This window comes from Dama dama, chromosome X (genome assembly GCF_033118175.1).
Source record: "Dama dama isolate Ldn47 chromosome X, ASM3311817v1, whole genome shotgun sequence".
Taxonomy (NCBI): Eukaryota; Metazoa; Chordata; class Mammalia; order Artiodactyla; family Cervidae; genus Dama; species Dama dama.
The window spans coordinates 64,910,984-64,983,072 of record NC_083714.1 but is presented as its reverse complement, the minus strand read 5'-3'; positions in this window follow the sequence as shown (position 1 = coordinate 64,983,072).

Here is a 72,089-nt window from a genome sequence, read left to right as displayed (position 1 = left end):
GCCTACCAGGCTCCTCTGTCCATGGGATTTTCCAAGCAAGAGTGCTGGAGTGGGTTGCCATTTTCTTCTCCAGGAGATCTTCCCGACCCAGGGATCAAACCCAGGTCTCCCGCATTGTAGGCAGATGCTTTACCATCTGAGCCACTAGGGAAGTCCTCAAGTATCTTAGTCTGATTATATTAGAATTCACAATCTTTCCCTTAGCGTATACCTGTAAAGAACAGAAGAGAATTTATGAACAGCTTACAGTGAATATTAAAGGAAAGGAAAGTTGCTGGCAAAGTCAAGGAGTTCTTTCTGTTGTCATTCTCCTTCACTCTGGGTAAGATAAGAAAACATACAGGTAGGTTCTCTGCATTCTGCTCATGCAGGTTTCCATGGATGAAGTCCTTCCTCCAAAAGTCAAGCCCCTTGCTGTCAGCTCTAATGTCAGTCCCTTCAAACTCTCCGTTTCCATAATGAACCCTGACCTGGCATGACCACCTTCTTTATGGTTCAGGAATCATTGGAGAGCCAGCAAAGATCAGAGCTAGGTCTCTCCTAAGTGAAGCCACTGACTGCCCAATTGTATATAATTATATGTAGACAACTGTTCTCTTGGGACTTAGCAGAGGCAAAGAGAGATGGATTTCTACCACAGTGTTAGAGCAAAAGGACAGTTCCTTATTTTCTAAGTCACCTAGCTGTAGGATTGGACAACACATCATCAATTAGCATTTGGACAGCAAACTGTTCAAAAATCTATATTCTGTCCAGTGTGACATAGCTGAAAAGAGTGCTTTCTTTCTTTCTTTTTTTTACAGCTTCTGAACTTGCTAGCTTCAAGGCCATCTTTGGAAATTATGTGCTGTTGAAAGCAAGCAACTTTTGCCCTCCATGCAAAGTTGCCATTAGCTGAATCAGCACCTGTTAGGGAGGTTTAGAATTCAGCTGTTGCAGCTTCCTCAATATCAAATTCATGGATATGTCACATTCAAACTTAATCTGGAAAGCTTAAACTTCTGAGATTTTGATAACCGGATTTTGAGCTTAAACAGCTATGCTTGTAAGAGAAATATGGAGGCCTCTGAGCTAATTACCAAATTAATTTTGAAAAGAAAAGGTTTGAGATTGGATTAACCATTTAGTTGGAGAAGATAGAGCTCAGTTAGAAACAGGGCACTCAAAATCTGTGCAATGGGCCGACCCAGAGGAATGGAATGGGGAGGGAGGTGGGAGAGGGGGTTCTGGATGGCATGTATACACACATGTAAACCCGTGGATGAGTCATGTCAAAGTATGGCAAAAGTCACCACAATATTCTAAAGTAATTAGCCTCCAATTAAAATAAATAAATAAATTTAAAAAGAATAAAGATATCAACCACCAAAAAAAAAGAAGAAGCTTTGGCTTCTTCTGACCTTACCAAATGGCTTTGAAATTAGTCATGCCATAGTGTTAGTTTTGTAAATCAGGACAATATCCTGTTTGGCTTCTAGCTGGGCCAGCCCCCACATGCCACTTGCCCCTCTGCTAAGCCTTAGGGCCCCACTACTGTGCAGAACTATAAAAAGTGCCAACATCCAGCACCACCTGCAATACTGCAAGGCATCTTGGCTCAATTTTGCTCTTTTAGTTGAAGCTGATCCATAGTTCAACTGTACAATATCATAATGATGAGAGAACATTTTCTGGACAGCTTTTTGGCAATGTAACATCTTTCCTGATAAAACAAAGGAGAGTGACATTGCTGTCCTCTTTATTGTTGTTTTTAATGAATTTTCCTTATTTTTTCCTATAGACAGTCTTACTGGCAGTCACTATATGTATATACATATATATGTATATATGATGCATATATGATATAATGGATCTATATACATAAATATGTGTATATACTTATATTAAAATGTTATTTATATATCAGTAACTACATTGAATTTAATTGCATAAATATTGTCAAATGATGTGTCAAATTGATTCATTTTAAGCAACTGTTCATTCCCTTTTCTCTACCTTTCAGAGCAAAGAATACAGTTGACCTCTGAACAACACAAAGAATTGGGTCTCTGACCCTCCATGCAGTCAAAAATCAATGTATAGCTTTGTAGCTGGCACTTAGTATACACTGTCCCCTGTATACATGATTCTGCATCTGCAGATTGTGTAGTACTACAGTATATACTGTTGAAAAAGATCTCATGTATACATAGATGCAAGCAGTTCAAACCCATGATATCCAAGTATCACGTGTACTTCCTCATTCCATTAATGACTGACTTGGCTAGTAACTTCCTTTGGCTAATAGAATGTGACTGGAACTGATAAATTTTAAAATATGTACTGGAACACAAAAGACTTTGAATAGCAAAACAGTCTTTCTTTTCTTTTTCTTTCTTTTCTTTCTTTCTTTCTTTTTTTTTTTTTTTAGGAAAACAGTCTTAAGAAAGAAGAACGGAGTTGAAGCAATCATATTCACTGACTTCAGACTATTACCATACTAATCAATGCAGTGTGGCACTGGTACTAAAACAGACACATAGATCAATGGAACAGAACAGAAAGCCCAGAAATAAACCACACACTTATGATCAACTTATCTACAACAGAGGAGGTAAGGATGTACAATGGAGAAAAACAGTCTCTTCAGTAAGTGCTACTGGAAAAACTGGGCAGTTATGTGTAAAAGAATGAAATTAGAGCACTCCCTAACACCATATACAAAAGTAAACTCAAAATGGACTAAAGACCTAATTGTAAAACTGGAAACCACAAAACTCCTAGAGTGAAACATAAGCAGAACATTCTGACATAAATTGCAGCAATCTTTTTTTTTTTTGGATCTGTCTCCTAAAAAAAAAGAAATAAAATAAAAAATAAAGAAATGAGACCTACGTAAACATTGTGCATCAGCTATACCTCAATAAAAAAGAATTGTAGCATACACTTAAAAGCTTTTGCACAGCAAAGGAAACCATCAACAAAACAAAAAGACATCCTACTGAATGGGAGAAAATATTTGCAGATAATATGACCAATAAGGGGTTACTATTCACCATATATAAACAGCTCATACAACCCAACATGAAGGAAAAAAAAACAATTACAAATGTTCAGAAAACCTGAATAGACATTTTTCCAAAGATGAAATACAGATGGCCAACAGGAACAAGAAAAGACACTGCACACTGCTAATTATCAGGTAAATGCAAATCAAAACAATGAGCTATCACCTCATACCTGTCAGAATGGCTATCATCAAAAAGATAAATAACAAATGTTGGCAAGAATGTGCAGAAAAGGGAACCCTTGTCCACTGTTTATGGGAATGTAAATTGGTGCAGTCACTGTAGAAAACATAGAGGTTTTTAAAAAACTAAAAATAGAACTACCCTATGACCCAGCAATTCTACTCCTGAGTATATATCTGAAAGAAAAAAAATGAAAAAATACATGCACCCCAATGTTCACAGTAGCTTTGTTTACAATTGTCAAGGTATGGAAGCAACATAAGTGTCCATCAACAGATGAATGGATAAAGAAGATATAGTATGTATCTATATACAACAGAATACTGGAGTGAAGTGAAAGTCACTCAGTTGTGACTCTTTGTGACCCCATGGACTATACAGTCCATGGAATTCCCCAGGCCAGAATACTAGAGTGGGTAGCTTTTCCCTTCTCCAGGGGATCTTCCCAACCCAGGGACCAAACCCAGGTCTCTCACATTGCAGGTGGATTCCTTACCAGCTAAGCCATAATAGAAACCCTGGAAATACCCCAGAATCAGGTCCCTTTCCACACCCCCTCCCACCTGCCCCTACAGTGGCCTCTGTACAGCCACTTCCATGCCCATCTTGACCATGCTGGGCCCTCTCTCCCCCAAGGCCTGGTCCTAGACCCATCTACACAGAAGTCCTCCCATCGCCATTATAGTGAAATCTGCCCCAGCCCACAGGGTGGAGGACCTTCCTCCTGTCTCCATTATTTGATAATAACAGCCACCCAGAGTGAGACAGAGTTACACGGTCACACTCGATATTCACAACAGCAATCCTATTGATAGGCAGACAAACTCAGGTCAAAAAGTTTGCGAAAGGCTGCACAGCAGGAAATGGAGGAGCTAGCTCTAGACCTAGGTCGAGATGGTGCAGGAACAATGGAATACAACTCAGCCATTAAAAAGAATGAAATTTTGCCATTTGCAACAACGTGTATTGACTCAGTGTGTCTGCCCTCTGATGCCCTCTCGCAACACCTACCATCTTACTTGGGTTTCTCTTACCTTGGATGTGGAGTATCTCTTCACAGCTGACCCAGCAAAGCGCAGCCGCTGCTCCTTACCTTGGATGAGGGGTATCTCTTCACGGCCACCCCTCCTGATCTTGGACGTGGAGTAGCTCCTCTCAGTCCTCCTGCGCCTGCACAGCCACCTCTCCTTGGATTGAAGAAAATAGGAAAAACCACTAGACCATTCAGGTATGACCTAAATCAAATCCCTTATGATAATACAGTGGAAGTGAGAAATAGATTTAAGGGACTAGATCTGATAGACAGAGTGCCTGATAAACTATGGATGGAGGTTCGTGACATTGTATAGAAGACAGGGATTAAGACCATCCCCATGGAATAGAAATGCAAAAAGCAAAATGGCTGTCTGAGGAACACTTACAAATAGCTGTGAAAAGAAGAGAAGCAAAAAGTAAAGGAGAAAAGGAAAGATATTCCCATCTGAATGCAGAGTTCCAAAGAATAGACAGGAGAGATAAGAAAGGCTTCCTCAGTGATCGATGCAAAGAAATAGAGGAAAACAACAGAATGGGAAAACTAGAGATCTCTTCAAGAAAATTAGAGATACCAAGGGAACATTTCATGCAAAGATGGGCTCCATTGAGGACAGAAATGGTATGGACATAACAGAAGCAGAAGATATTAAGAAGAGGTGGCAAGAATATACAGAAGAACTGTACAAAAAAGATCTTCACGACCCAGATAATCACAATGGTGTGATCACTCACCTAGAGCCAGACATCCTGGAATGTGAAGTCAAGTGGGCCTTAGAAAGCATCACTATGAACAAAGCTAGTGGATGAGATGGAATTTCAGTTGAGCTATTTCAAACCCTGAAAGATGATGCTGTGAAAGTGCTGCACTCAATATGCCAGCAAATTTGGAAAGCTCAGCAGTGGCCACAGGACTGGAAAAGGGCAGTTTTCATTCCAATCCCAAAGAAAGGCAATCCCAAAGAATTCTCGAACTACTGCATAATTGCACTCATCTCACATGCTAGTAAAGTAATGCTCAAAATTCTCCAAGCCAGGCTTCAGCAATACGTGAGCCACGAACTTCCAGATGTTCAAGCTGGTTTTAGAAAAGGCAGAGGAACCAGAGATCAAATTGCCAACATCTGCTGGATTATTGAAAAAGCAAGAGAGTTCCAGAAAAACATCCATTTCTGCTTTATTGACTATGCCAAAGCCTTTGACTGTGTGGATCACAATAAACTGTTGAAAATTCTAAAAGAGATGGGAATGCCAGACCATGTGACCTGTCTCTTGGGACAGCTGTATGCAGGTCAGAAAGCAACAGTTAGAACTGGGCATGAAACAATAGACTGGTTCCAAATAGGAAAAGGAGTAAGACAAGGCTGTATATTGTCACCATGCTTATTTAACTTCTATGCAGAGTACATCATGAGAAATGCTGGGCTAGAAGAAGCAAAGCTGGAATCAAGATTGCCAGGAAAAATATCAATAACCTCAGATATGCAGAAGACATCACCCTTATGGCAGAAAGTGAAGAGGAACTAAAAAAAACCTTTTGATGAAAGTGAAGGAGGAGAGTGAAAAATTTGGCTTATAAGCTCAACATTCACAAAACTAAGATCGTGGCATCTGGTCCCGTCACTTCATGGGAAATAGATGGGAAAACAGTGGAAACAGTGTCAGACTTTATTTTTGGGGGGCTCCAAAATCACTGCAGATGGTGATTGCAGCCATGAAATTAAAAGACGCTTACTCCTTGGAAGGAAAGTTATGACCAACTTAGATAGCATATTTAAAAGCAGAGACATTGCTTTGCCAACAAATGTCCATCTGGTCAAGGCTATGGTTCTTCCAGTAGTCGTGTATGGATATGGGAGTTGGACGGTGAAGAAAGCTGAGCACTGAAGAACTGATGCTTTTGAACTGTGGTGTTGGAGAAGACTCTTGAGAGTCCCTTGGACTGCAAGGAGATCCAACCAATCTATCCTAAAGGAGATAAGTCCTGGGTGTTCATTGGAAGGACTGATGCTGAAGCTGAAACTCCAATACTTTGGCCACCTCATGCGAAGAGTTGACTCATTGGAAAAGACCCTGATGCTGGGAGGGATTGGGGGCAGAAGGAGAAGGGGACGACAGAGGATGAGATGGTTGGATGGCATCACCAGCTCGATGGACATGGGTTTGGGTAGACTCTGGCAGTTGGGGATGGACAGGGAGGCCTGGCGTGCTGCGATTCATGGGGTCACAAAGAGTCGGACACGACTGAGCGACTGAAATAAACTGAACTGGATTGACTGAGAATATTATACTAAGTGACTCAGGGTATTATACTGAGTGAAGTAAGTCAGACAGAGAAAGACAAGTACTGTATGATATCACTTATATGTGGAGTCTCAAAAAATACAACGAAGCAGTGAATATAATGAAAAAGAAGCAGACTAACAGAAATAGAGAACAAACTAGCAGTTACCAGTGGGGAGAGGGAAGGAAGAGGGGAAATACAGGGGAATAAAACTAAGACTTACAAACCATTAAGTATAAAATAAGCTACAAGGATATACTGTAAAACATGGAATATAGTCAAAATTTAATGGAGTATAACCTTTAAAATTTGTGAATCACTATATTGTACACCTGTAAATTATATAATATTGTGCATCAAATATACCTCAATAAAAAAAGAATTATAGCATACACCATGGGAATGAAATTTTTTTTTGAAATGTCAGCCTGGGACAGACTCAGGTTTTATCCAACCCAGTGTTACTTTTATGAGAGAGTAAGATGGAGGGAGAATAAAAGTTATTAGTTTATTTTCTAAGATGTTATGCTCAGAAGTTAGCTATATGTATTAAACATCCCAACCTTTTCTTAAAAATTAATTAATATTTTATCAACCACCAATTTAGTTTACCCTTCTGTAATGTTGTTTCAGATTTATTTTATTGCCTCAGAGGTTTAAGTCATTCAAATTCATTTTTTTTTTTCATTTATTTTTATTAGTTGGAGGCTAATTACTTCACAGCATCGCAGTGGGTTTTGTCATACATTGACATGAATCAGCCATGGAGTTACATGTATTCCCCATCTCCATCCCCCCTCCCACCTCCCTCTCCACCCGATTCCTCTAGGTCTTCCCAGTGCACCAGGCCCGAGCACTTGTCTCATGCATCCCACCTGGGCTGGTGATCTGTCTCACTATAGATAATATACATGCTGTTCTCTCAAAACATCCCACCCTCGCCTTCTTCCACAGAGTCCAAAAGTCTGTTCTGTACATCTGTGTCTCTTTTTCTGTTTTGCATATTGGGTTATCATTACCATCTTTCTAAATTCCATATATATGTGTTAGTATGCTGTAATGTTCTTTATCTTTCTGGCTTACTTCACTCTGTATAATGGGCTCCAGTTTCATCCAGCTCATTAGAACTGATTCAAATGAATTCTTTTTAAAGGCTGAGTAATATTTCATGTTGTATATGTACCACAGCTTCCTTATCCATTCGTCTGCTGATGGGCATCTAGGTTGCTTCCATGTCCTGGCTATTATAAACAGTGCTGCGATGAACACTGGGGTGTACGTGTTTCTTTCAGATCTGGTTTCCTCAGTGTGTATGCCCAGAAGTGGGATTGCTGGGTCATATGGCAGTTCTATTTCCAGTTTTTAAAGAAATCTCCACACTGTTCTCTATAGCGGCTGTACTAGGTTGCATTGCCACCAAGAGTGTAAGAGGGTTCCCTTTTCTCCACACACTCTCCAGCATTAAAAGAATGAAACTAGAACACTTTCTAACACCATACACAAAAATAAACTCAAAATGGATTAAAGATCTAAATGTAAGACCAGAAACTATAAAAGACCTAGAGGAAAACATAGGCAAAACACTCTCCGACATAAATCACAGCAGGATCCTCTATGACCCACCTCACAGAATAATGGGAATAAAAGCAAAAATAAACAAATGGGACCTAATGAAACTTAAAAGCTTTTGCACAACAAAGGAAACTATAAGTAAGGTGAAAAGACAGCCCTCAGATTGGGAGAAAATAATAGCAAATGGAGCAACAGACAAAGGATTAATCTCAAAAATATACAAGCAACTCCTGAAGCTCAATTCCAGAAAAATAAATGACCCAATCAAAAAATGGGCCAAAGAACTAAACAGACATTTCTCCAAAGAAGACATACAGATGGCTAACAAACATATGAAAAGATGCTCAACATCACTCATTATCAGAGAAATGCAAATCAAAACCACAATGAGGTACCATTACACGCCAGTCAGGATGGCTGCTATCCAAAAGTCTACAAGCAATAAATGCTGAACTTCATTTTAATATTATCACAAATACTATGAGTGCCTTTTGGCACCCTCATAGCAAAGGCTTATCATGATATTAACAGTGTAGTGGACTTTCATGGTGGTCCTGTGGTTAAGAATCTGCCTTCCAATGCAGAGGACGTGGGTTCAATCCCTCATCCAGGAATATTCCCACATGCCATGGGGCAACTAAGCTGGTATGCTACAACTACTGTGTCTGCACTCTAGAGCCCGTGCTCCACTACAAGAGAAGTCACCACAATGTTCTCACTGTGACCACTCATCACAACTAGAGAATAGCTTCCACTGTCTGAAACTAGAGGAAACACATGTGTCACAACAAAGACCCAGCACAGCCAAAAATTGATTGATTGATTAAAAAAAAAAACACACACACACTGTGGTATTGTGGGAAAAAGGTGCTAGGCTAGAAATAACTAATAAGAATAATCCTATTTCCATCTCTTAATAGTTGTTTGAAAGTGAATAATACAAGTATCTATAACTTGTATCAAAATAGTAGTTGGCATTTATTACTTGCTTATTGTCAGCAAATGTTGTTCCCAGCACTTGACGTGCATTTTTTCATTTATTCCTAACAAAAATCCTGTGACCAAAGTACCATTAACACTACCATTTCAAAGAGAAAGAAAAAGTCTTGGAGAGATTAAGTGACTTGTCCATGATTAATACCTGTGACTTGTATTTAGGAATCTCCGATTCCCAACTTAACACTGGTTGCTACTGGTCATGAGCATCTCTCAGTTACTCTTCACCTATCTACGGAATTAAGATCATATCTATGTGATCTTCACAGCAGGGTGAGAGTATATATGAGATCTATAAAAAGATGTAGGATAACAAGGAATAGGCAGACACAGATTACCTTCAGTGATGTTTCCTTGCTTTGTTTGGGATTTTTTTTTCTGTAGCTATACACAGGGGAACGAAATAGAAAAAATGATCATTTCTCCAATTGCTTTGTGTTTCAGCAACTTTCTAGCCTGGGATGTACATAGATCCAGAAAACTGGCAAAATGTTTTAGCATCATTTTAAACATACTGAGCACCAGTTTCTTCTGAACGTTCCTGGTTTTTCTCCAGTTTAGCGTGCAAATATCCAACATGAGCATTCCTCTTGGGCAGTTTCATTCAAAGCCACCTTAGAGGAAAATGGCCTTCCATATCAAGTCAGTACATGGGTAGAATCTCTGTGCATGAGCTTTGGCATTTTAATGCAGAAAGCACAGCCTGAGGTCACTTTTCTCACAGGGGGACTGTAGATCTTGTTGGTACTTAAGACTTCATGGAGTCCTCTCTGAGGTGAAGTGCTTCTGGGTAAAATACAAAATACTAAATTAAAGAGAAGATTATAGCATTCTTTTCTTATCTTCTCCCATTAAATTATAACCTCAAGGAAAGCCAAGAGTAAAGTATAGCACTTATGTGTTAAAGAGAAATTTTTAAAAAGTGTCAATTTTTGAAGTATACTAAACAATATGACTATTTCTTAGACTTTGGATGTGGAAAAAATAGCGTTAACCAACACTATGCCAGTTAGGGAGGCAATATTGCCTAGTAACACAGTTTGAAACCCTCCTCTCTACTTCCTCTACATATGTATTTCCTACTTATTTCTACTTTGGGTACGAAGTTGGGGATTTTGGAGAGGGAGGTGAAAAATCAGTAGTTACCTAAGGAACATAAGTAGATAAATTAATGGTACCAGGTAAGATTGAGGGTAAATGGCAGAATGCAAAGAAGACTGAACAGGGAGAAGAAAAACTTTGTGACAGAAGAAAAGCGAGGTGATTTGATACTGGAGGAGAGGACAAGAGGTTTAGAAATCTTTGTGAGGTTTTGAAACCTGACTGCCACATCTTCCTAAAGTTGTTTACCTGAATCCACAGGGTTTTCAATTCCAATATATCTTACCCAGTGCTTCCAAATGATCTTTCTACAAAAAAGTCTTGCTATGCTACTCTCTCTTCTTAAAACTTAATAGTGGCTCCCCATGGAGTTCAGGATAAAACACAAGCTCTTTTGGTCTGTCTCTATCCATGTTTCAGGGGAGTGTGTAATTTTCTCAGTTCTGTCTCGTCATAACAAAAATTTGAAGTGATGGGCGTTAAAGCCCTTGGTGTGTCACAGCTCTTGGACAGACCATTTCTCAGCTCTCGGACAGATTAGTGTTACAGCTCCGTGTTACAGCTCAGTTTTATTTAGGAAATAAAGGAAAATACATCCTCGAGGCAAGAGGGCATGCCAACCCAAAAGAGGAGAAGAGAGAGAGCCCTGGCCTCTTGGCTCCTCTTTTTATATGTTTTTTCTTCTCCCCATGGGCCTGCCCTATGTAAAATGGACTAGCCAGGAGTGCTGTTTGTTCTACCCGAGGTCCTCACTCCAGTCCTCAGACCTTCCTTTCTTCTATTTTCGTGGGCTTTACCAGTTTTTCCCTTCCTTGTCTTTTAGCCACCGCCTTTCTGGACCCCATTTTCCTATTCTAACTACCTAACATATGTGTTCAACCTCATCTCTCTAGCTATTCCTTCCACATATCAGATTCTCCAAATCTACTGAGCTTTCCTGCCATCTCTAAATACATCTTACTTTTTCACATTTAAAGAGCTTTGCATAATGGCTTCTGATACCTGAAATGCAGAGAGCTGCCCCCTTCACTTGTGGACTACCATTGCAAGCTCATCGGTTAGCTGATCTTCAGCAATCTCTCTCTTTTTTCCAATTATTTGTTGAACTTATTGGTCCAGGCTCTATGCAACAAGCTAGGGAGTGGAAGAGGAATGAAACATTCTTTATTCTTTGCTAACTCACAATCAAAGTCTTCAACTTTTTTCCCCCTGCTATTTATGTCTCCTTTCATTTGAAGATTGATTTTGCATATAGAACAGCATATTTGGATCTTTGGCTTCTAAAAATGTGAACTTTCAATTTGAAACCCAGACCGATGTTTGATTGCATTTGTATATTGATTTGGCATAGTGATTAGTATTTAATATTTTATTTATATCACAAGCAAAAATTAAAGAAAACAGCTCCATTTGAAGTAATGATGCTAAATGTTTCACAAGTTTATGTAAAGAACAAATGTATGAACACAGCACAATTTCTTTGTGACAATTAGTTCTTAAACATATATGTATCACATACCTAATATGTGCACAGGAAGTATATTTTAAGTACTATGGGCAAATTCCAAAGAAGGCAAAATCATCCCCTGGTATGTAGAGCTTACAATGTGATTATGTTTATGGGGTAGAAATCCTCACATTTGATAGGGCCTCCCTGGTAGCTCAGACGGTAAAGAATCTGCTTTCCAACACAGGAGACCCGGGTTCGATCCCGGGGTCAGGAAGATGCCCTGGAGAAAGAAATGACAACCCACTTCAGTCTTCCTGCCTGGAGAATCTCATGGACAGAGGAAATTGGTGGGATACAGTCCGTGGGCTTGCAAACTGATAAAACCCCCTCTGCTGTTTCCTCCTTTCAGATGGAATTTCCTTTCTGTGTGGTTAGATGAGAAGTGGGGCTTACAAGATAATCATTTGTTTCCTGGATAAATTCAACATGCAAAACCATGTAGATTTAAGCTGTATAGCATTTTACTTTGATGCATTTATAGATTATAATGCAGCTGCATTTGTAATAATGTTTATTACATTACATATAGCATGATATTTATGTCTATATTCAATACACTTGTACATTAGATCTCTATGGCTTATTTAGTACTTGTTACCAGTTTGTACCCTTACAAATCATCAGTCGTATTCCCCCACCTCCTGTCCCCTGGTAACCACTGATTTTTACTTATGTGGATTTAAAACGCTTCTAGAATAGAAGTATATCATGTTCATTTCTATTTTGCCATTGTCTAACAGAATACATAGCACATAATAGGCACTTCATTTGTTGAATGGAAGAATGATGTACAAATGAAGAAAATGTTCTTTCCTCTGGCACTGATATTTCTTTTCTGAGAAGCATCTTTCTTAAGAAAGAATCCAAGAAAGAATTTTTGCTCGGAGTTTTTGTTGCCAGATTGTCAATTTGAAATCAATATAATGTCCATATTGTTAAAGTTTGAGAGTTTAGGGGCACTCTGAAGTATAATTCCAAAAGAATCATTACAGAAAACAGGGGAAATAATAAAGCAAACAAATAAATGGAACCATACAGTCAGTAGGAAATCTTGAAGTATTGGTTTACCCAATAGGCAGGTCAAGTTGCATGGCTAAGACACCAGGACATCAAGGGCAGCAAAGAAATATAACAAGCTAATCTGGTGTTTTGCAATCAGAAATTATATGGAGAAGTTATTTTAACTTCAATACACTATGACAAACCTAGACAGCATATTAAGAAACAGAGACATCACTTTGTCGACAGAGGTCCATATAGTCAAAGCTATGGTTTTTCCAGTAGTCATGTATGAATGTGAGAGTTGGACCATAAAAAAGGCTGAGTGCCAAAGAATTGATGTTTTCGAGCTGTGATGTTGGAGAAAATTCTTGAGAGTCCTTTGGACTGTAAGGAGATCAAGCCAATCAATCCTAAAGAAAATCAACACTGGATATACATTAGAAGGACTGATGCTGAAGCTGAAGCTCCAATACTTTGGCCACCTGATGTGAAGAACCAACTCATTGGAAAAGACCCTCATGCTGGGAAGGATTGAAAGCAGGAAGAGAAGGGGACAACAGGGGATGAGATGGTTGGATGGCATCACCAACTCGATGGACATGAGTTTGAGCAAGCTCTGGGAATTGGTGAAGGACAGGGAAGCCTGACATGCTGCAATCCACAGGGTCTCAAAGAATCGGATACAGCTTTGCAACTGAATAACAACAACAATGATAGAATAGAGAAATTGACACATAAAACGAACCACCACAGTGATATCTAACAAACTCAACTAATTTTATACATGGAGAGCCTGGAGGCTTATAGAAAGAAGAGAGATGTCTAGTCATCTAGCTCCTAGTGTTATAGCATACTAGAATTAGTATCCTAAACTATTCATGCCATACTGGAAGTTCTCATCAATCATAAATCTTAGTGTGAGGGCAGGAGGAGAAGAAGGCAACAGAGGATGAGGTGGTTGGATGGCATCACCAGCCCAATGAACACAAGTTTGAGCAAACTCCAGGAGATAGTGAAGGACAGGGAAGCCTGGAGTGTTGCAGTCCATGGGGTTGCAAAGAGTCATACATGACTGAAAGACTGAAAAACAACAACACATATTCGTACTATTTTGAAAAAGAAAGTTGCATTTTTAATTACATATATATATATAATGTATTTTTAATTACATATATATATGTAATTAAAAATACAACTGAAATTAAAGATCCCTGGTGTGCTGCAGTCCATGGGGTTGCAAAGAGTCCAACACGACTACCGACTGAACTGAACTGAATCTGGACTTGCTGACACTGCAGTTTTCTACAATGGGGCAGGCAGATTTCACCCCTAACAAAGATTCTAATTAGCCAGACATTTCAGAAAATAACCCACTTACTTATTGTGTTTAATGGTGAATCAGAGAGTCCTGCATTAGGAAAAGAGCTCTGGCAAGCTTTCCTCCTGCTTTTTAAGTATCAAGAGAGTGATAAAAATCTGTAAAGCGGGTTTGGAATTTGCATTCCCTTATATGTATTTACAGCAGAAAATGACTTATACAATTCTATGCTTGCATATCTCTGTGTCTTGGTGTTTTAAATTGCTGATCATACTGAAAATTTTCAAGAAAAGACACAGGAGAAATCTAGTACAAAATTCCTTTGCACATTTCAACATGCAGCGCTAACTGAAAATTCAGTATCCAGGGTCTGTTATACCTTGTCGTTGTCTTCTTCTTTTTTGCTATTTGATAGTTTTTGTACATTCCCCAAAGATTTTCCCCTTGCAAATAAAAGAGCTTAATTATTTCTATAATGGAAGGATTAGAGTTCCCACGAGCAGTTTTCTTTCTGTTTAAAAATCATTGTAAGTGTAATAAAATGCAAGTAGTTCATGACCAAGGCAGCTGCTTGTTGAAGTATCAGATTGAAAATTGGAAGAAAGAAATAGGTAAAAGGGTAAGTTTTTTTTTTTTTTCTTTTCTTTCTTCTTCTTCTTCTTTTTATGTGCTATTATTTGCTGCTAACATTCAGGACAGGACCAGGGAGAATAAATTAGTGGGATAAAGCCATCATTACACAATAGCTGATGTGCATGCAGCCTTTTTTGTTTATGCAGCTTCCACTGCACCAGTTCAAGGCATGTCTAGGTAGGTTATGTAACAGTTGCCCAGAGAATTTCATTTTGTTGCAGTTACAGCACTTTAGATATCCTTTGCGTGCATGCCATTTTTACTTTCTATTTGAGAAAAGCTAAGCTAATCTTTTTAAGTTTGGAATATTGCTAAGCTATACAACTGTTGCTTTTTAAAATTTCTGAAGTTTTATTTTTCTGGAATGGTTCATGTACTCTGAAAACTTAATCCTCTAGAGCAGGTTCACTTGATTTAGGCTTCTAAGGGTATACTTTCTGGAGTCTGGTCTCCTGTGATCCCGAGGTATAACTGTGTACCTTCACAAATACAACCCATCATCATTCAGGTATAGTTTTGGCCTCTGCACTCTAGAAGAGTAGTTACCATGCTGAGAATTTGATCGGAAATGATTTCAATTCATTCATTAGGGGTTTGACATTAAGCATTCACAGAATTCCTGCCCTTACTAAGATCCAACAAAATTTTCTCTCTTACTACATTCTTCCTTCTCTCATCTGTTTCAGTTCAGTTCAGTCGCTCAGTCATGTCCAACTCTTTGCGACCTCATGGATCACAGCATGCCAGGCCTTCCTGTCCATCACCAACCCCCAGAGTTTACTCAAACTCATGTCCATTGAATCGGTGATGCCATCCAACCATTTCATCCCCTGTTGTCCCCTTCTCTTCCCGCCTTCGATCTTTCCCAGCATCAGGGTCTTTTCCAATGAGTCAGCTTTTCGCATCAGGTGGCCAAAGTATTGGAGTTTCAGCTTCAGCATGAGTCCTTCCAATGAATATTCAGGACTGATTTTCTCTAGGATGGGCTGGTTGGACCTCCTTGCAATCCAAGGGACTCTCAAGAGTCTTCTCCAACACCACAGTTCAAAAGCATCAATTTTTCAGTGCTCAGCTTTCTTCACTGTCCAACTCTCATATCCATACATGACTGACATGAACTGACATGAACCATAGCCTTGACTAGATGGACCTTTGTTGACAAAGTAATAGGGGCTGAATATTGGGAAATTGGATACTCTAACTGCTTGTAGAAGAAAAACATAAATCATAACATTTGAATAATTTGTTTCTTGAGGTCTTGAAAAGGAGGAACCATAATTTACATGTTTCTTTTCTTTTTTTTGCAAGTTTATGTCTTCCTTTGTTAATTTGTGAGAGCAGGTAGGCTTCTATAGTTTTGACTGTGGCCAAAAGGCAAAACAGAACACTCTGAAATTTTATTTTCACACATTTTCAACTTGCCTCTCTTATGTTGATGGTACTTTCCTCTGGGTAGTAATACAAGATTGAGGAATTTAACTGAGTATGTACACACACAACCCAAATAAAGCTTCAGCTCTTTCGGACTGGTGTTTAGAGTAATCTTAACTTGGTGTCACATCCAAAGAGGAATAAGTCTGACTCAGAGAATGTTTAAGTGTGTGGAGGTTTGCTTTTCAACAGGTTCACAAAACATAAAGCAAAACATTCTAAATTTTTCTTTCTCCACACCAGTTACTCAAAAATCTCTCCTCAGTATCTGGCCCTACTCTCTGACCCCATGCTCAAACCACACTCACTTATTTTTCTGTTTCCACCCATTCCTATTCTTGCTTCCTCCTCTGGCCTTGTTTATTTTAACTCTTCCCTGAGAAATGCTTTCCTAATTTTTTCTTTTTTTTTTTAATTGAAATATAGTTGATTGATAATATTATGTTATTTTCAGGAATACAGCAAAATTATTTAGTTACACGTGTATACTTATTTTTTCATTACAGGTTATCACAAGATATTGAATATAGTTCCCTGTGCTATTCAGTAGGACCTTGTTGTTTATTTATTTTATACAGTAGTGTGTATATGTTAATCCCAAACTCCTAGTTTATCCTTCCTCTGTTCCCCTTTGGTAACCATAAGATTGATTTCTATGTTTGTGGGTCTGTTTTTTTTGTAAGTAAGCTCATTTGTACTATTTTTTAAGATTCTCCAAAAAAGTGATATCACAAGCAACTCCTGAACCTCAATTCCAGAAAAATAAATGACCCAATCAAAAAATGGGCCAAAGAACTGAACAGACATTTCTCCAAAGAAGACATACAGATGGCTAACAAACACATGAAAAGATGCTCAACATCACTCATTATTAGAGAAATGCAAATCAAAACCACAATGAGGTAACATTACGCGCCAGTCAGGATGGCTGCTATCCAAAAGTCTACAAGCAATAAATGCTGGAGAGGGTGTGGAGAAAAGGGAACCCTCTTACACTGTTGGTGGGAATGCAAACTAGTACAGCCACTATGGAGAACAGTGTGGAGATTTCTTAAAAAACTGGAAATAGAACTGCCATATGACCCAGCAATCCCACTTCTGGGCATACACACCGAGGAAACCAGATCTGAAAGAGAAACGTACACCCCAATGTTCATTGCAGCACTGTTTATAATAGCCAGGACATGGAAGCAACCTAGATGCCCATCAGCAGATGAATGGATAAGGAAGCTGTGGTACATATACACCATGGAATATTACCCAGCCTTTAAAAAGAATTTATTTGAATCAGTTCTAATGAGATGGATGAAACTGGAGCCCATTATACAGAGTGAAGTAAGCCAGAAAGATAAAGAACATTACAGCATACTAACACATATATATGGAATTTAGAAAGATGGTAACAATAACCCTATATGCAAAACAGAAAAAGAGACACAGAAGTACAGAACAGACTTTTGAACTCTGTGGGAGAAGGTGAGGGTGGGATGTTTCAAAAGAACAACATGTATATTATCTATGGTGAAACAGATCACCAGCCCAGGTGGGATGCATGAGACAAGTGCTCGGGCCTGGTGCACTGGGAAGACCCAGATGAATCGGGTGGAGAGGGAGGTGGGAGGGGGGATCGAGATGGGGAATACGTGTAACTCTATGGCTGATTCATATCAATGTATGACAAAACCCACTGAAATGTTGTGAAGTAATTAGCCTCCAACTAATAAAAAATAAAATCAAGTAAAATAAAAAAAAGAAAAACCATAAAAAAACAAAAAAACAAAAGATACTTTTTCTAGAAGACATAACAAGTTCTGTAGTAGAAACAGAGAACATTTTCTAAGAAATACTCTACATAAAAACACCAATGTCAGATATTTTTATAGGAAAATTCTACAAAACTTTTAAAAATAAAATTTTCCCAATGCTAAAAAAAAAAGTGATATATATTTGTCTTTGTCTGTCTTACTTTACAGACTTTTTACCTTTTTAAATTAGGAAATATTTCAAATGTGTAGAAAAGCAAGAGAATAATTTAACAAACTCTCATGTACACAACATTGAGATTAAACATACTGAATTCTCTGGAGTGTTGTATAAAGTGGGGACTATTTACTCCTTGAATGTTCTAGGAAATAAATTTGTACAATTTTCTGAGCCTGACATGTGGTATACATGTGTGTTTCAGTATGTGTGTATAGATTTTAAAACTCTGATTCCGTTTGCTTTTACCATTTATAGGTTTATTCAAGTTTTCTATTTCTATGGTGAGTCAGTTTGATAAGTTATATTTTGGGTACATTATATTAATATAATTTACTAGGGAAAGTTCCATTTTAGTTTCCAAATTCTTTGGAATGCATTTTTCAAAATTTTGCTTATAATTGTTTTTTTTTCCTCCACCCAGTTAGGTTCTCTTTCAGTCTTCCACAAAGAGTACAAAAAGTAGAACACAGAGTTTAGGGACTCTTCCTGTGCCAAGGGGCTCTAAGACAAGATGTCCTGTGTGAAGTGTTGCAACTTGGGGATTTGTTTTTAATAAAACTCCTAAAGAGGTGGAAATGTTACATTTTCAGTAATCATATATGAATTTGGTTCACTGGGGTTTTTCAATGGTGGATTTCTTTTAAGTATTAATTTATTTAAACTAGAAGACCCTATATTTAGGTTTTCCTTCTTATAATGAAATAATTACACTGGAGCATGCATTAAGGCAGAAAATACATTGATTTTCCTTCAGATGATAACAGAAGGAAAGATCACATCTTCCAAAAAGTCTCACTCCAGAAAGATTCATCCTTGGAATACTGCTTTCTTTATTTAATGAGAATAAAATATGTGGGTGGTTGAACAATTGTATCATTTTCAGCTTTGACTTCCCAATGGAAAGAATATCAAATAATATAATAATTTAAAACAAAAAAAAATCTTATTAAATCTTAGGAAGTATACTATAATTCTACTTCATGTTCTTATATATGTGAAGAAAGAAAGAAAGTGAAGTCACTCAGTCGTGTCTGACTCTGCGACTCCACGGACTGTAGCCTACCAGGTTCCTCCGTCCATGGGATTTTCCAGGCAAGAATACTGGAGTGGGTCACCATTTCCTTCTTCAGGAGATCTTCCTGACCCAGGGACTGAACCCTGGTCTCCTGCAATGTAGGCAGACGCTAAAGCGTCTGAGCCACCAGAAGCGACATTTATTCTTTAAAAAAATTATCTTTGGTTTCTGTTTCAATGCACAAATCCATGGGCCTTACCAAGGTGAGCTCTCCAGAGACCAGAGAAAATCCAGTTTGAGCTCTTGGATACTCAATAAATGACCCTCGTAGTGTTGTAAGTTGTCACAGCCAGTGGCCAGGTGCTGTAAGCAGGTTTTAAAGGCTTAACTAGGAACAGTAGGACACAGGGTGGCAGAATAATTGCTACCGTATTAGCAAATATTTTTTAGCACTTGTGGCTGGTCACTGTGCATTTATTGACAATACTTCATGTAATCTTCACAACAGCCCTTTAAGGTTGTAATTCTTACTATCTTTGTTTTACCACTGAAGAAGTTAGGCTCAGAGTGGTGAGATAATTTTCCCAAAGGTACCGTGCTAATAATCTTGCAGTGCCAGACCTTCTCTTACTCTAAAATCCACATTAATAACCCATGTACTGTATTTGCCCTCCTGACTAGGGAAGAAGCAGAAGTATGGAACCTAAGTAGGTATGGTTAAAGTCAAGGTGATTTCTGTTCCTGAATAATATTTCTGGCCAAAGACTTTTCTAATTACTTAAATTGTAAAATAGCCTGTCTAAATTGTAAGAGGAAATTGATACAACTATATCCTGAGGCTCATCTTATTGCTAAAATATTTAATTGGCAGGTGAATTATCCTTTGAAATAAATGTTCATCTGCTTAATGATGTGCAAATCCTTTGCCAGGGCCCCTGATATCTGTGTATTTTTTCTCAATTACAGCTTCTTGAATGTTTCTCTACTTGACCACCATTTTCAGTGATGTCCATTGAATCCCAAAGAGACCTGTGAGATTTGAAGACTGATACAAAGGAGCAAATAAAGAGGGAGAAGTTGGAAAGGAGAGAGTGGTGTGACTGATGCAAGGGGTCAAATATACTATTACATAATATTTATTCTCTTGAATCTGCCTGCAATGCAGGAGACCCCGGTTTGATTCCTGGGTTGGGAAGATCTTCTGGAGAAGGGATAGGCTACCCACTCCAGTATTCTTGGGCTTCCCTTGTGGCTCAGCTGGTAAGAATCCACCTGCAATGCGAGAGACCTGGATTCGATCCCTGGGTTGGGAATATCCCCTGGAGCAGGGACTGGCTACCCACTCCAGTATTCTGGCCTGGAAAATTCCATGGACTATATAGTCCATGGGGTTGCAACTTTCACATTTCTATAGAACACAAGGGCAATTTTGTGTTCTATAGAATGCATTAGAATTACAACCAAAGGGAAGTAGTGATGTAGAAAACAGCAAGCTCTTTGGAGTCATGTGATGATGATGATAATAGTAATAGCAGCAGCTCTCATTTACTGCCATGTGTCAGGTGCCCCTCTGAGAATTTTACACCTGTTAGAGGTTTCCCCCACTATTCAAAAGTAGAGTATGTCTATGAAAACTTTCATAAGCCAGAAGGGCATGGAGTGAAGAACATTACCTTAAGACCCATCTTGCTAGGCCCTAAGCAGACATTTCTCCAAAAAAAGACATACAGATGGTCAATAAAATATGAAAAGATGCTCAATGTCTCTCGTAAAAGAAATGCAAATCAAAGCTAAAACAAGGTATCATCTCACAGCAATCAAAATGGTCATCATCAAAAGATCTACAAACAGTAAATGCTGGAGAGAATGTGGAGAAAAGGGAACCCTCCTGCACTGTTGGTGGGAAGGTAAATTGATATAGCCACTGTGGAGAACAGTATGGAGATTCCTTAAAATAACTAGGAATAAAACTACCATATGACCCAGCAACCCCACTACTGGACATTACCCTGAGAAAACCACAGTTCAAAAGTGATACTGATGAACCTATTAATATTTTTAGGGAAGGAATAGAGATGCAGACATATAGAATGGACTTGTGGTCACAGCAGGGGAAGGAGAGGGTAGGATGAATTGAGAAAGTAGCATTGACATATATACAATACCATATGTAAAATAGATAGCTAGTGGGAAGTTGCTGTATAATACAAGGAGCTTAGCCTGGTACTCTGTGACAACCTAGATGGGTGGGATGGGTGGGATGGGAGGGAGGCTCAAAAGGAAGGTGATATATGTATATTTTTGGCTGATTCTCGATGTTGCATGGCAGGAACCAACACAACATTGTAAAGCAGTTTTCCTCCAATTACAAAAAAAAAGACCCATCTTGCTAATGAATGCACAAAATAAGTCAATAGAAAGCACAAAGGGCTCATAGGCACAATTCAAAGCTATGGTGGCTTGATGCTGAGATAAGAGTGTAATTCCCAGGGGAGGAGCTTGGTGGGACCACTCCACCACCTTGGGGTGAACGCTGCCTCTGTAACAGCCTGCTACAACAAACCCTGAATGCTATTTTAGATTTTTGCCCTCTTTTTATAAAATCAATATCTTCTATGAATTTCTTTTGGTTAGTGAAAACAGGTACTAGTGTAGGTCTTTCATCAAAATGGCATAATACAAACTTTTAAGAAGTGGGGCAGATCTGTAGTTCAATTAATATCAATTATTATCTGGTATTTCAATTAATCCTTCATCAACCCAGTGAACCATGTACTACCATTATTTCCATTTTATAGATGTGGACACTGAGGCATAGAGTGGTTAGGCAATTTCCCAAGGTCACGTAGTAACTAGCTGAATTAAGTTTCTAGTCCAGGTGGTCAGACTCTGGAAGGTGTGAGCTCAACTAAATCTGGATTCAACTCTGATCTCTGCCATGTAGAAGCTGTGTGATGTCAAGCACATTCTTTTTCTGAGCCTCATTCTCTACATATGGAAAAATAGAGGGCTATGGTGTGGATTGCCTTATGTGACACACAGAAAGGCACCTAACAGTGCAGTGAATGGCCAACAATAAAGACTCAGTAAATATTTGCTTTTCCGCCTCCTTCCTGGTTGCTGTTCTGGACCAAGTTACCTCAAATTGTGATCAAGAGAATATCTTTATCAGCATAACCTAGGGTGCTTATTAAAAATGCAATGACAGTGTTCCTTATGCTCAAGGATATTCAGTTCAGGGCTTGAGGGTTTGGTATAGTTAACTAAGCAAAGTAAAATTTTAATGCCATTTTCTAGCAGTGGCAATAAAAAGAAATTACTAAGTACCCTTTGAATTATGAACAGATGTATCTTTCTGGCTATCTGAATCAACAGTATCACAAACATGTCAACCAAACATATAAATCTTCATCATCATTCAATTACCTTACAGATATGATAATGAGATTAGCAAGAATATTAGTAATGTAGGAGCCAACTCTCTTCATTGTATCCCCCATGCTATCTAGCCATCCTTATGCAGGCTAGTGAATGTAGGCACATAAGAAGCTGCAAGAGCTTTGGAATGCACATGTATACATGTGCCTGACATGCAGAGAAAAGATGAAGCAAAGTACATGCATTGCCTCGGGGTACACATAGACCCTTCTGAAATGAACGGGAGGTCAGAGGAGAATTACCTTTGTCAATTATCCTCCCTTATCAGTGGGGATTATGTTCCAAGACCCCAGAGGTATGCATGGAATTGCAGGTAGTACTAAACTCTATATAATCTATGTTTTTTTCCCTATACAAATGCCAGTGAGAGTATAAGTTTATAAACTAATCACAGTAAGAGAGTAACATCAATAAACTAATAATAGAACAATTTAAAAAATATGCTGTAACACAAATTATGTGAATGTGTTCTCTTTCTCAATATATCTTATTTTACTGTCCTCACCCTTCTTTTACGAGCTTCCCTGATGGCTTCAGAGGTAAAGAATCTACCTGACAAAGCAGGAGACTGGAGTTTGATCCCAGGGAATATCCTCTAGAGAAGGAAATGAAAACTCACTCCAGTATCTTGCCTGGGAAATTCCATGGACAGGTCCTGGCATTTCAGAGTCAGACTTGACTTAGTGGCTGAACAACAACAGGCACCCTTCTTTTTGTGATGATGTGAGATGATAAAATACCTATGCAATGAGATGAAATGAGGTGAATGACATAAGCATTGTGATATACCTTCAGGGTACTACTCACTTTCTGTTGATGTCAGATCATCTAGTGATCCTGGGTCATCAAACCATGATGATGTTGATGGTTGGGGATCCCGTGTAGGTCAGAACAGGACAGTTCAAGGTTTTATCACACTATTCAGAATAGCGTGTGTTTTAAAAGTTATCAATTATTTCTGGAATCTTTCATTTAATAATTTTTGGACAGTGGTAGACTGCAGATAACTAAAACCATGGAAAGTGAAGCCACAGGTAAAGAGGAGACTATGATATAGAGCTAATGAACTTTATGTGGGAGGGAGTGTGCGACCAGAGGTAAGAGACAATTCTTCTCAAGTTAACCTTTGGACAGTCTCGCTTTCCTGCATAAACCTCCCTTGGGTTTATAGAGACTCTGTGTCCAAAATTCAAGGTGAGGGAAGAAAAGTCATTTGGGACATATTTTTCCCAATATTTGATACTTAAAGGTAGACAGTGCCTCAATTCAATCATTATTCAAATATTTATTGATTGCCTACCAGGAGTTACACAAGATGCTGGATGTATAATGCTGAACAAAGATTCGTGGAATTTATTATCTAGTAGAGGACACAAAAAATAACCAAACAGACCAAAAAAAAAAAAAAAAAAAGGCATCACCAATAGTCATATTATGCAGTTCCTAGACTTTGTTGTGTCACAATTACCTGGGACTTTGGTACAAATATGACTCAGGCTCTATCCTACTTCAAGGAGCCTGCATTTCTGTGTTCTTTATTCGTTTCCAGGTGATTCTGTTCCATACCAAAGTTTGAGAACCACTCATCTGGTTTGAATAAGTATTGAGAGAATAGTCAAGGTATAAGGGAGGTTCAACTGTTCTATAGTTCAGTGCTTCTCAAAATTTCCTGTGCAAAATTTTCCTGTACCTGGGAATCTTGTGAAAAATCAAGTTCTGACTCATTCAAGAAGTTTGGAAGAGGTCCCCGAGAGTCTGCATTTCAAACAAGCTTCTAGGTGATGGATGCTACTCTGCTCCTGGCCTGAGGATCTGGCCTTAAGTTGCAAAGCTGTAGTCTACCATGTGCATTCCAAAACTTTTCTACTTTTATACCAGACTTTGATCATTTTCATTCCTCTCAGGCTCCTTTTATCAACATGTGAGAATAGGAATCAGAATTGTCTGAAGGTGCTAATTAAATATGCAAATAGCCCTAAGTGATTTCCATGCACACTAAAGTTGGAAAACCACTGCCTTCAGAAAAACAGTGACTGCAAATCATTCGCATATGTGAAGCAATCCTGACTTCCTCAATTTACTATAGATCAGTGGTTCACCAACCCGGCAACACATTAAAATCACCTTGTGAGAGGTAAAAGCTACCAATGCTCTGGTCCTATCCCACACCAATTAAATCAAAATCTCTGGGGGTTGGCCCCAGGCATCTGTATTTAGAAAGCTCCCTAGGTAATTCTAATGTACAGACAGAGTTGAGAACCACTCTTACAGTGCAAATTGCCTTTTTATTTAAACTTAGGGATACGGTTGATCTAAGTAGAAATTGTGCAGTTAATAGAGTTTCTCTTTGTCATTTCTCCTTTCTGGGCCCTTGTCATAACCAATCTTCCTTCTCAGGGCACAAATTACCCTGGTGTTCTTATCACAGTGACTTAATGACCTCATCTGTCCCTTGGCCTGGCTTTCTCCTGTCATCAGAAGCAAAGTATCTGCCCCATCCCCTATTTTGTCCTTTTCTGCTAGTGAGTAGAAACAGGTTAATCAGGAAAAGCAATCCCAGGTCATGCGCAAATTAATGTGCATTCCCACTTTGGTATCGCAGTCCCTTAACCTAGTTTAAATAGACTTTAAGGCTCTTCTAAAGTTGGGAATTTCAAGCATGACTGTTTAAAATAATATATCTGAGCCTCAGATGAGCAGTCAGCCACCTATTCCAATAGCCTCTAGCCCTGGCCTTGCTAAAGGAAGGAGTCTTGTGGTTGAGTTGATTATAAAAGGCAGAAACCAACACAATTCTGTAAAGCAATTATCTTTCAGTTAAAAAATGAATAATTTCTAAAAGGCATTTTTTCCATATTAATAAATACTGTCCAAGATATTGCACCATGTTTTGTGGGTTTTTTTAAAAGAGGAAAATGCTAAGTGTGCCTAGAAAATCATTTTGACAGAAGTTTCTTTTGTTTTGAAAAAGGAATTTAGCAATTTTTTAAGTATGTGTTTTTCTAAGCATGAGGAGGTGGGAAAGTCTTTGATCAGGGCCTTGTAATCAGGGAAGCAGAGAGAAAAACAAAGGATGCACACATATGAGAAATTGACTACTTCCAGAAGGAAACTGTTACATCAACATCAATATTTATTGAGCACCTACTGGGTACATAACACTCTGCTAGCAACTTGAAAAATGACACAGAATACATACCTATAAAACATAATTACCAGGGACTATTTTTGGCTATTTGCTTAAATTCATTATAGCAAGGACAAGCAACCAGGGCTGCTTCTAATTTGATCTCATTAATAAAACTGATTCCTGAGGAGACTTGCTGAGAAGGATAGAAAATAAACCACATTGAAATATGACTTTCTATTATTCTGATAATTACACTATGTACACACAGGTGGGGCCAAACACTAATTTTAAGCATGTGATTCTCAAATTTCAGTCATCAACTCATTCCCAGAGGAAATATGTGATCCAACACACAGCTTGGGATTTCCTTCACTTATCATTTGTGGAATTCTTGAATGCTATTTATTTTGTCCTATGCACTTAGGTTAATAATGCAGCTATGTATATATATCACTGAGATATAAGGAAAAATAAATGAGTTTCATTATGCAACTCACACACAGGAAGCACTCTAAGTTTCTTATGCATGTGGATGACAAATTATACATTTATACAACTTCTGGTTTGAAAATGGAGACACAGGGCTTACTGTGTGACATAATGACTTGAAAATGTTACCCAATATACTTTTATTTGCACTGAAGACTCTGCCCTATACCCATGTGAAAAATGCCAGGACCCTTGACTGAAAGATTCACGCCTACAAAAGACTAAAACAATATGAAAGTTTCCTGACCACTACTTCTCCTAGAATAGCAATATTGTCCATGTTACTTGAAATTTCAGGGAATTTGATATTTGATGTAAATTCTCATGCTAATCAATTCAGTCGACCATTTTTTAGTATTTTGACTGAGGATGATTTTATTATTATTTGGAGTAGAAATCAATTTTGCAAATATTTATTTCTTATATTTATAATATATACATTTTACACTACTAGAAAATATTCAAGTTGCTTACCTTGTCACTTAAGAGAAATAGACTGAGGAAAACAATGAATGTTCCTCACACTCTAGAATGTATGTATCCTGCTGTATACCATACCTTGAAAATGATGCATTTGAACAGTCTGGAGAGGCATAGTCCCTATATTGTGGATCATATTTTCAATTTTATTAAAATTATGATTTGCCCTGGGCCTGTGAGGGTGTGCTTATCTGCCTGGCTTGATTATACTCTCTCTGAAGGTGGTCCAAGGTGAGAAACTTTCCATAGATGAGGAAGTAACTTGGAAATATTTGCTAGGAAATTGGTGAATAGTATCTGCTGTTCATTCTCAAATTTTACTGTATTTCTTATTCAAATAGTGTGGTCCTAGTGCACATTGGAAATGGTGTGCCTCCTCCTGGTAGCTGCTAGGCAGCTGGTATTGTCAAGGAGGAAATGATGAAAGTTTGGATAAACAGGGCAAGGAAGAAGGAAGGAAGGAAGGAAGGAAAGGGAGAAGAATGACACATCCATGTATATTATGGGATACATATCCTGAATATAAGAACATGCCTATCAAGTTCACTGACTCCCACTGTTTTCAAAGAGATGATCTGATCGGAAATGGGTACATGTACTCAAGTTTCAGAAAAATGTTTAGCCATTTCTAGTTCAGCCATCTTAGCTTTGACCTTAAAAGAAACAATTGGTGAAACAGACTCTGGAACAATGATAACAAATAGCTATCAAGTGTTTCCACATATGGAGCAAGAAGATGCACTGTCTTTGTCCTGGATCATCTTTTTAAGGATATGTGTAAGGCAAAGAGTTTTGCTAGATAAATAGTGTCTCCTGCTGGAATAAAAGGCAGATTTGCTTCTGTACATATGTTAAAAATAATGTCTGCCTCCAGGGAAAACATCAACATGTTCACCAACTATTATTAACTATTTAGGTTAAGCTTGAGGTTCCCCTTCTATAATATAACCCACTGCCTATGCAGATGTCACCTGGCCCACTTCATATGGATTTCGGGAATTGGGGCTCAGAGAACTTATATTAATGCTGATACTCTGGGTATTGCTATCACTATGAATAATAAACTATCTGTTGTCTTTGACCCTGGAGGTTCATGTCTTCTGCAAGGCTAACTTGTTAGCATGTAAGTAGGATAAAATCTCAAACCCTTCACAGTTCTTGACAAATGTCAGATCTAAAAGGGACATATGTAGTCCAATCCTCCCTATTTTATAAATTAGAGAATTTAGGCTCAGAATTTAATTTACCTATTCATGGTCAAAGAGATGACTAACAAGAGAACTTGAACTAAGGTAATTAAATCATGTCCAAAAGGCAAACAACTGTAACTCTGAATTTGTTGATCATCATATTTTAGACTTAACAGTGTTCTTTCCAGATCTTTTTAGATTTCTCCTATAATATTTGTGTGTCCCTTCCCATGTGCTTTTGTTTCCAACTACCATGGTCTTCAGATCAAAGGAATATGGAGGTCAGCATCTCAGGTGGCAATAATTCTGACATGTAACACTCTAGAGTTTGTCTGTAGGATGCAGCTGGGACCTATGCTCCCCAGAGCTTTTGCCAAGATTATATCCTTGTTGGCTTCCCATCTCTGTCCTGTTTCCCTCAGTCTCTTACCAATTTCTCCTGGGAGAACTTCCTTAATGAATCACTTGACCACAAATCTTCATCTCCAGGTCAGCTTCTGGGAAACCTGACTCAAGATGGTAATCTAATGAATGCTTCAAGTAAATTAGGCAATACCCCAAGCTTTGAGAGGAAAATATTTGTGTTTATCTCTTCTTCTCACCTGGAAACTCTAAGTAGAATTGAGCCTTCGGTAATCATAACCGATGTCTGCCCTATGGTGACTCTACACTCAGCATATTTTTGAAGAAGCATGAGGTTCAATGACTGCTACTACCATTGGAGTAAGACAGGAAGTATGATTGACTGACTAAAGGTGGTGAGACAGTATAAGCTCAATTCACAGATATAGCTGACATTTAAAAATTATGATGTGCCTACTCTCTGTAAGGCATTGGCAGATATGTAGAAATAAATGGCACAGTCCCTTCCTTGAGGCAAAATAGGTTTAAAAAACTAAGACAGGAGAAAGGCTTTCACAACATGAAGAAGGATGTTCCTAGAGCCTAAGAAGAAAAACAGAAACAACAGAACATATTTTAAAAATAGAGCTTCTTTGTCTATTCATTTATTCATTTCCCCCCAAATCACTAAATAAATGCTCATGATACACAAGGTACCAGGTACTATGCTGGGTACTGAGTCAGTGGTGTTCTAGTGACTATTTAGCAACCAGGTTAAAAACAAGCCTGCTTTGTTGTGTATGCCAATTTCTGTGGCAAAAATGTTCCCACTATGGCTGATTTCAAGCTACCAAGGGGATATCAACTGACTCACAAAATTCCTGAAAATGTAACAGTGGGCTCTTGTGAGCCAGTACAAGGCAGCTCCAACACACTACTGCTGGAGGATATATCCATGAATACCACGGAAATGTCTGTCTTTCCATGGCTACTGACACACAGCATGAGCAAATAGAGCATGCCTGGGAAAGGAGATAGAGAAAGCTGCCCCTAAAAGGACCCCCTAACCCAGTCTTAAAGATGAGGGTACAGGAAAGTTTTCCCAAAGAACCAACATTTACTTGGAGACCAGAGCATCAGAAAGAGTTTATTAAGTGAAGGAAGGCCAGGAGATGAGTCAGGATGGCTTCTTTTAAGGGACTGAAAAGAGTGGGAGCAGGAGGGAAAGTAGCATGAGGCAAGGCTGGAGATTTAGGGAAGGAGACATTGTGATCAGCCTCCTTGGAATAGATAAGTAGTTTGGACTTTAGTCTAAGGCACCATCTCCTCCAGTAAGTCTGCAACATACCAGTAGGTGTATGGAAACAAACAAAACCCATGCTTAAAAATGTTTTTGAAATACTGGTCATCCTTCTTGTAGGATTTCTCAGTCTTTAATCTTTTGACGCAGAGCTTGGCTCTCCCAGGGTGAGGTAGAGTACACACCAATTTCCTGGAATGAATTGACTGTGGAACACCTCCCACTGACTTTAGAATTATACCTCAGGAATAGGGTGCTAAGCAGTTTTTCTTCACAAAATGCACTTTGGAAAGTGCTCTTCCAAGAAAAATGGGGAGGCTTTGTAAATTTTTAAGCAACAATGACATACTCAGATAACCCTGTAGTTTTGTTTTCTTTTCACTAACTAGTGATTTCTTTCAAATCATGTTTTTCTATTACCCTATTACCTACACCTCTCCCCAGCTGGCTTCTCATCCAAATTGTAAAAACAAAAACAAAAACAACAGCAAAAAAAACCCTAGGAAAACATATAAATATGCCTTTAAAAAAAAAAAGTACTTTTGCAGAGGTATTACTCTAGTACTATATTTGGTAGATTTCATTCTTTTACTGTCTGACTTAATGCTTCTTCTTAAAAATTTCTATTATTTTTGAAAAGTAGAGAGAGTAAAACCTGAACCTCTCTCAACTTTTAGGCCTCATTTTCTCGAAAAGAAAACAATGGCAAATGAATCCATTCATCTCTAGAAGATTATAGACTTCCACATCTGAAGTAGAAATTGTAGCTCGAATGATCACATATTGTTTGTCTACTTTATGGCAACTTCATTCTATATAAGGAATGATGGATGGGAGAAGGGTTGAAACAGAGGAGGAGAATAAAGAAGGGGGAAGAGGGAAAAAAGACCATTTAGCGACCTTTCAGAGCTTGATGAAGCCTGATATAATTAACAAACTTGTGATATCTCTAGCAATTGTAATTCCAATTATTTGCTAGCTGAAGGCAAGTTTCACTGCTCTAAGTTAGGAAATCATGTAAATAGCCTAATTAATATAATTTGCCTTATGCTCTACTAAGAAAACAAAAACAAATATGTCATTTTTTAGAATAAATAGCATGGTATAGACTAAATATTATAAATATTCAGTCAGTTTGCAGAACAAATATTGCATATTATGGATCCTTTGAAGCAATTCTATGAAGTTCAACATGATTCAATGAAATTATGATGACTGTTTGAGTTTTACAACTACATTACAATAAAAAGAAAACACTTCTTTGCATGGATAAGAGAAAGATCCTTGACGAAATAACATGGTAGAGTTTATATTGCTATGGGCCTGAGGAGACAAAGATTTCATTCTTTTTCTTGCCAGTTTTCTAATCTCAAGAAAACCCTAAAGTTAAAATAAATCTTTTCAAAATTCCACATGCCACTGGTGGAGAGACATAATAAATAATTCTTTGCCATTTCATCATGTAGAATTGAGAGATAAAGCTGTTTGCAAAACCCTAAAAGACTTACAAATCGTTTCAACATGTTGTCATATGTTCATGTCAGTGAGAATTTAATCACCACATGTGAAAATGCATATTGCAATGTGTGGCCTGTGTGGCTTTATGTCAGACTCTGTCTCACCCCCTTATAGTTCATTACCTGCTCTCTGTCCTGCTGTCAAGAATTTACCTCTCAAGGGTGTGGAGAAAAGGGAACACTCTTGCACTGTTGGTGGGAGTGTAAATTGATACAGCCACTATGGCAGACAGTATGGAGATTCCTTAAAAAAAACAAAACAAAACAAAACAAAACAAAAAAAAAACCCTAGGAATAAAACCACTATATCACCCAGCAATCCCACTCCTAGGCATATACCGTGAGGGAACCAAAATTGAAAAAGACACATGTATCCCATTGTTCATTGCAGCACTATTTACAATAGCTAGCACATGGAAGCAACCTAGATGTCCATCAACAGATGAATGGATAAAGAAGTTGTGGTACATATACACAATGGAATATTACTCAGCCATAAAAAGGACAACCTTTGAGTCAGTTCTAATGAGGAGGATGAACCCAGAACCTATTATACAGAGTGAAGTAAGTCAGAAAGAGAAAGATAAATATCATATTCTAATGCATTTATATGGAATCTAGAAAAATAGTGCTGAAGAATTTACTTACCAGGCAGCAATGGGGAAACAGACATAGAGAATAGACTTGTGGATATGGGGAGAGGGGAGGAGAGGGTGAGCTGTATGGAAAGATTAACATGGAAACTTACATTTCCATATGTAACATAGATAACTAACAGGAATTTGCTATGTGGCTAAGAAACTCAAACAGGGGCTCTGTATCAATCTAGAGTCGTGGGATGGGGAGGGAGATGACAGGGAAGTTTAAAAGGGAGTGGATATATGTATACCTATGGCTGATTCAGGTTGAGGTTTGACAGAGGACAACGAAATTCTGTAAAGCAATTATCCTTCAATAAAAAAAAGTCAATTAAAAAATCAATTAAAAATAAAAAGAATTTACCTCTCAAGAAAAAACTTAAGACTACTATAATGAAGAAGGGAGAGAGAAGGAAAAACAATTGAATTTATTAATAAGTATTTATGGAAGTTCTATATCTCTACCACTATGCTAAGCACTGTAAAGTAGACAAAGGCAATGTTTTAATGCCAGATGTGACTCCCTGCCCTGAAGAATTTTACTATGTATTTGGAGCATCAAAGCTGCAATTTACAAATCAATTACAGATGAGCTAAGTGCTATATGTTCAATATTATCCTGAAAGACAAAGGAATGTGAATTCCACTAAGTTGGTGGTGGTTTAGTTGCTAAAGTGAAAGAAAGTGAAAGTCACTCAGTTGTGTCCAATTCTTTGCAACCCCATGGACTATATAGTCCATGGAATTCTCCAGGCCAGAATACTGAAGTGGGTAGCCTTTTCCTTCTCCAGGGGATCTTCCTGACCCAGAAATCGAACCAGGGTCTCCTTCATTGCAGGTGGATTCTTTATCAACTGAGCTATCAGGGAAGCCCATTTAGTTGTTAAATTGTATCCAGCTCTTTGCGATCCCTTGGACTGTAACCTGCCAGGCTCCTCTGTCCATGGGATTTCCCAGGCAAGAATATTGGAGTGGGTTGCCATTTCCTTCTACATTGGATCTTCCCCACCCAGGGATTGAACCCAGGTCTCCTGCATTGCAGGTAGGTTCTTTACCAACTGAGCCATCAGGGAAGCCCAGTAAACTGGAGTGGTAGCGAAAGACTTCAAGTACTAGCTAGACATGGAATCTTGAGGGATGCTCAGGATGTGGAATGGCAAGGAAAGAAGAGCATCCCAACCAGAGGAGAAGTTTAGTGTAAGGAAAGGCACAGAGATACACCTGTGTGGGGGAGAAAAATGATAAAACTGATAATAGAAGTTATCATACACACGAGAGAGGAGTGTGTAAGGTTATTGATAGTTCAGCAAGTCCAGAAAAAAGGCAGAGAAATAATAAGGTAGAAAACAGGGAGGATCCTGTGCCAGTATAGAACAGACTTTTGGACTCTATGGGAGAAGGTGAGGGTGGGATGATCTGAGAGAACAGCATGGAAACATGTATATTATCAAGTGTGAAACAGATCGCCAGTCCAAGTTGGATGCATGAGACAAGTGCTCGGGGCTGGTGCACTGGGATGACCCAGAGGGATGGGATGGGGAGGGAGGTGGGAGGGGGGATCGGGATGGGGAATACATGTAAATCCATGGCTGATTCATGTCAATGTATGGCAAAAACCACTACAATATTGTAAAGTAATTAGCCTCCAACTAATAAAAATAAATGGAAAAAAAATATAAATAAATAAAATTTAAAAAAAAAGAAATAGGGAAAATAATAGATGAAACAATTTCAAAATTAGGATAGATTATAGCCCAGAAGAGAACAGTATCAAAGTGAAGAAGGGTAATCTAGTAAGATGTAAATAATCTAGAAAGATGTAGATAAACAAATATATGAAAAATTTAAATTAGATAAAATTGATTAAAGTATTATGAATCCATGTGCTAAAAATGTGAAAATATAGATGAAATATGTATATTTGTAGAAAGTCATAAACTCCCAAAATTGCCACAAGAAAATAAATTTTTCATAGACATAAAAACATTCTCCATAAAACAATTGATAAACTGAATGTCATAATTTTTTTAAAAAAATTTACTGTAAAATCCCATTTAGAAGATGAAAGGGCAGTTACAGATTGGGAGAAAATATTTGCAAGCCATTTATCTGACAGAAGAGTAATATCTGTAGTATCAACATATCAGTAACGGTCTTCCCTGGCTACTCAATCAGTGGTAAAGAATCTGCCTGTCAAGCATGAGACTCAGGTTTGACCCCTGGGTTGGAAAGATACCCTGAAGATGGAAATGGTAACCCACTCCAGTATTCTTGCCTGGGAAATCCCATGGCTAGAAGATCCTGGTTGGCTACAGTCCATGGGGTCTCAAAAAGAGTCAGACATGACTTAGTGACTAAACAATAACATATAAGCAACACTTAAAGGAAAAATAAAACAATCTAATTAGAAAATTGGCAAAAGACACGAAGAAACAGTTCACCAAAGAGAATATATGGGTGCCAAATAAATACATTAAAAGATGTTCAACATCACTAACAGGAAAATAAAATGAAGACCATGATGAGATATTACTACACACTTATATGAACAGTTAAAATAAAACAATATTAATAATTCTAAATTCTGACAAGTACGTGAAGAAACTAGATAGGTCATACATTGCTGGTGGGGCAGCAAAATGATGCAGCTGCTTTGGATAATAGTCTGGTGGCTCCTTAAAACATTAACTCAGAAATTTAAACCATATGCTCTGAAAGTTCCACTCTTAGGAAATTTAACACATATAACCACACATAACTGAGTACAAAAAAGTTCACATAAACTTTTATTAGCAATAGTCAACAACTGTAAAAACTGGAAATATCCTTCAACAGGTGAGTGATTAAACAAACTGGCATATATTTAATTTATGGAATAATATTCAGCAATAAAAAACGAAGAAACCACTGATACATGCAACTTCCATATATCTTATGTGTGCTATTTGTGGTTGTTCAGTTGCTGTGTCTGACTCTTTGTGACCCCATGGACTGCAGTACACCAGGCTTCCCTGTCCTTCACTATCTCTCAGAGTTTGCTCAAACTCATGTCCATTGAGTCGGTGATGCCATCCAACCATCGCATCCTCTGTCACCCCCTTTTCCTTCTGCCTTCAATTTTTCCTAGCATCAGGGTCTTTTCCAGTGAGTCGGCTCTTCATGTCAGATGCCAAAAGTATTAGAGCTTCAGCTTCAGCATCAGTTCTTCCTACAAATATTAAGCGTTGATTTCCTTTAGGATTAACTCATTTGATCTCCTTGCAATCCATTGGACTATCAAGAGTCTTCTCCAGCACCACAGTTTGAAAGCATCAATTCTTCGGCACTCAACTTCCAACTCTCATATCCATATGTGACTAATGGAAAAAAACATAGCTTTGTTGGCAAAGTGATGTCTCTGCTCTTTAATACACTGTCTAGGTTTGTCATAGTTGTCCTTCCAAGGAGCTAGGGTCTTTTAATTTTATGGCTGTATTCACTGTCTGCAGTGATTTTGGAGCCCTAGGAAATCAATCTGTCACTGTTTCCATTGCTTCCTCATCTATTTGCTATGAAATGATGGGACTGGATGCCATCATCTATATATGACAAACCCACAGCAAGCATCACCCTCAATGGTGAAAAATTGAAGGCATTTCCCCTGAAATCAGGAACAAGACAAGGGTGCCCACTCTCACCACTACTATTTAACATAGTGTTGGAAGTTCTGGCCACAGCAATCAGAGCAGAAAAAGAAGTAAAAGGAATCCAGATAGGAAAAGAAGAAGTAAAACTCTCACTGTTTGCAGATGACATGATCCTCTATATAGAAAACCCTAAAGACTCTACCAGAAAATTACTAGAGCTAATCAATGAATATAGTAAAGTTGCAGGATATAAAATTAACACACAAAAATCCCTTGCATTCCTATATACTAACAATGAAAAAACAGACAGAGAAATTAAGGAAACAATACCATTCACCATTGCAACAAAAAGAATAAAATACTTAGGAGTATATCTACCTAAAGAAACAAAGGACCTATACATAGAAAACTATAAAACACTGATGAAAGAAATCAAAGAGTACACAAACAGATGGAGAAACATACCTTGTTCATGGATTGGAAGAATTAATATTGTCAAAATGGCTATTCTACCCAAAGCAGTCTATAGATTCAATGCAATTCCTATCAAGCTACCAACGGTATTTTTCACAGAACTAGACCAAAGAATTTCACAATTTGTATGGAAATACAAAAAACCTCGAATAGCCAAAGTAATCTTGAGAAAGAAGAATGGAACTGGAGGAATCAACCTGCCTGACTTCAGACTCTACTACAAAGCCACAGTCATCAAGACAGTATGGTACTGGCACAAAGACAGAAATATAGATCAATGGAACAGAATAGAAAGCCCAGAGATAAATCCACGAACCTATGGACACCTTATCTTTGACAAAGGAGGCAAGGATATACAATGGAAAAAAGACAACCTCTTTAACAAGTGGTGCTGGGAAAACTGGTCAACCACTTGTAAAAGAGTTTTTTTGAATGTTGAGTTTTAAGCCAGCCTTTTTCACTCTCTTCTTTCACTCTCATCAAGAGGCTATTTAGTTCCTCTTTACTTTCTGCCTGGATGTCTATTACATTCTAGTTTTCAACTAGAATGTTATTCAACTAGAATAGTTATTCAACTATTAAACTAACAGCTGTTGTTGAACAGTTGTTCATAGTCATCTCATAATCATTTTAATTCTTGTAGAAACAGAAGTCATATCCCCTTTTTCATTTTTTAGTTTAGTAATTTGAATCTTCTCTTTTTGTCTTAGTCATCTTTTTAAAGATTCGCCAATTTCATTGATCTTTTTTTTTTTAAAGCCAAAAGGATTTGTTGATTTTCTCTGTTTTTCTCCTCTTCTCTATTTCATTTATATCTCCTCTTATTTTCACTGTTTCTTTTCTTCTGCTAGCTTTGTGTTAAATTTATTCTTATTTTTCCAGTTCAATAAGTTAGGTTGTTGATTTGAGATCTTTTTTTTAAATGTATTTATAGACTTAAATTCTTCCTTTGGCACTGCTTTTGCTTTATCCCATAAGTTTTGGTATGTTGTATTTTCATTTTCATTTGTCACTAAGCATTTTCTAAATTCCATTGTGACTCCTCCTTTGGCCTGTTAGTTATTTAGGAGTGTGTTGTTTAAGGTCCACATATTTGTGACATTTTTACTTTTCCTTGTTAGTGATTTCTAGTTTCATTTCCTGTTGTGTTGATTTCCTGTTGTGTTTGGAGGAGATACTTTTTATGATGTCTATCTTTGTAATTCTGCTGAGACAATTTGTGAACTGACATATAGTCAATCCTAGAGAATAATCCATGCACACTTAAAAAGTGTTGGTCGTTAGAGTGTTCTGTATATCTGTTAGATCTAGTTGGTTTATTATGTTGTTGAGGCCCTTTACTTTCTTATCTTCTTTCTGGTTGTTCTATTATTAGAGAATAGGATATTGAAGTCTTAAACTGTCACCTTTTCTTCATATATTTTGATGGTCTGTTATTAGTGCATAAATGTTTATAATTGTTATATTCTTGTTATAATGAATCTTTTATAATACTAATTATACATATATAAGGCTACTCTTTGTCAATTGCAACCTTTTTTTGGGTTAAAGTCTATTTTGTTTGATATTAGATAATCAGTGCTGCTTTCTTTGGTTACTATTTGCATGGAATATTTTTTTTCATACTCTTACTTTCAATCTATTTTTGTCTTTGAACCTAAAGTGAGTCCCTTGTAGATAGTATATCATTGGATTCTTTTTTAGGTTTTCTGTCTCTTTATTGATATTTCTGTTTTCTTAAGACACCATTTTCTTGACTTTCTCATGCCTTCCTTTGGTTCTCTGAGCTTTTAAAAAACCATTTAAAAGACTTTGTCTAGTATGTCCATAATCTGCTCTTTCTTTAAGACAGTCTCTGTTGGTTTACCTTTTATTTGTTTTGAATAGGCCATACATTTTTGTTTCTTGGCTCAGTTGGTTAAGAATCCACCTGCAATGCAGAAGACCCTGGTTCAATTCCTGGGTCAGGAAGATCCGCTGGAAAAGGGATAGGCTATCCACTCCAGTATTCTTGGGCTTCCCTTGTGGCTCAGCTGGTAAAGAACCTGACTGTAATGTAGGAGACCTGGGTTCGATCCCTGTGTTTGAAAGATCCCCTGGAGAAGGGAAAGGCTACCGACTCCAGTATTCTGGCCTGGAGAATTCCATGAACTGTATAGTCTATGGGGTCACAAAAAGTCAGACACAACTGAGTGACTTTCACTTCATTGTGATTTTTGCTGAAGACTGTACATTTGTACAGAGAAGGCAATGGCACCCCACTCCAGTAATCTTGCCTGGAAAATCCCATGGATGGAGGAGCCTGGTAGGCTACAGTCCATGGAATAGCCAAGAGTTGGACACGACTGAGCGACTTCATTTTCACTTTTCACTTTTCTGCATTGGAGAAGGAAATGGCAACCCACTCCAGTGTTCTTGCCTGGAGAATCCCAGGGATGGGGTCGCACAGAGTCAGACACAACTGAAGTGACTTAGCAGTAGCAGCAGCAGTATATTTGTATGTACTGAAGTGATAACTATTGGAAATTAGGTTCACTTACTACCAGGGTTTTCTTTTTTTATTGTTGTCTTTGTGTTAAAGATCAGTCTGAGATGGAAACTTAAGAATTTCTCTAGTACTTTCTGATTCTGCATATTTCCCTTGGTACATGCAGTGACTTTCTAGTTTCCTCTGTATGTGAAGTTGGTGATGAATGCCCTATTCTTTAATGTCTGGCTCTCAAACGGGGGAAAAGAAAACGATTAAGGGGGAAATAAAGTGCTGGCTCTTTAAATTCTTTAGAAGTCACTTCAGCTGGAGGATTAGGGACTTGCCACACTGAGTAGTGTGAAAAAATGACTGTATACCTGTGTCTGCACCTCCATTATCTGTCAACATCAGTAATCAGAACACAGATCCCAAATATTTGAAGGACAGGGTCCATATTTTCCACACTGGTTCCCACAGGCTGTGTGAGAGTTGTTCAAGGGAGATGCACAGCTGCCTTCCACAGGGCTGCAGGTGGCGGTGGGTAGTGGCTGCTGAGCTAAGAATTGAAATTGACTAAAATTAACCATAATGTACCATGCAAGTCTTCTCTTGAAAGTTGGACTCTTCAATAGACTCCAGAGTTCCAAAATAGCTACATGAGATAGATTCCAGAGTTCCAAAATAGTTACACCAGACAGATTCTTCCAGCGTAATGTTGTCTAGGTGGGGAGACAGATTCTGGTGCTTCCTATTCTGCCATCTTCCCAGAATCCCTCCAATTCATTAAATTCTATTTTAGGCTCTTGCTAGTCTCTCTAAATCTTTCTTTCTCTTTCAAAAATGTCTCATCTATGTATACCTCCCTTGTCACTGCCCTTTTGTGCATCATTTCACTTATAGACTTTAAGGTATCTAGGAAAGTGTCATAAATATAACATAAATATAACATCTTCTGAGTTACTGGGGTTCAATAAAGAAATACTTAACAGTAGATAACCATCCTAACAGAGAAAATTATAACCAAGCGTATCTTGCTTCACATATCTAGCTTTACATATCTACAAATTTTCAGGTAAATTCTGACCACATAACTTTTCATTACAAAGGATAATGTCAGAAACAGGAAGAAATAGATTGATTCTCATATCACATGTAGAATTTATTTCACTGGCAATGAGGAAAACAGAATGAGTTAAAATCTGGGGTACAGGTGGCACATTTTCTTCTTTACTGCCTGTGTCTGTCATCTCTCCACAAAGAGGAAAACCTCATTAACCCAACTCCATTAGTTTGAAATCTGCAATAATCTCCACTTGACCAAACTAAATGTATGTCTGTACTATGGACATATACACAGTCCGCTCCATAAACAGATAAATGAGAAGATTAAAAAGATTCCTACTTTCGTTGAATCTTTTGTGTACAATGAATGTCCTAATCACAAATGATTTTCTACTCACTAAAGTCATTATAGAACTCTGTTAAGACTTGAAGCCAAATTCTCTCTACTTCTCACCAGAGGTAATTAAACTGCTTTTATTTTAACATTTTATTTAACTCAGCTTGGGCTTTCCCTCCAAAGAACTGATGAATTAGTCTGTCCAGACCAATTTGAATGAATTTGACTATCTGGACATGTGTGCATACACTATCCCATATGGCCAAATGATAAACTCATTTGTTAGGGTTTAGCCAATTTTTTTTTTTCCCTCTCCAATAGCGTTTCAAAGGATAAAAATCTTTTTTATGCTACTACTTTCACAGTGGAGGGCTGTTTCTATACATGAGGTTTTAAACACACTTTATTTATTACAGGCTATGAATGAACTCTGTACCATAGGACTCCCTAATGAGAAGTCGGTTACCCCAGTCTGGGTCTGGTGGGCCAGGGCAACATGGTCTGCTGGTCTGTAATAGAAAGTCAAACAGGTCATCTCATAGCCATCAAACACATGTAGAGCTGCCTTACTGGTTTATACTCCTATGTCTTTTAGGATAGAAAATCATTTCTTACTTTATGAAAGCAGTGTTCTTTCTTAAATAATCATTTAATTTACATATAAAGGCTACACTTAGTAAAAATATATGAACCAAAATTGCAACAAAATTCTGAAACCATACACTACCTTTTCAGAATGTACTTTCTTTCTTCCTCCCTCTTGAAAAGCCTCATTGCTTTTAGGACAGAAGATATTACTACAGAACTCAAGATTTAAAGCATTTCTTTGGCCCATAATAAGAGTAATAAAGCTTTTTTATTATAAAAAAAAGCTGCAAATAAATTTAGCAATAATTTCAACAACTCAGAAGTGGTTCAATTTCTACAGTTAGAAAAATGAGTCTCATGACGTTTAGGTGCTATCAACAATTTCCACTATTCTTTTCACTGATCCCTACACAGCAGTGATGTTTAGCTGCAATTATGTTAGATAAAGAGTCACTAAAGATAATTATGTAACCAATTATCCCTTAAGTCAAGTGTGTAAACACAAAAGTGAGAAGGAGAGATTGGAAAACAATTTCTCTCTTTTTCTGAAGTTTAGGCAAAATGCTAACTGTATTGAGGTTGAAACCAGGGTTCTGTATGAGAAAAAAATGGAAAATCAGAGTAGGCAGGCCATTCTGGAGAAGGCAATGTTCAAGTAGATGAGTGGTGACCAAAGATTGTAAGGCCTGAAAGCCTGTAGCTGTCTGCTATGGATACAAGAGGAGTTCTCAAAGTTGGAGGAAAGAGACCATAAAGTTATCTGATAGAACTAGAGTTTCTCCTGCTCATAGGCATTGTTCAATAATTTTCTTACTGAAAGTTGAGTGTTACCAGGGGGAACTCAAATTTTTCCAAATCTAACCGTTTTTGTTTTGATTTCTTGCAGAAATGCTTTCTGATATAGGAAAGATGGAAGAATAGCCCCTAAAAATAAAATCTTTTTATTTGGCTTAAAATTGAGTCAAATTAACTGTTTTTCCATGAAGGACTTTTAGACATCCTGATTTTAGAGTTAGAGCTTGATTTTCTTTGTTGTTGTTTTATTTGAAGGTACGTTCAATAAATCTAGAACATTATTTTACTTAAGAACTTTCCTGTCTCAGAACAGAGGTAAAAAAACAATTTTAAGGGACCAAATTTGAATTTCCAATATGGTCTGAAATATGAGAAGGCTTATGTGGATGACTTACCGTTACTTACATTAAACCCTCAGGTAACTGAGGGTCAGAGAAGTTAAATAAGTGTTCCAATATTACAGGGCTGGAAGGTGTGGAGATAACTTCAGTTGAGTGTAGAATTTATCAGAGCTTGCATTTTGTATATTTTTGAAATAACACTGCAGGCAGTATTATGACTGAACATATATTCCATGGTTAATCAATTCTACTTGATTCTTCACAAATTCCTTCAGAGCTACCCATTCCTCTCTATTCTCGAAGCTAACTTCCCTGTTGCTGCTGCTGCTAAGTCGCTTCAGTCGTGTCCGACTCTGTGCGACCCCATGAGATGGCAGCCCATCAGGCTCTCCCGTCCCTGGGATTCTCCAGGCAAGAATACTAGAGTGGGTTGCTATTTCCTTCTACAATGCATGAAAGTGAAAAGTGAAAGTGAAGTCGCTCAGTCCGACTCCTAGCGACCCCATGGACTGCAGCCCACCAGGTTCCTCTGTTCATGGGATTTTCCAGGAAAGAGTACTGGAGTGGGTTGCCATTGCCTTCTCTGGCTAACATCCCTAGACTGTAATTATTACAGTTCTAGCAGGTGTTCTGTCTTCTAGTCTCTCTCTCTCTCTTTCAGATTTAAAGTCTATATCTATTGGGAAATGATAACAATCTGTCTCCTGGAGAAGGAAATGGCAACCCACTCAAGTATTCTTGCCTGGAAAAGTCCATGGACAGAGGAGCCTGGCGGGCTGCAGTCCATGGGATTACATGACTGAGCATGTGTGCATGAGGGTGGAGGGAGATGGGTTGGTAGCAATAAAGTGGTAGAACTAAAAAAAAGAAAAAAGAAAAGAAAACAAACTGTCTCAAATTTTATTTTTTATTTTCATGATCCTAACCTCTCTTATTCAGTTTCCTCATTTTACTAGTAACTCAGTTTACTAGTTTCATATAAAGAGTATGTCCATATATCCCAGTTTCCCAGGACAGTCATAATTTATATAGGTCATTCTGGAATAATTAGTGTTATCTTTCACTCTTCAAAATGTCCAGTCTGGGATAATAAATTATATTATTTCTCTACATATAACTTATTACTTTCAGATACCTCATTTCATATCTCTCAGCCACATTCCTCTGCCTCCTACAACCTGATCTACTTATTGCCCATTTATACAAAAACTGACATCATGTAATTCCACATTGTCTTTGTATACTAACTGCTTTGATTCTAATCATTCCATTATATAGAATTCATTCATTCAACAGATATTTGGTAGGTACCTGTTCTGTTCCCAGCACTGTTCTAAGTGGTGGAGTTACAACAAGGATGGAGTTTCTATGTGAAAAATCTCTTCGGCACTTATGTAATAGAGAAGAACAAATCTGACTTCATATTAGATATGTTCCTTTTGCTTTAACCTTTGTGCTTTGTTGTCTGTGCTTAGTCATACTGGCTTTGTACCTTTTGTAAAAGAATGTCACCTATAGCCTGAAATATACAGGATAGCCTATTCTTAAGGCTCTGACCTTTAAGGGTCCATCTATATTGAGATAAAAAGTTGCAGAACAGAGAATAACATTTGTCTTTTTGGAGATTTACAGGAACATTTTGATCTGACCCATGTGGACAGCTGCAAGAACAAAGGATTCCTACACCAAGAAGTTTGCAACAACTAACCACATCCCTCCCTCACCTGGCCTTTAAAAGTGCTTTGCTGAAGCCCTTCAAGGAGTGCAGGACTCTGAGGGCATGAGCCACCCATCTCCCTGCATGACCCTGCAATAAACCTTTCTTTGCTCCAGACTCCAACATCTTAGTATCATTTGGCCTCACTGTGTGTCAGGCACACAAACCTGCATTTGGTAACTTAAGTATGTGGTCGCAAAGAGTTGGACACGACTGAGTGACTGAACTGAACTGAAGTATGTGGTGAAGGCTAAGGTATTTGCTCACATATTTACTCTCTTTGCTCATTGTTTTCTTCCTGGTCTCCCACCATGCTGAAAAATAAATGAGGAAAAATAAAATGTGATGCTTTCCATGTCTCAGTTCTCCTCCCTGACACACAGACAGGATCTGGCAACTAGTGATTTGAAAATGTTGTCTAGAATGGCAATAGGAGTGTCTCAATGGGGAGCTTCAAGCTGCTAGCAATTGTATCAGTGGGAGTCTGTGTCCTGAAGACTGCATTACAAAAGTATGATCCTCTTGTTGGAGTTCAAAGGAAGCAATGTATATACACGGTTGTCACAAACACTATGCATTGGAACATTATGAATCTAATTAAAGCATCATGCCTGACCCTTCCCACTCTCCATATACCCAATGTTTTAAGAATGAAAATAAAAGGAAATTGTTTGACTAAATAAAAAATAAGAAGCACTATTAAATCTACTTTCAAAAAGAAATCTTTGCAACTCAAAGCTTTGCAATTTTGGATCAGCACTATCATAGTAGATGTCTGTGAGTTGAGATGCAAAATGACATAAACATCAGTGAAGATTGCACATTCCTTGTCACTTACTTAGTTTCACCCCTATACATGCATTTAAATGGAAAAGGGGGAAACAAGAGAAACTAGGGAGGTATAAGGGATATATTTATTCATGCTCTGTAATTTTGCTAGTTGTGTCATACTTTGTTATTTCCTTGTTTCAACTTCAGACTCTTCAGGGGCATGAACTATGTTCTCTAGTGTGCTGGTTGTCATGTGTTTTAATGATGGTCCACTATCTGACATGCACTTCACTTTGCTAGGTTATAGGACACAGCAGTGAATAAATAAAAAAAAAAATTCCTGCCATCATTATTGATCACAGCATCTCACACAGTGTACATGGCAGTGAACAATGGTCTTGGATCTAAGACTCCAGGCAAGGAATGAAGATCCTTGCACAAGAAGGAAAGTGATTTTTTCTGTCATCAGTTTCTTATGTTTCTTTCTGAGATTACACTGATGTTTAATTTGAAAGATTAGTTACTCTCCTATTTGACCATCCCTCTAACATTCTTAACTTCTCAGCAATATTTTACATGGACTGGTAAGGGGTTTTATCTGTAGAGTGTGGCTGTTGTTGTTAAGTTGCTAAGTCGTGTCTGATTCTTTGTGAACATGGCCTGTAGTCTTCTAGGGTTCTCTGTTCATGGGATTTCCCCAGCAAGAATACTGGAGTGGGTTGCCATTTCTTTCTCCAGGGATCAAACCTGTGTCTCCTGCTTGGCAGGTGGATTCTTTACCACTGAGATGCCTTTAGGTTAATTCTAATTCAATTTTCCTATCTAAAATAATGGCTTCCCAGATCACTCAGTGGTAAAGAATCTACCTGCCAATGCAGGAGACGCAAGAGACACAAGTTCGACCCCTGGGTCAGGAAGATTCTCTGGAAGAGGAAATGGCAACCCATTCCAGTATTCTTGCTTGGAAAATCCCAAGGGCAGAGAAGCCTGATGGACTACAATAGGGTAGCCCATAGGGTCGCAAAGAGCTGGACACAACTGGGTGACTGAGCACACACACACATCTAAAATAATATTAAGTAAAACAGTAGAAAGGAAGAGGGTGTATCTGGGAAGAAAGGTAATACTTATTATTGAATTTTTCAGGCTCTATGCTAAGCATTTTACTTATATCAGTGAACTAGAGATTGTCTAGTTGAAGACAGAGATCGTCAAGCTTGAAGAAATGACAACCACTTCTTTCAGAATTTAAGGCAATAAAAATAAGATAACTCTTAAAGCAAATTTGAGTGAATGTGTGTTAATATGTCTTTGTAACCTCACTTACTTTGTATTTCACAGTGAGTATAATTTGGAAGTATGGAGTCCATTTGAAAGTGGGACTTCTGAGTGAATGGATTATTTAAAATGTTATTACAAATGTGGTATATTAATGACAAAATTCTGATTAACCTTCATCTTGAACAATAAAAGTACTCAGAACAGTAACTACAGATTCTTTTTAAATTGTTAGAATGAATTGGAAATGCAATGCTTCATTGGAAGTGGCTTAAGGCAATAACTGTCTCATATGGTCACCTAATTAATTTTTTAAAGAAATATGGAAAATAGGTAGGAGGCATTCCAGAAAATAAAGGCTCAGATTGTAAAGTTCTATGCATTTCACCAATGTTCACTTCACATAAGCAAGCCACGTCGCCTTCCTAAGTAGTCTCACTCCCTCTCATTACTGCATTCTGTGTTCAACATCTCCTTCACTATTAAGTGCCCAGAGGTCTCCTCTCCCCCAGTTATTGTCATATTTAGTTCTGTGCCCCTAAGTCTTAGGCCAGGAGTGGCAAAATGAAAGCCTACAGGGGCTTGGTAAATGCCGTAACGAATTCACACCTTGTGGAAGAGACTCTGGGATGGTTGAGACAGTGGTAAGACAGAGCACATGCCCTTTTTTAAAGAGGCAGCTACTGTGTCACTCCAGGTGTTTGTTGCCGGGCAAGAATATATTGGCCCAGTGCTTCTGGATCTAATTTTTCAAGGAAGCTAAAATCCAGAATTTTGTGTGAATTCTCCCGATGTTTAAATCTTAGTCACTTTTCCACCACTACTCTAGATAATATATAGATCTTCCCAAGTGGCACTGGAGGTAAATAATCTGCCTGCCAATTGGGCAACTGAGCGACTGAGCACTCTAGATAACAACTCCCATCTACTTTACTCCTCACCTCATCCATACTCAGTCAGACAAATACAAAACTACCTGTTGTACCTGTTCCATGTTTCCTTTCTTCAGACTCTGCTAGGTAATTCCATCCACTAACTTTTATTAAAGTGTTTACCATTGTCATTGTTTTAATATAACTTCAAAACTATGTCTGCAGTTAAACTGGGACCAATGCTTTACTTAGGAAGGAATTGATACCTAATGGTAGGTGGCCATAAGGATAGATAGCTGTTTTGAAGAAGAGAGGATTATGGGTCCTTTGAAATCAGAAGATATATAAGCTGATTGTCTCTGCCAATGTAAGTAGACTTGTTCCAGAGGAGTGTTATATAAAGTGTGCATGTATGCTCAGCTGCTCAGTTGTTTCTGACTCTTCTGAGATCCCATGGACTGTAGCCCACCAGACTGCTCCATCCATGGGATTTTCCAGGCAAGAATACTTTCTTCCTCCAAGGAATCTTCCCACACAAGGGATCAAATCCACATCTCCTGCATTTCCTGCATTGGCAGGCAGAGTCTTTACAACTGAACCATCTGGGAAGCCCATAGAAGGTGTGAACTGAGACCAATTCAATTGAAAACACATTTACTGAAAGTTTACCACATGCCAATCAGGAGATATTTTTTTTTTTATTGAAAACCTTTAATTTTTTTTTTTTTCCCCTGAGAAAATTGCCTTATTGTGGAGGGTAGAATTTTGGTAAAAAACGATGTCTCAGTCAACTCAGGCTGTCATAACAAAACACTATAGACTTGGTGGCTTAACAAAATTTTATTTTCACACAGTCCTAGAGGGTAGAAACCCAAGATCCAGGTGCTAGCACAGTCAGTTTTGGGTGAACACTCCTTTCCTGGTTTGTAGATGTCTACCTTCCCTAGGTCTTCACATGTTGGCAAGTGAGAGAGAACAAGATTTCTGGTTTCTTTTCCAGTAAGAGCACTAATCTCATTGTGAGCATCCCACTGTCATGACCTCATCTAAACATATTTCCCAAAGGTCCCACCTCCAAATAGTATCAAATTTAGGGTCAAGACTTTGACAAATAAATTTTGAGGGGCTACAATTCAGTCCATAGCGGTAGGTGATATATGGTATTGAAGATAGGGTTATTTAAACACTTAATTTCCTAATATATAATAAGCTATTCATAAACAGAAAAATTAATACATAAATGAGCTATCCTCCAGCTTATAACAACTTTTCAATTTAGATTAAAAAAAGCCCAATTTGTCAAAGAGTTATTTTCTTAGAAAGACATTAAATATGCTGGTTTCCTTGTTTTTATTTCATTTACTATTTTTTTTTCCATTTTCCAGTTAATTACTGTTTCTGTCTGAGTTTATATTCATCAAAGGAGTTTAAAGAAAATTAAATCTATGGCTGAATTAACAGTCCCTTAGCAACCATATATGCATATAAGCTCACTATTTAGATATTATTGGTATTTTGTTTCCTAATATGTTTTTTTTTCATTTATTTTTATTAGTTGGAGGCTAATTACTTTACAATATTGTAGTGGTTTTTGCCATACATTGACATGAATCAGCCATGGATTTACACGTATTCCCCATCCCGATCCCCCCTCCCACCTCCCTCCCCACCCCATCCCTCTGGGTCTTCCCAGTGCACCAGCCCCGAGCATTTGTCTCATGCATCCAAACTGGGCTGGTGATCTCTTTCACCCTTGATAATATACATGTTTTGATGCTGTTCTCGCAAAACATCCCACCCTCGCCTTCTCCCACAGAGTCCAAAAGTCTATTCTGTACATCTGTGTCTCTTTTTCTGTTTTCCATGTAGGGTTATTGTTACCATCTTTCTAAATTCCATATGTATGTGTTAGTATACTATATTGGTCTTTATCTTTCTGGCTTACTTCACTCTGTACAATGTCCATAGTTAAGAAAGGTAAAAAATAAACTAAAAATGATTTGAAATTTTCACATCTCAACCTGCAATTAAAAAATCTGCCACCAGAACCATAACTAGCATACTAAAACTAAATCTTCTGTCTCAGTTTGGATTGAGTGTGTTTTCAAATTGTCACAGTTGCTATGACAGGATCCAATGCTAGGTACTACAAAGTAAATAAATGTAGTATAAAGGAACAGTCCTTGTTCTCAAGGAGTTTGAAGTCCATCAGGGGAAAGGAATTCATACATAAAGCATGTTTAGAGAACTGTTTAATCTAAACTGTGTGTGAAAACTATCAAGGCAAGAGGAAGTCTGAAAAGCATATAGTGAAACTGAGCTTACTTAAGTAGCCAGAATGGTTAAAAATCAAGACAAATGACAACACTAAATGTTGGCAAGGATGGGAGACAACTAAAACTCATCTATTGCTGGTAGAAGCATAAAATAATACACTTTGTAGAAAAGTCTGGTAGTTTCTTATAATGCTAAACAATGGGTAGACTTTGAAAATATTATGTTAAATAAGTCAGGCACAAAAGCATAAACATTGTATGATTCTACTTGTATGAGATACCTAGAATAGGCACATTTATTGAGACAGAAAACAGAATGAAGATTACCTGGGGCTAGGAATGAGAGAGAGGAGGTGGAGATTTATTATTTAGTGGATACAAAACGTCTTTTCGGGTTGATGAAAAAAAGTCTGTAAATAGATAGTGGTGATGGTTGTACAACACTGTGAGTGTACTTAGTACAACTGAAGTGTACATAAAAAATGGTTTAAATGATGAATTTTATATTCTGTATATTTAATTATGATTTTAAAAAATCATGTGCACAGAAAGAATGGAATAAACAAAAATTAGAGCACATCACATTTAGAAAACTAAAATCTGAAAGAAAATCCTAAGTATGCACCACCCTGTTATTCTAGGTATTTATCTAACAGAAATAAAAACATGTCTACAAAATCATTTGTACAGTAAAATGGCTTTATTTGTACTAGCTAAAGCCTGGAAACAGCTCAAAATATTCATCAACAGAAACATTTATAAACAATACAGTGTTACTCTGAAAAAAAAAAAGAGAGAGAAATTGACAATGACATGGATTGTATCAATTATATGATACTGTCTAAATAAATTCTAAAAAAGAAAATTAATTTATTGTAGAAATCATCAGAACAATTTTGCCTCTGCCAGAGCTGGAGAAAGAATTGACTGTGAAGGGGAATGAAGGAAATTTCTCAAGTGATGGCCATGTTCTATATATTTTATTTTATTTTTTTCGTGTTCTATATTTTGATGGGACTCTGGGTTGCACAACCACATGCCTTTGTCAAAACTCATCAAATTGTACAATTACTGTTTGTGTATTTCATTGTATGTAAGTTTTATCTAAGAAAAAGAACCCAAACCAAATATTGAATTCTAGTTAATGATCTACATAATAAAGTTTTCAGAGTGAAGTGAACTAATGTATAAAACTTGAAATGTATGCCAAAATAAAATGAAATAATGGATAGATGGAAGGATAGATAAATGAGTAGGTGTGCAATAAAAGAGGACAAAATGTTAATTGGTTGTAGAATTTAGGTGGTGATTCATGGATATTTACTTTCTGCTTTCCTGTATGATGGAGAATAGTGTTCATAGACAGAGTGGGCACTGAAGTGTACCTTGTGGCATGGGAAACATAATCAGTCTAAGGGAGAAAAGACATTATTGTCTGCAGGGAGGAGTCACAGTTAGCAAAAACTCCCTTAATATAATACTGCTGCTGCTGCTAAGTCGATTCAGTCGTGTCCAACTCTGTGCGACCCCATAGACCGCAGCCCACCAGGCTCCTCTGTCCCTGGGATTCTCCAGGCAAGAATACTGGAGTGGGTTGCCATTTCCTTTTCCAATGCATGAAAGTGAAAAGTGAAAGCGAAGTCGCTCAGTTGTGTCCGACTCTTGGCGACCCCATGGACTGTAGCCTACCAGGCTCCTCCATCCATGGGATTTTGCAGGCAAGAGTACTGGAGTGGGTTGCCATTTCCTTCTCCACTTAATATAATGGGAACATTGTAGATTGTGGAAGTTGGTATGACCTAAACAGAGACTATGTATTAGTGTGAAATAAGTTTGGATACCCATCATGGGCCCTCTTATGGCAAACGTTTAAAAGCAAGGTAGGAAATACAAACTTTCTAGGGACACTTAGTAAGAACATCATAGGGCAATGTTAGTGTAAAGGGTGTCTTAGGAAGATTGTTCACTCAGTAATTTTCTGGAAAGAAGCACCAGAGAGAGTCTGTCATTAGGCAACTTGATTATATAATCATTGCCACAATACAGATGTGAAGTGTCAAAAGCATGGCTGGGATGGAATCAGTAGGAATGCTGTTTATTTTTAAGCTATGAATTCACGGTTACTGTAGCTGTTGCTGTATATAACTTAAATTTGTTTAAAGCATTTTAGAAATGGTTACAACATTTTTCTTAGAGATTAGATTTCAATGGACATGCCTCATTTATTATAAACTTCCTTTGGTTGATACTGGGTGAGGTACCCGGTTACTATGCTCTTGACTAATATGGATAGAGAACAGGATTTGGAAGGCCTTCGCTTTAGTCAAATTTATCAGAACCCTGTTTTGTAGGGATATGAAGCAATGTAGATTAGGAATTATATACCTAAAGGGCTTATTATCATAATAGTAGAGAGTAGAGAAGAGCCTAGTAATAGCACAGAGCTGTTAGGGCTTTGAAGTTGGACATGTTGCTGCTGCTAAGTCGCTTCAGTCGTGTCTGACTCTGTGCGACCCATAGACGGCAGCCTACCAGGCTCCTACATCTCTGGGACATGTTGAGACATATTCAAATACCGTGCATTGTACACCACCAGACAAAAAGGAGCAAGTAGATTGTGAAATGATCTGAGCACATAAAAAAGGCTAATAAAGAGGCCAGAGTGGAAGTAGTATTAACTATCCAGGGATAGCCTGGGAATATTAAGTAGAAGACACAGGACTGGAAGATTTTTATGGCTTTGGAACTTGATTGCTTTTTGACTCAATGCGTGTCACCCAGTCACATGAGCATGATGTTAAGTAACATATAGTTAAACAGTTACAAACACATTGAAGCATGTTGTATTTCAGCAGCAACCTTTCTAGGACTCTAACACTTGGTTTTGTTTTGTTTTTTTTTTTAAAGATACTGAGAAGAAGAGTTTAGAAAGTGTGATTAGGATGGTCAGATGTGGGACAAGTGGCCAGCTTCTGACCCAAATAGCATGAAGAAAAATAAAGATAAAAAAATAGTTAGAGAAATGAACATACAGAAACATACAAAATTAATGATAAAGGATATTGGAGCAACTGTGACTGAACCAGCAACAAGGATTAAAGTAAATGTTTTGAAAGAAAAAATCAGAGGGACAGGCAAATGGTGATTACAGACTACCAAACTGCCTTGTTGCTTCTTTGGTTCATTATATTTATTGAAAAAAAAAACAAAACAACAAACTATCATGTGCATGTGTGTGGATGAAGGACTCACTGCTCTTAATGAGACAGAAAAGAAGGATTATCACATCTACAGTGAATGGAGAGAGAAAGATCAAAGCTCTTCTGGGGCTGAGAGCTAGGATACAGAATCAGTGAATGCAGAAACCATGTTCCTCAGCTTCCAGGTGGTTCTGTCTAATGAAGAAATCAATTCATCAAGCCACAAACCAAACAAAACAAACAGGAGAAAGGAACCCTGAGCATAGCCAAGACAAAGACAGAGATTGTCCAACTATGCCTTCGAGATTTATACTTTCTGGAAAACAGTGAATTTCTTGGCAGTTCACAAATTCCACATGTATGTTGGGAAGGTTTTAAATGTATTTCATTTGCTCAGAAACAGGTGTAATCTATCTGAAACAACTAGGCATCTATTGTGAGTGAAGAAAAAGAGAAGTGTGAAAAAATCTCAAAGCAAATGAATGCCAGTGTTGGCAAGAAAATCTCCCTGGTCTCATCTGTAGTTACTGCTGAGTAAATACTAGCAATTTCTGGATGCATGTCATTTCACCTGTCAAAGAAATGAAATTAGAAATCTCAGTGTCCAACTTTGCCTCACTACTAAGATGTAGGTTTCAGGGTCTCTTTGGAAGAAACTGAGTTCAGAAACTGTTGGATGAATTACAATGATACAAAATAAACATGTTCAAAGGTTTTATATACATTCAAATGATACCCGTTTGCTTCCGGTCACAATTTAAAGCATTTTTTTTCTAATTTAAAAAATATTTATTCTTTCTTTAAAAATCAAATATAAAGGGAATTCAACAGAATATATAAAATATTCATAGAGTCAAGGTGCATGAGGTGCCAAAAGAAGAGACAAATGAAATAAGCCCATTCAGAAACACCACAATAAAGAAATCAATGTAATTCATTTACTTTGTTTGTCATAGAAGAATTAAGTTGGAAAAAATGGAATATAACCAAAGTATTCCTACTAATATCAATATGAGTACTTGCTAAAAAATAAAATTTTGCATTTTAAAAAATCATCTGTATAAGATACTGGGCTTCCCTGGTGGCTCAGATTGTAAAAAATCTGACTGTATTTGATAAGCATAAAACCTCATAATTTAACAAAAATTGTCCATGTAATTTGGTAATGGAAAGTTATTTTATAGTCATAAATTTCTTGTACTTACATATTGCAATGCTTTTCAATTCAGAAGATTCAACCTATCTGGGGTATATTACTTGGAAGGTTGTTTCTCTATATATTATATCTAAGATCAGTCATGGTATTACTGCTAATAGAAACAGAATCTATTGAACAGTGTTCTGTTCAATAATATTCTAAAGTTTTATATAAAGAATGTGTAGGAAGCTTATATGATTAAGCTCATATAAGCTTAATCAAGAAAATCAGTTAATCAAGAAAAAAAATGCTTAAAGTTAGCCTGAGTTATAAGGTTAACTTGGAATTGAAAACAGAATAAGGTTGGCACTGAGAACTGAAACACATAATTAAGAAAGTTAAATCTGTTCCTACACACAGACCAACCTTTCATAAAGAAACAACCAGCAACTTTGAAAGTACTATAGGGAAAGAATTGGGAGGAAATGCATGAAGTGCTGGTAATAAGCTACAGCCTATTTCAGATTTTGTGAGATATATAAGAAAAATGAGTCAACTGTGGGTTCCAGCTTCAGAAAGTGGCTCGATCCTGGTTCTTTGCTTCAAGTAAGTAACGGAACACTGCCATAGACTGATGACTTCAACATCCTGCAAAATAATCAAGAATAGGTTTGGCCAATCCAATGTCTAGGAATGTGTGTGTGTCAACAGTTTTTGCAGGTGTATGTTGTCCACAATAACACCATTAATAATGATTCTCTAACTTCCAGAATTTGACAGAAGTCAAAACTAAAGAGAATTGTAGTTTTAAATATAGAAATTCTGAACTCCTGACTCCTGTGATATTAGAAAAAAAAATCATGACTCTTATGAAAGTTGTTTTATGACTAGAGGCATAACTTTGATTATCCTTATCTTCATGTACAAAATAACCAGTGCTATTATTGGCCATAAAATTAGAGTGGTTGATTGGAACTGCTGAGTTTTGAAATGAATTATTTGCTTCATTGTTCAGGAAAGAAGGTAATCTCTCAAATATTTTGATCTGTATTTCCCAAGGGAAGAAGAGAGACAAAAAGTGCAATGTATTACATTGATAAATAAGTAACATTTATACCCCTGGACAGATAATTAGAACATTTATCTTTAAAACAAATTTGATGCAAAATATTGCTCAGCTTCTAGAAATTCAGATGTTGAAGTAGAAGAGAGGATTTGGAGAATTATAACACTTTGCTAGAGCAAATTGAGTATGAGAAATATCTTTCTCTGATAGAAATTTCTTTCCTTCCTTCTCATGGAGTGAGGAGCTTCTCATCTGACTGGTGAAATTTGGAGAAATGTTTGGCTTCTTGGTTCTGCTGTTTGGTAAAAAGTCAGTTCCATTCAGGAGTGTTAGAAAGCCCATTTTTTACTGCAAGATAAAGCCAGTCAGATTTATAAGCATGACAGGTGATGTTTTATTTTCATCTGAACCCTGTGCATTGTTTTCAATAGGTTCAACGTCTCTAAGAAGAGGATGAGTAGAATTGTGACTTCAGAGACCTTAAAAATCTCCTAAGTAGATTTCTTTTTTTTTTTTTAAGTTGGAGGCTAACCACTTCACAACATTTCAGTGGGTTTTGTCATACATTGACACGAATCAGCCATGGAGTTACATGTATTCCCCATCCCGATCCCCCCTCCCACCTCCCTCTCCACCCGATTCCTCTGGGTCTTCCCAGTGCACCAGGCCCGAGCACTTGTTCCTAAGTAGATTTTTAAGGTCCTAAGATTTAAAGAGATTTTTTTTTTTAATTAGTTGGAGGCCAATCACTTCACAACATTTCAGTGGGTTTTGTCATACATTGACACGAATCAGCCATGGATTTACATGTATTCCCCATCCCGATCCCCCCTCCCACCTTCATCATCTGCAAAGTAAGGAGTAGGAATTATGTTACTAAGTAATCATCCACCAAATTATAGCTCTTTAATTATTTTATTTTAGTACATTTTGACATTAAATACCATTTCAGGTTTCTGGGGAATAATTCAAATATTTCTAATAATGACTGCCTCATTCCTTTTCATAGATATCTGAGCACTACAATTTGTGCAAGTGTGCTCAATCATGTTCGACTCTTGCGACTCCACCAAGCTCCCCTGTCTATGGAATTTTCTAGGCAAGAATACTGGAGTTTATCTTTCTGGCTTACTGCACTCTGTATAATGGGCTCCATTTTCATCCATCTCATTAGAACTGATTCAAATGTATTCTTTTTAATGGCTGAGTAATATTCCATTGTGTATATGTGCATAGCTTTCTTATCCATTCGCGAGGGTGGGATGATCTGAGAGAACAGCATTGAAACATGTATATTATCAAGTGTGAAACAGATCACCAGTCCAGGTTGAATGCATGAGACAAGTGCTCAGGGCTGGTGCACTGGGATGACCCAGAGGGATGGGATGGGGAGGGAGGTGGGAGGGGGGTTCAGGATGGGGAACACATGTAAATCCACGGCTGATTCATGTCAATGTATGGAAAAAAACCCCTACAATATTTTAAAGTAATTAGCCTCCAACTAATAGAAATAAAGGAAAAAAATAAATTAAATTAAAAAAACACTAAAGTGGGTTGCTATTTCCTCTTCCAGGGGGTCAAACCCACATCTCCTGAGTCTCCCACATTGCAGGCAGATTCTCCACCCTCTGAGCCACCTGGGAAGCCCAAGCTCTACTGTAGGAGATGAGAAATTATATGATTAACATCTGACAAGTCTGCTTCAAATTTTATCATCTACCCTATTCCCTTCTAGGTATATTAGTTTTCTATTGCCACTGTAACAAATTGCCACAAATTTAGTGGTTTAAAACAACATAAATTTATTATCTTATAGTTCTGTAGGTCAGAAGTCTTAAATGAGTCTCAATGGGTCAAAATCAAGGAGTTAGTAGGGCTGTGTTTCTTGCTAGAGAATCAAAGGGTGAATCTATTTCCTTGCCTTTTCTAGTTTCTAGACACTGCTTGCATTCCTTGGCTCATGGCCCTTTCCTCCATCTTCAAAGTTCACATCTCCCTCTGGTTCTTCTCCTGCCTTCTTGCACTTTTAACAACCTTTGTGATTATATTAGATCCACCTAGTTAATCCACCATATTCTTCCCACCATAAGACTCTTAACCTTATCACACCTGTGAAGCCCCCTTTGTCATGCAATCTAACATTTTCACAGGCTCAGAAAATTAGGATATGGGCATCCTTGGGGACTGCTTCTCTGTATACCACACAGGTAAAGATACTGAGGCCCAGGGAGGCTAAATGACATTCTAATGTTCACACATTCAGTGCCTAATTGGAACTAAAGCCCATCTTCCCTAATTTCTAGATTTCTGCCCTATTATGCTTGACTGAAAAAATAATCTTTTGTTTGGCTATCTAGAAAATCAAAGACTGCAGCAAAATGGGTCTTATTCGATTCTCTATTCTTTTGATCCTTTCTTGGGGTTAATGGAAAGAACTCAGTATATTAGGAAGGGTGTATGTTGTAACTGCAGGGAGGATTAACGAGATCTATTCTACTAATTTAAGTACAAAAGGTCATAGGCTAGAGAAGTGGTTATAACATAAAATCTAAGATTTTTGAGGGTTATTAGAATATGCAAATGTAGTAATTGAAGGAACAGGGTTATCAAACTTAAAAGGTTAAGGGAGCAGACACAAAAGAGCTATAATGTCAGCAAATTCCTAATTCCTGTGTTTAGAGGAGTGCCACTTGTACTTTGAAATGCTTGTTTTTCTGAGAAGTTGAGAATACTATTCCTGTTTTTCATGGAATTGAAACAAAATTTGGTGAAGAATTTTCAATCGAGTAAAAGGCATGGTTTCCATTCTTGTTGATTTTGCAGTGTAACCATTAGTGGAAAAATAAAAGAAAGAAAGAAATAGAAAGGAAACAAATAATTAGAGAAAAATAAATGAAATCCTTATGTAGTAATTAATACACAATTATTTAAGTGCAATTGGTTTAGAGAAAGAGGGGACTCACAGTGCTACAGTTGGTTAGAGAAGGCTTCATGGTAAACATAGAGTTAAATCTGACTTTTGAGTCAGCAATACAAACTTTAAAAATATTCATACCTTTTGACCAGCAAATCTACTAAAAATAATCTAGCCCAATCTAGCCATTTTAAATCTAGCCAGTCTAATGCAGCAAAATATGTCTTCCAACACACCTTAAAACAGTTAAAAATCCTATGTGCCTCCCAAAGAGAAATGGTTAAATAAGTTATAGTACAGCAATATGCAAGAATATAATATGGCTATTGAAATTATATTTTTGAATAATTATTTGATTGAAAAGTGCTTATGTTATACTGATAAGTCAATGAAAAGGATAATGCAAAAATATTTATACAGTATTCATAAAGATTTATTACTTCAACAGTGAATCTTCTTTAAAAGTCGATAAAATTCATTATTCTTACAGTAGAAAAAGAGTAAGACAGGCACTTGCTTCAGAGACAACAAATGCCAAGGCAGAGGAAGTACATTCAATAGCTTCTGGCTGTACTTCCTGTGCCTTTTCTCTGCTGCTGCTGCAGCTGCTGCTGCTAAGTCGCTTCAGTCCTGTCCGACTCTGTGAGACCCCATAGATGGCAGCCCACCAGGCTCCTCTGTCCCTGGGATTCTCCAGGCAAGAATACTGGAGTGGGCTGCCATTTCCTTCTCCAAAAGGAAATATACCAGACTCTAAAATGAGTGCCAGGTGTGAGATTCTGGAGGCTTCACAACTGTTCCTTCGATGGCCAGGAGAAACACAGTGAGAGAGGAGGGAAGTAGTACAGGGATGTAGACTGATGGAGGGAGAGGTGAATAAGAGCCTGACTTTGATGAGGCCACATCACTGATGCGGCGTTTGTACCATTTTCTGTGATCAGTCTGCAGACACTCTTGGTCTTGGCTCAGATATACATAAAAGCAGCTTGTATGCATGGTTAGTTGCTCAGTCATGTTTGACTCCTTGAATCCCATGGACTGTAGCCTTCCAGGCTCTTCTATTCATGGGATTCTCCAGGTAAAAATACTGGAGTGGGTTGCCATTCCCTTCACCAGGGGATCTTCTTGACCCAGGGATAAAACCCAGATCTCCTACATTGCAGGTGGATTCTTCACTGTCTGAGCCACCAGGGAAGTCCTAAAAGCAGCTTAATACCCAACAATTCCACTTAAAGATATCTTAGGATACACCTAAGAGAAATGAGAAAAAAATAAGTCCACTCAAACACTTGTACACAAATGTTCATAGTGGCATTATTCAGAATAGCCAAAAGGTGGAAAAAAAAACACAAAATCTTCATCAACTTCTGAATGGATAAATAAAATAGCATGTATTAAAATATGGAATATTATTCAGCAACAAAAAGAAGTAATGATACAAGCTGCAACATGGATGAACCTTAAAAACATTCAGTTCAATCGCTCAGTCGTGTCGGACTCTCTGCAACCCCATGAACCGCAGCATGCCAGGCCTCCCTGTCCATCACCAACTCCCGGAGTTCACCCAAACCCATGTCCATCGAGTCGGTGATGCCATCCAACCATCTCATCCTCTGTCGTCCCCTTCTCCTCCTGCCCTCAATCTTTCCCAGCATCAGGGTCTTTTCAAATGAGTCAGCTCTTTGCAACAGATGGTCAAAGTACTGGAGTTTCAGCTTCAACATCAGTCCTTCCAATGAACACCCAGGACTGATCTCCTTTAGGATGGGCTGGTTGGATCTCCTTGCAGTCCAAGAGAACATTATGATAGGTGAAAGAAGCCAGATGCAAAAGGCCGCATATTATATGACTGCATTCATATAAAATGTCCAGAATAGGCTAATCTATAGAGACAGGAAGTGATTGCTTATAACTTAGAAGGGAGGGTAGTTGGAAGGGCAGTTGCTCACTTATGGGTATCGAGTTTTTATCTGACGCAATAAAAATGACCTAAAATTAGATTGTGATAATGGTTGAACAACTCTGTAAATATAGTAAAAACAAAACCAAAATAAAAACACAGTGGATTTCATACTTAAAATGAATGAATTTTATGGTTTACAAATTATACTTTTATAGAGTTGTAAAAAAAAAAAAAAAAAAGAACCCTGATATTGGTTTTTATGCCAGGAATAAATACCTGGAATGGATAATGTTATTTCAGAGGACACCAGACCACAGGATTCCCCTTGGAGTGGAATTTTCCTATCCAACATGTGTTTACTATCAAGCAGAGATTGAATGCATTTTTTGAGTTGTGTGAAGGGAAGCTGGCTCTGGATCACTTGAGTCATTATATACCTGGGCCAGAATAGCTGTACTAGACCACCTAAGCTCAAGTCTAAGGACAGAAAGAAGGGGAGGAGATGTGATGACTTAAGACCCAGCTAGCCACAAAAGGCTTGTGAGTCACTTGGTGAGATCATCCTCAGCCAGTAGCTATTAGCATGCTTCTCTCTGAGGTTGACTCTGGCTTGAGTGTCCTCCATATGCTCAGAGCTCTCTGTGAAGGTTACAGGGTGGGAGGCAGTGTTGTGGTCCCTCCTGCCTCATGATAACCTATTGAGCACAATCTCTTCCCAGCTCCATGGTCAGTGACATCATGGCAGGAGCTTAAAATTAGGCTTCCCAGGGGGCGCCAGTAGTAAAGAACCCACCTGCCAATGCAGGTAAGATATAAGAGACCCAGGTTCAATCCCTGGGTTGGGAAGATCCCCTGGAGAAGAAAAGGCAACTCACTCCAGTATTCTTGCCTGGAGAATCCCATGGACAGAGGAGCCTGGCAGGCTGCAGTCCACAGGGTTGCACAGAGTCAGACACGACTGAAGTGACCTAGCAAGCAATCAAAGCCATAGTGGGAGTATTTATAACCATAGAAACTGGCAACTGTCGCAGATCAAGGCTTTTGTTTTCAGAGCATTGGTTGTTAAATGTTTATCATGATCACACACGTATGACAACCAACAAAGGCCAAGCATATGTTTAATGAGTATGTTCATGTGTTGGTAATGACTGTGCCATTGGCTCCTGCATTTGAGGATGGCAGTGGGGAGTGGTCTGTCTCTCCAACTTTGTTACTTACTATTCAGCTGAACACTGAAAGTCTTGAAGAAATAAGTGTAGGAAGGCTGCTGGCCCACAGCATCTTTAAGGTTCTAGTTCCAAAGATTAAAGATCATGGCATGGACTAGCAGCCTATACTCTAGAGTAATGAAGACATACTGGATATAAGACTTTGAGCATTCAACGATAGCTTGATGTAAAACCTCCCCTCCTCAAACACTTCACCCTACATTGATCTATTCTTTCCAAACCAAAACAAATGGAGGAAAAAAAAAAAAACTGCTTCAAAGTTCCTAATTTCCCAAATGCCTCTGATGGCCTTTATGTAGAAGTTCAGCTACAGTTTCATGGAGAGGTGCACGGGAATGCCACTGATAGGTGGCTTTAGAAAAACGAGGGATGTTTCTCTCTGTTATGGTGGAGTACTAGGGCTGAGTCTGTATGGCAGAAATATTGACGGGAGTGGAAAAGGGCAGACTGAATTGACAGGTGCTGACTTTCTAAAATCCACACCATGGCAAGAGCAGAAGTCTTCATCTGGTAGGTGGATAGAACCATTAACAAATTAGGTGTTGAGAACCATGGAACAATAGGTTGAAAAGTCTTCAAACTCCTTTGACCATTAATAGTGTTATAGTGTAGCTCCTCCTCCAGATGTGGTAGGATTACTAGTAATGTTCATTCTCTTCTTTATAATTTTCCTTTGTAGTTTACAAAATTTCCAAAATGAAAATGCACTAATTTTATAATCATCTATAAATAAGACATTTTTTCATAATTGGAAGTCAGAAAACAGGACATAAATCAAGGGAGCAGTCTAAAGCAAATAAGGTAAAGGAGAGGTTTGAAAGTCATGGAGAAAAGGTAGGATTTAATAGCAATAGGGAGCTATCACATATTCAGTAGCATAGGGAAACATTTGCGCTTCAGTGGAAAATTGTACATTGTTTAGGGCACACATTTCAAAATTATCTGGTTCTAGTCTTTCATTATTTTTGAGGGATTTTATAATTCTGTAAGTTGTAAAGAACTGATGACAATAATGCAATTGATTCTCCTCTCTGAACACGAAAATGGCTTCTATCCCAAGGAGGAAGAAGGGAGGCTACTCGCCAAAAAAAAAAAAAAAAAAAAATTAAAGAAGCCAGGTGCCAGTTTGCCTTTATTTACAAGTCCAGTATTCAAGATCCAGAAATGTGTCTATGTTTGGACCTGTTGTAAAAGCTGCCAAGTTGCTTCGTTAATAACGTAAATAAAATACTTAAAATCATTAACACACGGCTATTTGATATCTGTGTGACAGTCATGATTTTATCTTTTTTTTTGTGAAAATTATCTTTTAGCAGCACCTGATGAGAGCAATGCTTTTAATGCAGATGTAAAATACAGGCAAACTCCCCCCATGTGTGCCTGCCTGATGTCTTAAAGAGAAGGCAAGAAAAATATAAAATGATTTAAGTGATTATAAGGTAAAAGCAATCTGAATTTGGCTAAGAGCAATAGCAACCTGTTTTCAGGGACTGTCTCATTGTGACATTTCTGCTGTTGCATTAAACTTTTTTTTTTCCTTCCTTTTTTCATTGATACACTGGACAAGATGCAAACAAATTTCCTGTTAGATAAGAAACCCTTCTTCCTTTCCTTTATGTTCTTCTATGATAATTTTCAAAATTTAAGAGATCAACTCTCAATTACCTGTGCTGACCCAGGGGAGTATCAGCACTCAGAAATGTTAATAGTCAGCCAGGACTTTCTCTCCTATGACCACAATATTTGGAGAAGGAAATCTAGAAGGCAAGCATCAATAAGTTCTCAACTGTCTGCCCATTCACAATCAAGCCCATCTACTTTGGATACTTTGAAGAAAACTAAAGCCTTAATCTACAGATTCTGTTTCTGGAATGGGGTTCAAGAATCCATATTCTTAACAAGTTTCCAAATAATTCTCCTCCTGAGCCCAGTTTGGAAATATTATAGGCAAAAGAGTCTATTTAAATTTATCTTTCTTTAATGAATGATGTTAAAAAATGATTAAAGTATATAATGTAGGTGATACAATACAAACTTTAACACTTTGTGATGTGGAAAGTCTCCTGCAGAGAACTGCAAAATGGGGTGGAAGGAAGGAAACTTTTATAGGATAAAAAATAGAGAATAAGGAAGGGGCAAATAGAAAATATCTGATTGGCTGGGGCACAGAGCCAAACTTGTTTGGAATGAGAAGGCTCAGAGTTGGCTTGGTATTTGGGGATTGGCTTAACTGAATATACTGCATTTTTGATCAAGCAAAGCATTTATAAGGACAGAAAAGTTATGCAAGTTTTGGTTTCTTGACATGGTACCCTGGGCAGAAGTGGCTTCATCTTGGGCCTAGAAATTTATTTCAACCCTACCATCTACATGGACCCCTTTAAAATGCTTTCCCTTGTTTTACCCTGAGACAAGATGATATGAAATAGGCAAACACAAGGAATTCTAACTTGCTCACAAAGAAGGAAGAAAAGCCGAGATTTCCAACTAAGTTATTACTGATAAAACTCTAATGGTGGAGGATGAGAGTAGAAGAAAGCTTAGGAAAAAAAAAATCTGTATCCCCTAGTTGACTTGCTTCCTCAGTAATTGGTTGTGACAGAGGAGGCACTAAGACTAGCAGAACAAGCAATGACATGTGAGATTTATGAAGGAAAAGAAGAGAGGCATGAAAAACAGTAGGGAAAGTCCATGCCATGAGTGAGATGGGTGGGAAAGGGGACCCTAAGATGAGTTAAGTGATGAGTCGAAAGCGACTCCCAGGGAACATGAAAAATCAAGGTCTTTAGTTCTGAGTCTATAGGAGACGAGAAATGTCTGAGAGATGTTTGAAACAAAGCAGTCTTTTATATCTCTCACCAAATACTTTCTTGGGAGGTTATTCAGAACATAATGTTTGAGTTACCTGATCTTTAAATGTATTTTGAGTGTGGGGATTCAAATTCTTTTAATGAGTAAATTACAATCTACTCTACAATACAGTTATTTTCCTTTGGTTTTGATCTATTTTGCTAGAAGTCTGATGGTAGACTCTGTGCCAGTCTGTATTTGAAGAGCTTGACTCTTCATAAGGGTTTACCTGCCAAACCCATAACAACATATGATACTTCTCTCCCATCAGATATGGTGCTGTGTAAATTTATATACTATAGAGTGAAAAATACACATCCTGTCAGAATCACTGACCTCACCCAGAAAAGATGACCATAACATGCAAGTTCAAGACCAAGTACTAACTGGAGGCTTGGAAAACAAATCAAAGAGTAACCATACGGAAAATGTAGTCTTTATCAGAAACACTGAAATGTCTAGTACATACTTGAACCAGGAAAGTGATGTTTTGTTTGTAGTCCTACCTCTCAGAGGTCATCATCAGACTGCATTAAAGGAAGAAAAAATGATATGAGCTTTATCACTGCCTCTCTAAATGTTTACTGCAAATAAAGCAGTCTTACTAACACAATATTGTAAACCAACTATATTCCAATAAAAATAAAAAAAATACAAAATAGTTCTGTGAATGCATATATTTTTCAATATAGATAAACAGAAGCAGAGACATTTTGACGATTTTATAATGCTTGTAAATTCCATCAGAGCCCTGAGGCCTGGTCCAATCCTGAGTGTCCGGGGTCCTAGGGTTCTCTTAAGTTTTAGGTTGACTGATCTGGAAAACAAAAAGTCAGGACAGGACAAAAGTAGATTTTCTAAGCAGTTCCTCTCTTTTCAAATATAGCCCAGATTTCAGGTACTCTATGCGAGTCAAGTATCATAGTGGAACATGGAAGATTATATTTGCAAACAACATTATACAGACAGAAGGACTAAAATGCTAGCAAGGTTAGTCCTATTCCCAGGTATGTGATTAACTCTGTGATGTAGTTGATGAGAATATTAACAACAGTAATGGCTAAAATGTATAAAACCCTTGATATGTGTAGGTTTTACTGTCCCAAGTGCTTATTATTCATTATGAAATCCTCATAACACACTTTATTATCCATACTTTATAGAGAGAAACTGAGGAAAGAGCAGTTAGATTAGAGGCTTTTATAATTCAACTCATTTATCTGTGATAGAAGGAAAGAAGGAATATCAGTTTGTCTGTGAAAAAAAAGTTCTGAACTATAAATACTGAGCACTTTCTCAGGCTCTATAATATCTTTTAATACAACATATGACTCCAATAACACATTTCCTGTCTTCTACTATATTTACTCTATGAAAATATCTCCAGCCAAAATTTATTACTTGACTTGGAATTTCTCAATTCTCTTTGCACCCTCTTCAGAAATGATATGGGTGCTCATGTAGTCTTTGAGGTGTGCCTCTAAAAGTAATCAAACTGATTTTCATTTGTGGTCAATGAAAACCACTCTTCATTTTTAATTTATACCTATAAGGCAGAAGCATGAAATTATTACCCATATGATAAAGGTTAACATTGAGAAAGAGACAAGACCTTCTTTATTTTCAGCAGAATGGCTCCCAATGGCACCTGTGACAACAAATAAACTAATATCACAGAAAGTTACTTCTCCGGTAGATCCTATAACCTTAGGGTCCTGATTCTAAGAAGAGTCTTCTTATAATTAAACCAGTGTTTCCCAATATCATCTGTTATTAGAATCACTGTGGTACTGTTGAATAGAACATTTCAAAATGATGAAAACGTTTTATAATATGTGCTATCCAATATGGTATCCACTGGCCACAAGTAGTTACTGAGCCCTTGAATTGTAACTAGTGCCACAGAGGAACTGAATTTAATTTTAATTAATTTAAATCTAAATACCCATAGGTAGCTACCAACTACTATCCTATCCACTATCCTAAGCAGTACAGAATTTTTGTTAAAAATCTGCATGCTTGGGTCCTATACTAGACTTCTAGAATCAGAATCACCAGTACTATGTCATGTGAATCTGTATTATTTATATTGGTCAATGTTGACTGAACACCCAGTTTACTTTACTTCAGATTGTTGCTATTCTTTAAGATCATAGTTCTAGGCTATATCTGTTTCCACACATAGCACTGCATATAGGATATATTCATCTATTTATACACAGCATTTTCTTTAATTATAGAAGAATGAGTTGTATTGTTACCAAGAGCCATAAGTAGCTGTGCATCCTACACAGACCTAGAATTGGTCCATAGCTTTAAGAAAGTGTCACATATAAAAATTAGCATTATAAGAAAGATGAATTAAGGAGCAATTATTCATTTCACAAAAGAATTCACCAAAGGGCTAATTTAAACAAAATTCTCCTAAAATGAATTCTAAATAAGATTCATTTAACAAAAATTCAATTTGCACACAACTCTTCAAGAACACATCTGTTCTCAAATCAGCTACACCTGTGAATTATTTGCAAAATCCCTGGAGATTGTAAAAGGTTTCTCCATAAAAGCTATGATGCTTGGTATTGAAAACATCCTATTCCACAGTTTCAGGCACTAACCCTCACTGTGTAGGAAAAGAATCTGTACATTCTAGTGAATTATCTTTCCTCAGATACTAAGTGTTGGTTACAAGGTTTAGCTCATAGCATAGCCCAGTGGAGCCCACTTAAGATTCCACTTGAAAGAGCTTTGAAAATGGAAACAAAAATAGTATCCAGACTTCCAGTTTCTGGTCTGGCATATAAGCATTTTAGAAGTTTCCACTCTATCCTAATGAGAAGTAAAAAGTGGAGCAAAATGAAAAATCAGCTCTTCTTCAATCAGGAGGGGAAGTGAGGTCAAAGAGCAAACCACAGCTGCCAAAACTGGAGAGACAAGACAGGTGGACACAAACAATCACAATTTACCAAAACAGAACCCACCAGCAGAGAAACAGCCATGGGAACCAAAGGCTGGGTAGGAAGACCTGAACTAAATGGGCTCTCCCAGTGACTCAGCTTGTAAAGAAACTTCCTGTCAATGCAGGAGATGCAAGAGACATGGGTTTGATCCCTCGGTTGGGAAGATCTGCTGGAGAAGAAAATGGCAACCCACTCCAGCATTCTTGCCTGGAAAATTCTATGGACAGAGGAGCCTGGTGGGCTACAGTCCACAGGGTCTCAAAGAATGGGACATGACTGAGTGAGCCACTCACACATGCATGCAAAGTAGCTGGGGGAAACTAGAACATACTTTGGCAAACTAGAAAAAAATAGCAAATTAAATCCAAAGCAGAACAAAACATATAACAGCAAAGCAGAAATCAATGAAATTAAAAATAGGAAATCAATAAAGAAAATTGACACAATCAAAAGTAGGATCTTTGAAAACAAAAGTCAATAAAATCAAGAAGCCTCTAGCAAGGCTAAGAAAAAAAAAAATTGAAAAGACAAATTATTAATATCAGCAATGGTGGAGAAGACATAGCTACAGATCCCATGGATATTGAAAGTATAATAAAGGATATCATAAACAATTTTTATGCCAACAAATTTGATAATCTAGGTGAAATAAACCAATTCTTTGAAAGAAACTATCTGTCAAAACTCAGGCAAGAAAAAAATAGACAATCTGATCTTGCCTATATCTATTAAAGACATTGAATCAGTAATTAATAACCTTCCAAAACATAAAGCACAAAGCTCAAGCAGGTGCACTGGAGAATTCTATAAACATTAATGAATAAATTATATCAATTCTCTACAATGTCTTCAAATGATAGAGAGAGAGTTTCCTGAGTCATTCTATTCATTCATTGCTGGTCAGAAAGAAAAATGTTACAGCCACTTTGGAATAGTTTCATAGTTTCTTACAAAAGCAATTGTACTCTTACCCATGCGATCCAGCAATTATACTCCTTGGTATCCACCCATATAAACTGAAAACTTACCCCACCCAAAACTCTGCACTCAGATGTTTAAAGCAGCTTTATTCATAACTGCCAAAATTTGGAAGCAACTAAGATATGCTTCAGTAGGTGAATGGATTGAAAAAAACAAAACAAAACAAAATTGTGGTACATCCAGACAACGGAATATTATTCAGAGCTAAAAAGAAATAATGCTAGCAAGCCAAGAAAAGACATGGAAGAAATTTAATTGCATATTAAGTGAAAGAAGAAAAGATTACATACATATTTTATGACTCCAACTCTGACATTCTGAAAAACACAAAAACTATGGAAACAGTAAAAATATCAGTGGTTGCCTGGATTTAGGGAGGATGGATGTATAAATAGGCAAAGCATAGAGGATTTTCAAGGAAGTGAAGCTATTCTGTATGATACTATAATGCTAGATGCATGACATTATACATTTGTACATAGAATGTACACCACCAAGAGTGAACCTTGATGTAAACTACATACTTTGATAATAGTCTGTCAATGTAAGTGTATCAATTTTAACAAATATACCACATATTGTTAACTGAGGGAGGTTGTATGTGTGGGGAGAGTGGGTAAAAAGGAACTCTCTGTACCTTCTGTTCAGTTTTGCTGTGCACCTAAAACTAGTTCCCAGATTAAAGTTTATTTTTTTTTAAAGTGATACCAAAGTGTGAAGTAATATTAGATTCACAAATGATCCTACTTTTCCCAGAATGATCCCATTTATGTCTATTGTTGTGGTATATTTTTAGTAATGCCCCCTTTCTCTCTCTAAGTGTCCTGGCTGGGACAAAAATACATGTCCAGTTCCCTCCACTTATCATGAAATTTTTTCTTGGTAAAATCGCATTTGTGCTATAACAGCGTTTCCCAAACATCTTGTTTAAAAATTCAGATATCTTTCTTGGAGATCAGTAGTTCTGGGGTAAGGTCTGGAAATCTATACTTTCAAGTGTATCTCTGTGGATTTGCATGATCACAAGGCATTAAACCAAAGACTTGATTTAGGTAACTTTGAATTCCATGTAAAATTGTCTTGCTTTTGTTATGTATTTGGATTAAGACTGGTTCTGGTCATGGAAGGTTTCTTCTTGCAGTCTACCCACAATCATAAGTCATTCTGACAAATTTGTGTTTTATTTTGGTGATAATTGGGTTTGGAAAGGTTCCCATAAAAGAGAACATATTAGAATCTGAGAATGTGCCACTATTTTAGCAAAGATAACATGATGAAGTCTGAGAATAACAATCCACATGTCTATACTATATTTTTTTCTCATTGTTACAAAAACATAAGCCTAATTTTCTGGGGTTTGCTAATTCTCCCTCTAAGAATATTGATGAAATTTACACACAATAATTTGCAGAAAGAAATACAGAGTTGTCAATGTGAGACAAAATTCCAAGTTACTGGCTAATCAGCAGATTTGAAGACTGTCATCACAATTGAACTTAAAATTATTGTTTTCTTTTCTTAAAAAATAATTTATCTAGTTATGTTCTTGTTTGGGGAATAAAAGATTATAGATGCTATGTTTGAGCAAACCAAGTTTATCAATTCCCTCAAGCCTCTGACAGGACCTACATACCTTATCCATTTTGTCATCCCACGCACAAATGCTGAGCAGGGCAAAACCTTTGCAATACAAACACTTTGCTGAATTTGTTTGCCAAAGTCTTTGTCTGGAGGTATCTGTGCTAAACAGCACACACTGTATAAAAACATCTCTTATTCATGTCTACTACTCTGGGTGGCCAAGTTGAAACAAAGATCACATTTCAAGCAAGCCATGCTGCATATGACATGCTGAGAACTGTGCAAAATTTCATCATTTCCATCCTTTTAATTTAATATAAAAATGCAAAGAGTATAGATCAAAAGCTTTTCATTCTGTTTCAAATTATATCTTTTTTTCCAAAACTGTTATTTTGACATGTTTAGTACTCCTTCCTGTCCAGTACAGAAATAGAAAATATTTGCCCAAAATCTTACTTAATTGTGCTCTGTTATGCAATTTGAATTCAAAGGATATATAAACCTGGTTAGTAACAGATGCTGCTGCAATGGTTGGAATTTTGCCAAAGCAAAGCAACCTTGAACATATTCACATGACCAAATGAGAACTCTATCAAAATTCTATGCACGTTTTCTATCTAATTACTCTATTATATTTCAAGTAATCACAATACTGTGTATTTTCTTTTGAGTGGGAAAGAAAATTGAAAATGCCTTGTTAGAGTAAATAAAGAAAGGAAACTAACAACAGCCACCTCACTGGGAAAAAAACAACTGTTGAAGTGTGAACAATCTTTTCTCTATAAGTGTTCAAAGATATTTTTTTCATATCTTCGTTATAAGTAAGCAAGATCTATTTTCTATAAATTACCAAAATACAGTTTTATTCCCCAGTTGGATTTGAAAACATGTATTCCTGAAAGGGAAGATAAAAATTTATAAGAACTATAATTATTTAATGGAGTACAACTGCAACAGTGTGTGTGTGTGTGTGTGTGTGTGTAGAAAAGAGTAAGGGGAATAATATCAGCTGCTAATCTATTTCTAAAAAACATTATTTAATTATCTTAAAATTTTTAGAAAAGCAAGTTGCTAATTATCCAAGAGCTCTGAAATGTGGAATTTTTCTCTTAACTACTTAAGCACTACTTAAGTATTTTTTTTTTTATTAGAGAAGGCACATAGCAAAAAATTATTTGGTAAAACAGATGGTAACTTTTAACATAGGAAAATGTTTTCATCCACCAAATGTAAATATATGACCAGTAATCAAATGTTTACTTTAGGCCTTTATGTTATTTTTTTCTTCAAATCTAAAGGTTATATATTTTAAGGATAAATTGGCAATGGAAAATATTAGAAACAAAGTGCTGTTGATATATTTGATCAATCAAAATGATCTGAAATTTTGATACTAAAAGCCAGACACTGCAAACAGGTTGTTAAATATGGCCTGCAACATAATTTGTTTATTCTATGAACTGCTAAACCTCTCTTAAAATTAATTACAACTTTTGAAGTTAAGAGATCTTACACAAAAACTCCAAAATTTTTAAATCAAAAGATCTTACATAAAAATCCTGGTTTTCAGCTGCTGAAAAACTAGGAGATCTGCCAACACTGAACCTGCATTCCTTTAGGGTATCAACTGGCAAGAGGAGAGGAGCAGCTGTGTTTCAAATAGAATCTCTTTGTTCCAGTATACCGTAGTCCCCACCACCCCCCCATTATGGTCATGACAATGTTGCCAAGGGCCAATTCTTGATAGGCGTCACTTTAATTTTTGTATAAACAGTTATTGTGACGGTTAGTTTTATGTGCCAAGTTGGCTAGGCTGTAGTATCCACTTATTTAAAGAAATATTAATCAAGGCACTACTGTAAAAGTATTTTTTATAGATGTGGTTAACATCTACAATCAGCTGACTTTAAGCAAAAGAAAAAAACCTCAGTAATGTAGTATCCAATCCATTGAAGGTTTTAGGAGCAACAACTGCAAAAACTGAAGTTTTCTGGAAAAAAAATAAATTCTGTCTTAAAATTGGAGCATCAACTTCTGCCTGAGTCTCCAGGCTGCCAGTCTCCTTTATGAATTTTGAACTTACCAACCATAAAATGATGTTAGCCTAGTTCTTAAATATCTTTCTCTTTCAGTTCAGTTCAGTTCAGTTAATTTCATTTCAGTTGCTCAGTATTGTCCAACTCTTTGCGACCCCATGGACTGCAGCACGCCAGGCTTCCTTGTCCATCACCAACTCTCGGAGGTTGCTCAAACTCATGTCCATCGAATCGGTGATGCCATCTAACAATCTCATCCTCTGTCATCCCCTTCTCTTCCTGCCTTCAATCTTTCCCATCATCAGGGTCTTTTCCAATGAGTCAGTTCTTTGCATCAGGTGGCCAAAATATTGGAGTTTCAGCTTCAGCATTAGTTCTTCCAATGAATCTTTTCCTTTAGGATTGACTGGTTTATCTCCTTGCAGTCCAAGGGACTCTCAAAAACATAAATTCTTTGGCGCTCAGCTTTCTTTACGGTCCTACTCTCACATCCACCCATGCAAAGACCCCTAAGATCCGTTAAATGATTGGAGGTCCTACAAACACCTTAATCTTATCAGTAACTCTGCCCTTGAAACTTTGATGTAAAACTCCTCACCAAAATTCTCCTGGGTTAAGGCATACAGCTTTTAGAGTAGGAACTGATTGTGTTCCCCTTGCCTGGCAAAACAATAAAGCTGTTCTTTTCTACTTCACCCAAAACTCTGAGATTCCACTTTGCACTTGTACACAGAGGCTGAGTTTTCAGTATCAATAGTTATACAGAAATAATTTTAAATTAAAAATTATGTTTGATCACTGTATTGTTAAATATTACATTATGAAATTTATTTTAAGCAAAGTCTATTGTACATCTTAGATATTTATTAAGTGTAGATTTTTATTTTTCCCAATTGAAACACTATTCAATTTTAATCACTTATGTGAGAAAAAGTGTGGCTTGCTAATATATAAATAGCATATAATATATTTGTGTTTCAGGAGCAACTATACATTAAAATGCAAATTGAAATGCAAATTGTATTATAGAATCAAAATAGACTAAAATGCTTTTATGAATTTATATTCAGAATTCTTATGTGTTTTGCTTATAGAAATCAAATAATTTGTTTTTATAATTGCTCCCACTGGTAAGGGGGCAAATAGTTTTCCTTCTATTCTCCTATATTCTTGGCTTTAGACTCCCTCATTTGTAATAAATAACATGTTAATAGGAGAAAAACAAACAGAAGTTTGAAAACCTGTGCATCTCCTATACTTGGGAGATACCAGGAAAACCGAGTAACTCCCTTAAATGGCCCAAGCTTAAATATCATCTCCAGCTAAAGACAAAAGATTTCTGGGTTGGGGAGTCAGTTACCAGAGGTGAATGGGTATGATTTTTATGGATAGCTTATGGTGAATAGTGTCGGATTCTTGATCTCCAAAGAAGAAGATTTAGCTTGGAAACCAGGGACCAGGCTTGGTCACTCAAGAGCTTTTATTTAGCAGAATTTTATTAAAGTATGAAAAAAGACAGAGAGAGCTTCTGACACAGACATCAGAAGGGGGATGGAGAGTGTACCAATTCCTAGTCTTAGCAAGGGAATATACTTTTTAAATGGTTATTACAATAAATCAAAAGAATGTCTCAAGATTGTAAAGATCTTACTAGACCCACTCCCATAATATACATTTTAAGATAACACGGTTAGTCAGAAGGTTTTCAGGAAGTAGAAACATGTCCTCCAGCAGGACACATTATTGTTATATAATCCTTACTAAGGAATGTAGAAAAAAAAGTTTGTTCTTTCCTCCTCCTTGAGAATTCCAGACCCCTATCTTCTCCTTGAGAGCCCCAGACCCCTTTTTCCTCCTCAAGGACCCCAGATTTCTTATCAACCTGCTTAGGGATTGACTCTCTCATTCCCCCCCTTTTCTTTTAAAAGAATTATGTTGCCAAGGGAAAGGGGTGTCATTTTCATTCCATAACTACTTCCTGCTATTGAGGGGT